General features: G+C 41.9%; 2 protein-coding genes across 7 annotated transcripts in view; both read right to left on the bottom strand.

Moving 5' to 3' along the window:
- Nucleotides 1-19,599: 19,599 nt before the first annotated feature.
- On the bottom strand, nucleotides 19,600-62,815 carry RPF2 (ribosome production factor 2 homolog). Of its 5 annotated transcripts, XM_021091229.2 has the most exons (11): nucleotides 62,710-62,815; nucleotides 60,999-61,175; nucleotides 58,928-59,060; nucleotides 55,009-55,046; nucleotides 50,491-50,530; nucleotides 43,829-43,910; nucleotides 42,654-42,730; nucleotides 39,052-39,151; nucleotides 27,314-27,416; nucleotides 22,802-22,946; nucleotides 19,600-22,057 (listed from the first exon to the last, which is right to left on the bottom strand). In XM_021091229.2, exons 3-11 carry the CDS (start codon nucleotides 58,982-58,984, stop codon nucleotides 21,878-21,880), a joined length of 822 nt encoding a protein of 273 aa, XP_020946888.1. In that variant the 5' UTR covers nucleotides 58,985-59,060; nucleotides 60,999-61,175; nucleotides 62,710-62,815; the 3' UTR covers nucleotides 19,600-21,877. The 5 variants fall into 5 exon arrangements, with proteins under 5 accessions (XP_020946888.1, XP_084819340.1, XP_020946879.2 ...); XM_084963214.1 differs by lacking the exon at nucleotides 55,009-55,046; XM_021091220.2 differs by lacking the exon at nucleotides 60,999-61,175.
- A 7,423-nt stretch (nucleotides 62,816-70,238) lies between these two features.
- The window catches only part of GTF3C6 (general transcription factor IIIC subunit 6), a 12,970-nt gene continuing 11,119 nt past the window's right edge, over nucleotides 70,239-72,089 (bottom strand). For both annotated transcript variants that reach the window (XM_003121346.5, XM_005652686.4), the window contains exon 6: nucleotides 70,239-71,789. In XM_003121346.5, the coding sequence (XP_003121394.3) occupies nucleotides 71,491-71,789 (299 nt within the window). In that variant the 3' untranslated portion in view covers nucleotides 70,239-71,490. The remainder of the gene's footprint in view (nucleotides 71,790-72,089) is intronic.

Genomic DNA, 72,089 nt, shown 5'->3' with positions numbered 1-72,089 from the left:
GTAAGGTAAGGATTAGGACCTGTACTAAGAACAGAGAGGAGGGAGTTGCAGATACTGCCTTGGGGAAGTTGGGACGGCTTCAGGGAGAAGGTGATAATTCAAGTAATCCTGCAGGACTAGGAGTAGAAAACTGCCAAGTATTAGAAATAGCATGCACTAAAGTACAGAGCCGTAAAGAACATATTCTGTTCAAAGGACGTTAAGAAGCTGAAGTCTGGAGTTCCCGTCACGGCTCAGTGGTTAATGAATCTGAGTAGGAACGATGAAGTTGCTGGTTTGAATCCTGGCCCCGCACAGTAGATGAAGGATCCAGCATTGCCATGAGCTGTGGTGTAGGTTACAGACGCGGCTCAGATCCTGTGTTGCTGTGGCTGTGGCGTAGGCCAGCAGCTACAGCTCCAATTAGACCCCTAGCCTGGGAACCTCCATATGCAGAGGGTGCAGCCCTAGAAATGGCAAAAAGACAAAAAAAAAAAAAAAAGAAGAAGAAGAAGAAGAAGCTGAAGTCTGGGAGTTCTTGTTGTGGCTCAGCGGGTTAAGAATCCAGCTAGCATCCATGAGGATGTAGGTTTAATCCCTGGTCTCCTTGATGGGTTAAGGATCCAGTGTTGCTGCAAACTGCATCATAGGTAGCAGTTGTGGCTTGGATCTGGTGTTGCCTGTGGCTGTGGTGTTGTAGGCCAGCAGCTGCAGCTCTGATTTGATCCTTAGCCTGGGAACTTCCATATACCACAGGTGTGGCCCTAAAAATAAAAGAAGAAGCTAAAGTCCGGTGTAATTTAGGGAGTGGCAGGGGATATAGTCAGAAAGGCAGGCTGGCAATACACTATGAAGAACCTTTCCAACCACACAAGAAATGTGGAGAAAATGGAATGGAACTCTGCTGGGAGTTTCAAGTAGGAGAGCTGTTGGGTGCTAAAGGGTGGGAGACTAAGGATGGAGGGTGGTAGGTGAGGGTCTGGAGAGAAGGGGAGAACTGGCAGAAGAGAGGGAAGAAGTCAGGGTGAGCTGCCAAGATCCCTGGCTGGGCAACTGGGTGGGTGGTAATGCTATTAACAGAGATGAGAAGTACAAGGTAGCCAGCTGGTTTGGCAGGGGAACCTCCCATCCACTCCAAACCTGTTTAATGCACCTTGGAGCACTCCGCAAGAACCCCAGAGGCAGCTGAGAACACAAGCCTGTGGAACAGGAGGCAGGGGCTCTGGAACGAGCAGGGACAGGCCACTGGAGGAGATGCACCTACAGTGGGGCATCAAAATGGACACCAGTGGACAGTCTAGGAGTGAAGTGTGATATTAGGAGCCACCAACCAGAAAGAATCTAGAAGAGTCAGTGATGCAAGAGGTTGGAACATAGGAGACGGAGAGAGAGCATCGAGGAACAGGTATATCCAGCCAGGGACACCCTAACTCTCCCACCCTCACACACATCTGTGATGAAAGAGAAGAAAATCTGTTAGGAGGAAGGCAGCTGAAATCCTTCCTTTCCTTTCTTTTTTTTTTTTTTTTTTGGTCTTTTTGGGGCTGTACCTGTGGCATATGGGAGCTCCCAGGCTAGGGGTTGAATCAGAGCTGTAGCCACTGGCCTACCCCACAGCCACAGCAATGTCAAATCTGAGCTGTGTCTGTGGCCTACACCACAGCTCAAAGCAATGCCAGATCCTTAATCCACTGAGCGAGGCCAGGGATCAAACCCACATCCTCATGGATACTAGTCAGATTCTCCAACCACTGAGCCACAACAGGAACTCCTCCCTTTCCTTTCTTTCTTGGACTATGCCCACTGCTTCTTGGCCTCGTCTCTAGTCCAAAGCTACCCTTACAGCCAGAAGGGAAGTCAAGATCCCAAGTCAAGGGGAATAGACAGGTTAGTCTTTTCCTGGGAAGGAAAAGCAATGTATCCTCTTTGCTATAAGGTTTATTTTTTTCACCACTCTGAAATAAAAGATCCAATAAAAAAAAATTTGGAGGAGTTCCCATTGTGGCTCAGCGGAAACGAATCTGACTGAGCACCAGGGTTGGATCCCTGGCCTTGCTCATTGGGTTAAGGATCCGGTGTTGCAGTGAACTGTGGTGTGGGTTGCAGATGTGGCTTGGATCCCACGTTGCTGTGGTATAGGCCGGCAGCTGTAGCTCTGGTTCAGTCCCTAGCCTGGGAACCTCCATATGCCGTGGATGCAGACCTGAAATATAAATAAATAAATAAAAATAAAATAAAATGAAATTGTGGAGTTCCCGTCACGGCAAATGCAGAAACAAATCTGACTAGGAACCATGAGTTTGCAGGTTCGATCCCTGACCTCGCTCAGTAGGTTAAGGATCTGACATTGCCTTGAGCTTCAGTGTGGGTCATAGACACGGCTCGGATCTGGTGTTGCTGTGGCTGTGGTGTAGGCCAGCAACTGTAGCTCCATAGACCCCTAGCCTGGGAACCTCCATATGCCATGGGTGTGGCCCTAAAAAGAAAAGAAAAAGAAAAAAAAAAGACATTATAAGCTATGTTATTATGTATGTTTCATAAATATCACTTTTGGTGGCTGCATAAATTACTTTGGAAATAATAATTTATTTGAATCAGTTATAACATGTACATGGTAGGTGGCTCAGTGGGTTAGGGATCCAGCATTGTCACTGCTGTGGCACAGGTTTGATCCATGGCCTGGGAACTTTTGCATGCTACAGGTGTGGCAAAAAAAAAAAAAAAAAAAAAAACATGTACATGGTAAAAAATTCAAAATGTGGAGTTCCTGAGTGGCTCAGTGGAAATGAATCTGAGTAGCATCCATGAGGACGCGGATTCCATCCCTGGCCTTGCTCAATGGGTTAAGGATCTGGCATTGCTGTGAGCTATGGTGTAGGTCACAGACTCAGCTCAAAGGCCACATTGCTGTGTCTGTAGCGCAGGCCAACTGCTACAGCTCCCATTTAACCTCTAGCCTGGGTACCTCCATATGCCATGGGTATAGCCCTAAAAAAAGACAAACAAACAAAAATTCAAAATGCAAGAAGGATATACATGAAACACAAGTCTCTCCTATCCCTATCTCCCAACTACCCAGTTCTCCTTAAACATAATGCTGGTTCCAGGCTGTTATGTATTCTTCCAGAGATAGTCTATGTATATGCCAATATGCATATAAATTACAATAATACATTATAATACATCTATATATTTGCATATAAATGCAAATAAATATTCTTCCTTCTTCTCCCTGCAAAGGTAGCATATTATACACACTGCCTGCACTTTGTTGTTTCACCTCTCAGTGTATCTTGGAGCCTGTTCCAGATTGCCAAATGAAAGCTGACCGGTTATTTTGATTGGAAAAGCAATTTCTTAGCAGGCAACAAATGGCGGCTCTCCCAGGAGCAGCAGGACCCTCCCTTGAGCCAAGGGGACAGGCAGAAAGTGGCCTGCCAGCCAGACCTACCCTGTGAGCCAAGAATGTCAAGTCTGATATCTCCATTTCCCGCCCACAGAGTGGGGACACTCAGAAGCCCAGGAAGCAGGAGAGTTTCTGGTAAATAAATGGAGGCAGGAAGCACATAGCAAACCATACTGGAAGACTGAAGCTGGCTCTAGAACTAAGGTTGTCTTTTGTCTCCCATTCCCAGGCTTTTGCAGGTCCACATATTCTAGGAGACTCCCCCAGACCTCTCGAGCCTTCAGTCTCTCCAGTGCCTCAGAGGCAGATGGGCTGCTCCATGGATGGTGAGACAACCTTGCCCACAAACATCCCTCTGTCTCCTGCAATGGCACTTTTCTCTTAGTTTTCTTGAAATTTCCCAGTTTGAGGAGGAGCCTTCTGCCCCTAGCTCTAGCCTGCTAGAGGTTTAGGGAGACTAGCCTTACTAAACCAACTGGTCCATGCACTGACTATTCAGAAAGGCACCAAAAATCAGAGGTTTAATATGATAATAATAAAAGTCCTAAAAAAGAGGGAGATCTTGACGAGAAATGTGGACAGGGGCCTGAAGTATTGGTTAGAAACAAGATTTTCCTGGAGTTCCCGTCATGGCGCAGCGGAAACGAATCCTAATAGGAACCATGAAGTTGCAGGATCGATCCCTGGCCTTGCTCAGTGGGTTAAGGATCTGGCGTTGCTGTGAGCTGTGATGTAGGTTGCAGATGCAGCTTGGATCCTGTGTTTCTGTGGCTGTGGTGTAAGCTGGTGGCTACAGCTCTGATTAGACCCCTCAACTGGGAACCTCCATATGCCACGAGTGTGCCCTAAAAGGACAAAAGACAAAAAAACAAAAAAAAAAAGATTTTCCTGTTTCCTGAGCTTTTTTTCTCTTTTTTCTTTTCTTTTTCTTTTCAAACTATGGTCCTTGACTCATCAGTGAATCATGAAAGCAAATTTAGTGACTGGTGGATGTGATCAGGAGCTTTTTTAAAACAGTGGAATAGAATGGAAAATACTGAAGTTTGTGCACATATTTCAAGGACTGCTTTGTGAAATTCCTTTTTCTGTTATATCTCAAGTGGCATGAGTTTCGGTGATGATATAAAATATATTTATTACTGTGGCTTAAGACACAAAGTTGGAAACAAATGACTTCACAGGAAGGAGTGATGAATGTACTCTTGAGGAGCCAGGGGGAAATACCTCAAAAGTACAAACCTAGCCTGAGCAGTTTCTCTGAAAATGTTTACTGAGGCTGTGCATGCTCCAGGAGTTTAAGGGAAGGCCAAATAAAGTAAACCAGGCTCAATGGCCCTAATAAGTGAGGGGAAATTCTTAGGATCAAGTGTGAGGGCTGCTCAGAAAATGTATGTTGTATCTGGTATCCATTCACTTTGCTCCAAGGCCTTTGCTGATGTTCTAAAGCAGGTCCTCATCATTTCTGGTCTGGACTCTGATAAAAGCCTCTAAGCTGGTATTCCTTCCTCTGCGCTAGCCCTCTGTACCAGACAATAGTGTATTCAGCTGTAACAGAAAATTCTACCTCAGTGGTTTAAATAAGTAGTGATTTATTATTTTTATTTACTTATGTATGTATTTATTTATTTATTTCTTGGGCCGCTCCTGCGGCACATGGGAGGCTCCCAGGCTAGGGGTCCAACCTGAGCCACAGCCTCCAGCCCACACCAGAGCCACAGCAACGCGGGATCCGAGCTGTGTCCACGACCCACACCACAGCTCATGGCAACGCCAGATCATCAACCCACTGAGCAAGGCCAGGGATCAAACCTACAACCTCATGGTTCCCAGTCGGATTCGTTAACCACTGTGCCACAACGGGAACTCCCTAAGTAGTGATTTATTATCCACATGTAACAAAAGGCCTGGACACAGATGGACCAGAGCTTATATAGCAGCTCAAGGGTATGATCTGAAAACCAACTCCTATCTACCTGCTCTGCATCCTTAGCATGAAAATGTCATCCTCATGGTTGCAAGATGGCTGCTGCAATTCCAGACATTGTATCCTTTTCCCAGATAAGAAAAAACGTAAAGGCTATAGGACGGAGGAACTTACCTTTTTATCAGTAAAACAATAACCTTCCTTATGATTACTGAAGTCTGTCCAGGCAGTAGATATCCAAATCTTATTAGACACTTATACTGTCACATGGCCTCCCAAAGGGTTCCCTGTGCCAAAGGAACCAGTCGATTTGCCTTTGTGACTGAACTCATCTATGTCTGGAACAAAAAACAGGGTTTTGTTAGTAAAAATTTGATGTCTAGAAGCATTGACTACATCTCCTTTAACACAGTCCTTGCTTCAGATCTTTCAATGGTTTTCTATTGCTCTCAAGAGTAAATCTGAAATCTGAAAATTTGTTGCTATGGACTGAATTGGGTCCCATGCCAAATGCATATATTCTCATGCCTAAGATATAAACTAAGGCATATAAAAAACTTTAAGGATTTCAGAGTTCCCACGGTGGCACAGTGGGTTAAGAACCTGGCTGCAGCAACTTGGATCACTGGGCAGATCAGGTTTGATCCCTGGCCTGGTGCAGTGGATTAAAGGATCCGGTGTTGCCATAGCTCTGTCATAGGTTGCAGCTCAGCTAGGATTTAATCTCTGGCCCAGGTACTTTCATATACCACTGGTGTGGCCCTAAAAAATGTTTCTTTTCTTTTCTCTCTTTATTTTCTTTGCTTTTTAGGGCCTCACCTGTGGCATATGGAGGTTCCCAGGCTAGGGGTCGAATCAGAGCTGTAACTTCTGGCCTACACCTCAGCCACAGCAACTCAGGATCCGGGCTGCATCTGTGACTGTGAGCTGCATTGCAACTCATGGCAATGCTGGATTCTTAACCCACTGAGCAAGGCCAGGGATCAAACCTGAGTCTTCATGGATGCTAGACAGATTCATTTCCGCTGCGCCATGATAGAAACTCCAAAAGTTTCTTTTAAATAAAAACTTTAACAATTTCCGTGGTGGCATAGCAGGTCAAGGATCAGGTGTTGTCGCTGCTGTGGCACACATTCAATCCCTGGCCTGTGAACTTCCACATGCCCTGGTCTCAGCCAAAAAATAAAAAAATAAAAATAAATAAAAACTTTTAAGTTTCTTTAAGCACAAATCAATTAGAACTATGCAACTGCCAATCTAGCAGATGGAAAGGGACTCTGGGAGCTATGCAAAATGAAAGAGTTTTATAGCCAGAGGGGAACAAGAACAAGGAAGTTACACTGGCAAAAAGCAGGCTTGTTGTGGCAAGGTCACTTTCCCTTAGGGGACGGCTGGGGTGTCTCAGGCAGAAGACACCACTAGTGGTGATCAGGTGATTCCTGATGGACTGGTTTAAGATTCTATTTCTGGAAGGGGCTGAAACTGTAATTAAGTCTCCATTTGGTGACACGGGGCTTAGTATAAACAAAGTATAAGCAACTCCATGCAGGGCCTGTTGTCTTGTGTTTGGTTGGTTGGTTGGTTTTTATTTTATTTTTTTGCTTTTTAGGGCTGAACCTGGGGCATATGGAGGTTCCCGGGCTAGGGGTCGAATCGGAGCTGTTGCTGCTGGCCTACACCACAGCCACAGTAATGCCAGATCCGAGCTGCATCTGTGAACTACACCACAGCTCACCGCAACGCCAGATCCCTAACCCACTGAGTGAGGTGAGGGATCGAACCCGCAACCTCATGTTTCCTGGTTGGATTCATTTCCGCTGTGCCACAACAGGAACTCCCTTTTTTTTTTTTTTAAATACCCCAATACTTCAGAACTGGGCCTTCAAAAAGGTAATTAAGTTAAACTGCCTTTAGGGTGGGCCCAAATCACACCTGACTAATGTCCTTATAAAAGGACATTAATCTTATAAGAGATTAGGACATAGGGACTCCAGGGATGCTGGACACAGAGGAAAGCCCACATGAAGACATAGTGAGAAGGCAGCCCCCTGCCAACAAAGGAGAGAGCCCTCAGGAGAAACCAAACTGCCAGCATCTTGATCTTGGTCTTCCAGCCTCCATTTCTCCACTGTAGGAAGTTACTTTCTCTTATTTAAGCCACTTACTCTATGCCATTTTTTCTTGGTAACTTGAGATATTGTGATTTATAATAAGAAATATATATTTGTTTTTCTTCCCCTTCCAGGCACAGGGCTCCTAAAACCTTTGGAATTTTCAAAGTGAGGAGAGCAATAAAGGTGGCTTTTGTTACGTTAATGAGGTGAATTTTGGAGAGCTCCTAGGTAACCTAAGGATCCAGGCTGGTTGCCAGGGGAACCAGCCACAGGGATTAGAAGATTGGAAATTTCAGTTCTCCAAAGAAGGGAGAGGGGCTGGAGATGAGTTCAGTCATCAGTGGCCAACGAGTTAATTAGTTTTGCCTATGGAATGAAGCCTCCACAAAAACCCAAAAGGACCAATTCAGTGAGCTTCTGGGTTGGTGAACACATGGAGATGCAGGGAGAGTGCTGCTCCCAGAGAGGATGGAAGCTCCTCGCCCCTCCCACACGCCTTGCCCTGAGCCGCTCTTCCATCTGGCTATTCTTGAGTTATAAACTTTTCTAATAAAGCAGTGATCTAGTAAATAAACGCTTTTTTTTTTTTTTTTTTTTTTTTTTTGTCTTTTCTATGGCTGCACCCATGGCATAGGAGGTTCCCAGGCTAGGGGTCTAATTGGAGCTGTAGCTGCCAGCCTACACCACAGCCACAGCAACATGGGATCCAAGCCATGTCTGTGACATAGACCACAACTCATAGCAATGCCGGATCCTTAACCCACTGAGCGAGGCCAGGGATTGAACCTACAACCTCATGATTCCTAGTCGGATTTGTTAACCACTGCACCACGACGGGAACTCCAGTAAAATCTTTCTCAGTGTTCTGTGAGTTGTCCTAGCAAATTAAGTGAACCCAGGGGGATGAGGGAAGCATCTTGTGGGACTGAGCCCTTAACCTCTGGGATCTGACCCTCTCTCCAGGTAGACTGTGTCAGAATTGAGTTGAGTGTTTCATGGGAGAGAAAACAAATATATAGAAACAAACCCCAAATAACCTAGGCTCTAGCAAATTCACACAGTTGCTTAAAAGAACTGAGCAGGATCTGGATCCCCACTAGCCCTGGGCACCCTCTGATGCCATGTCCCCTTGCCCACCGCCTTCCAGGCAGGCCCCCTTCTTTAGTTACTAGAACAGGTGAGCCCTGTTCCAGGCTCAGGACCTTCGCATGCAAAAATATTCTAATTCTTCCATCTTTGTAAAAGCAGATTTTAGAAGCTCATATTTGTTTATCTTATACAGTACAAAAAGGATTACACCATGAAGAAACAGGATTGATCCCAGGAATGCAAGATTGGTTTAACATTCCAAGTCAATGTAATACACCACAGTAATAGAATAAAGACCAAACACCATAGGACAATCACAATAGATGCAAAAAAAGCATTTAACAAGATTCAAGACACATTTATGATAAAAAGAAACACTCAACAAAATAGGAATAGAAGGAAATTTCTTCAACCTGATATAAAACATCTACCAAAAACATACAGCTAACATCGTACTTAATGGTAAAGATTGGCAACTTTTCCAAGATGAGAAGCAAGACCAGGATGTCTGCTCTCCCCATTTCCATTCAGTATTGTTCAGGACATTCTAGCCAGGGCAATTAGGTAACAATAAGAAACAGAAGGTGGGAGTTCCCATCGTGGCTCTGCAGTAACGAACCTGACTAGGATCCATGAGGATGCAGGTTCGATCCCTGGCCTCGCTAAATGGGTTAAGAATCTGGCATCACCGTGAGGTGTGGTATAAGTTGCAGATGCAGCTTGGACCTTGCGTTGCTGTGGCTGTGGCTTAGGCCAGCAGCTGTAGCTGATGTGACCCCTAGCCTGGGAAATTTCATGTACTGCGAGTATGGTCCTAAAAAGACAAAAAAAAAAAAAAATCACAGCTGACTTCTTTGCAGAAACTGGCAAGCTGATGATTTTAAAAGTCATGTAAAAATTTGAATATACATATACACACATATCTATGTATATATATGAATGACTGGGTCACTTTGCTGTACTGTAGAAAATTAACAGAACACGATAACCCAACATAATGGAAAAAATAAAATCATTAATAAAAATTCAAGAGATCCAGAATAGCCAGACCAATCTTGAAAGAGAACAAAGTTTTAGGACTCACATTTCTCCATTTCAAAATTCACTACAAAGCTACAATAATCAAGGCAGTATAGTACTGGCATAAGGGCAGGCATATAGGTCAATGGAAGAGAATTAAGAGTTCAGAATTAAACCCTTATATTTACTGTAAATTGATTTTGACTAGGGTGCAAAACTTTTCCATTGGGAAAGAATGGTCTTTTCAATAAATTGTGCATGGGCACTGGATATCCACATACAAAAGAAGGAATTTGGGCCTCCCTCCCTCACATTATACAAAAAATAACTCAAAATCAAAAACCAAAAATTAAGAGCTAAAACTATAAAACTCTTCGAAGAAAACATAGGAGTAAGTCTTGGTGACATTGGAAGAGACAATGGTTTCTCAGGATGACACCAAAACACAATCAACAAAAGAAAAAATTGATAAATTGGACTACATCAAAATTTAAAATTTTCATGCTTCGAAGGACATCACCAAAAAAGTGAAAAGACAATTCCCAGGACAGGAGAAAATATTTATAGGTCATAGATCTCATAGGAGACTTGTATCTAGGATATATAAAGAACCCATAAAACTCAGTAATAAAAGACAAATTATTCAATTGTAAAATAAAGAAAGGATCTGAATAGACATTTCTCCAAGGAAGAATTACAAATAGCCGATAAGCACATGAAAAGATGTTTAACATCACTGGTCATCAGGAAAATGCAAATCAAACCACAATGAGAAGCAAATCTGCCCGGAAACAGTTTATGACAACATGTTATTTGCTGGAAAAGAAGTATTTCCTTTTGCTGACAGGCAAAATAAATTCAATAGCATGCAAAAAAACAAAAACACACAATGAGATACCATTTAACAGACATTAGGAAAGTGGAAAACAACAAGTGTTGGTGAGAATGCAGAGAAATTAGAACATAGAACTACCACATGATTCATTTATTCCACTCCTAATTATGTACCCAAAGAATTAAAAACAGGTATTCCTACAATCTGGGATGTAAACAGGAATGCAAAAACGAATACGTGTACATGAATATTCCTAGGGTCATTGTTCACAATAGCCAAATCATGAAAATCATCCTAATGTCCATCAACAGAAGAATGGGTAAATTGGAGTTCCCTTGTGACACAGCATTGTCATTGCACTTGGGTCACCACTGTGACATGGGTTCAATGCCTGGCCCAGGAAGTTCCACATGCTGCAGACACTGCCCAAAAAAAAAAAAAAAAAAAAAAAAAAAAAGCAAATGAGTGAGAAAGAGAGAGAGAGAAGAATGGATAAATAAAATATGGAATTTCCATACAGTAGAATATTATTTGCCAATTTATTTATTATCTTTTTTTCTTTTTTTTTTTTTTTTTTTGGCTTTTTGCCATTTCTTGGGCTGCTCTCATGGCATATGGAGGTTCCCAGTTTAGGGGTGGAACCGGAGCTGTAGCCACCGGCCTACGCCAGAGCCACAGCAATGACAGATGCGAGTCCGTTCTGCAACCTACACCACAGCTCATGGCAACGCCGGATCCTTAACCCACTGAGCAAGGCCAGGGATTGAACCTGCAACCTCATGGTTTCTAGTCAGATTTGTTAACTACTGAGCCATGATGGGAACTCCCAATTTAAAAATTATTGAATTACTGATACATTGAACAAAATGCATGAATCTTGAAAACATCCTGCAAAGTGAAAAATGCTAGTCACAAAAGATTCCATATTGTATTGTTTCATTGTATGAATGTCCAATTTGGCAAATCCATGAGCATATAGATTAGTTGTCTTGGTCTGGGGAAGGAGAGTGGAATTGGAGGAAGATGGCTAAGGGGAGGAATGTTTCCTTTGAGATAATGAAAATGTTATACAATTGGGGAGTTCCCATCATGACTCAGTGGAAACGAATCTGACTAGCATCCATGAGGACGCAGGTTCGATACCAGGGCCTCACTCAGTAGGTTAAGGATCTGGCGTTGCTGTGAGCTGTGGTGTAGGTTGCAGATGTGGCTCAGATCCTGGGTTGCTGGGGCTGTGGTGTAGGTTGGTGGCTACAGCTCCAACTCCACCCCTAGCCTCCATGTGCTACAAGTGTGGCCCTACAATGACAACAAAAAATTTTTTTAATTTATATATATATATATATATAAAATTTTATATATATATATAAAATTGTAGTCATAGTTGCATAAGCCATTGAATCATACATTTGAAATGAATGAATTATATAGTTATATGAGTTATATCTCAACAAAGCCATTTAAAAAATTAACAGTGAGTATTTTTTAAAAAAGCAAACTACTTTCTTGGAAGAAACTACTATTTCTGGTATTGAGACTAAAGAGACTGAGACAGGTGTTCAGAGGATCATCCTATAAGATGTGGTAAATGGAAGTCCCAGTGATATCCTTCAAAAAATGCAACAACCGGACTTCCCGTGTGGCTCACAACAAAAAATGCGACAACCTAAGGATGTTCTTAGAATACCCTTTAACACAAATTAGTGCACTAAAGAAAATGTAATTCCCTGCCATCTGGCTTAATCCAAGAAATTGCTCTGGAGAAAAGGACAGACTGCACATCTTTCAGGAGAATTGCCATAATCATTTCTTTAAGCCTGCTTTTTTCTTTTTTCTTTCCTTCCCTTCTTATAAATACAATGCATGGTTGTTGAGGAAACTAGACACAAATGAAAAGAGAAAATCAAAATTTCCCATAATTTTATCATCTAGAAATGATTGCTGTTAGCTTTTGAAGTTGGAGATAAACAGTATTGGAAAAAATTATTTAAAAGAAATCCACAGAGTTCCCATCGTGGCTCGGCAATTAACAAACCCAACTAGGGTAAAACAAGTGAGTCATACCACATTCCCTAGAGGGGACAGGACCACATTCCCTAGAGGGGACAGGACCACAGCTTATAGAGCCCCACTTAGGGAGTGTTATCTTACTCCTGGCCTTTAGGCAAAGAACTGCCAAGAAATCTCCCTCCTGATGACTCTAAAATACACTGCTCATTCATATAAGAAATTGATGATTAACGATCTGATTTATTGGATTTATATGCCACAAAGTCATATAGTACTAAAAATATGCCTGCACTCTCACCTGACAATTACAGAGGCTGGACATGGAAGGACGATGGTGGTTTCTCACAGCAGTGGGATGATTTTCTTCTCTGTCCTCCTCTTCCTTTCCCTCCTTCTTCTGTTCCTTTATTGTTCTTAAGTTTGCAAAATAATTATGATAAGTAATTATGTAATTTTGTCTTCTAATACATTTGCCAGTTATCTGAGTTAATACTTTGGCAGATAATTAATTTCAAATCACTATTATTGTGTTTTAATTTTATTTATTTAAAAAAAATTTGGAGTTTCTGTTATGGCACAGTGGTTGACGAATCCGACTAGGAGCCATGAGGCTGCGGGTTTGATCCCTGGCCTCGCTCAGTGGGTTAAGTTTCCAGTGTTGCCACGAGCTGTGGTGTAGGTCGCAGAACATGGCTCAGATCTTTCATTGCTGTGGCTCTGGTGTAGACTGGTGTCTACAGCTCTGATGGGACCCCTAGCCTGGGAACCTCCATATGCCACAGGAAGTGGCCCTAAAAAAGACAAAAAGACAAAATAAATAAATAAATAAATAAATTTACGGCTGCACCCATGGCATATGGAAGTTCCTGGGCCAGGGATTGAATCTGAGCTACAGTTGGCATGGCATAGCTGCAGTAAGGCGAGATCATTTAACCCACTGTATCCGGTCACGTATGGACCCAAGATGCTGTAGCAGGGTTTTTAACTCACTGCTCCATAGTGGGAACTCCCACTACTATTATTTTTAAATGCACAGATGTAGTAGGTAAATGCTAAGGATGATCCCTATTGTTAATAACATGTTCTCACATCTCCTTGTACACTAACCAGAGATGTTGCTACTTAACTGAAAGGAGATAAAGCATCCCTCCTTTCCTGGCCTCTCCAGGAATACTTGAACCCCAGAATTAGTGCCTATTGTTAAGCCTGGAATTAGTAGAAAAACAAATCTTTTTAATCAATTGCTTTACAAATTAGTGTAAATTACTGCATTTGGTTTTTGAGCTGGATTTATATCTGCTCAATAATTCACTCTGAGAGAGCAAAATCCAGGTCCATCTAGTTGTAGCTACAATTCAAATTATAAGGAGGAGTTCCCGTCGTGGTGCAGTGGTTAACGAATCCGACTGGGAAACATGAGGTTGCGGGTTTGATCCTCTGGCCTTGCTAATTGGGTTAAGGATCTGGCATTGCAATGAGCTGTGGTGTAGGTTGCAGACTCGGTTCAGATCCAGCGTTGCTGTGGCTCTGATGCAGGCCGGTGACTACAGTTCTGATTTGACCCCTAGCCTGGGAGCCTCCATATGCTGGGGGAAGTGGCCCTAGAAAAGGCAAAAAGACAAACAAACAAACAAAAAACAAATTAGTAAGGAAAGGTCTTAACAGCAACGAAAAGAAATAAAGGCGTTCCCATTGTGGCTCAGTGCTTAACTAATCCGACCAGGAACCATGAGGGTGCAGGTTCAATCCCTGGCTTCACTGAGTGGGTTAAGGATCTGGTGTTGCCGTGAGCTGTGGTGTAGGTCACAGATGTGGCTTGGATCTGACGTTGCTGTGCCATAGGCTGACAGCTACACCTCCATACGCCAAGGGTTCGGCCCTAGAAAAGACCAAAAAAAAAAAAAAAAAAAAAAAAAGAAATGAAAAAGAAAACCAAACCCTAACCCTAACCCCTAACCCTAAACCCCTAACCCTAAACCCCAACCTCAACAAAAACAAAGAACTTAAAACTTGGCTCTTTTCTTACCCTCAATTGTCCCACTATGAAAAGTTTCGACTTAACCCAAATTGTTCTCCATCTAATGTCCTCTCATTCACTGGTAATAGCTATCTATGCCTATAAAATGTCACAGGGGAGCTCCCTGGTGGTCTGGAGGTTCAGATTCAGGACTTTCATTGCTGTGGTCCAGGTTCAATCCCTGGTCTGGGAACTGAAATCTCACACCCAGCTGTTGCATTCCAAAGCTAAAAAAATAAGTAAAATGAAACAAAAGAATTCCATAGATTAAATGCAATCCCTTTTCCTCCTGATTGTTTTTTGAACATCTGGAGACAACTATTACGTCTCTCTTTTTTTTTTTTCTTTTTATGGCCATATCAAAGTTCCCAGGCTAGGGGTCAAATCAGAGCTGCAGCTGCTGGCCTACACCACAGCCACAGCCACAGCCACACCAGATCTGAGCTACATCTGTGACCTACACTGCAGCTTGCAGCAACACCAGATCCTTAACCCACTGAGCAAACCTGCATCCTCTTGAACACTATTTTGGGTTCTTAACCTGCTGAGCCACAATAAGAACTCCTATTATGTCCTTATTAGGTCAAACTCCTTTCTTTCTCAAGGACTTCACTCTTAAAAGTTCCCAGTTCCTGGAATATACTCCCTCAAATCTTCATACGCTGCCTCCTCCCAACATTCGGGACTTAGCTCAACTCCTATGTCACCTTACAGAGAGGTTTCCTTAGCATTCTAGTTAAGATAGACCCTTCTTAGTCATTCTCCATCAACTCTGATCATCCTTTTATCATTTATCACTTCCTAAACTCATCCATTCATTTACATGCTATCACAGTCTCTTTCCTTCCTAGAACGTGAGTCTGGGAACCTGTCTCTCTCGTTCATACAGATCCTAGCAGAAATGAGTATTGAATAGGACCCAGCCATTCCATTCCTAGGTATTGACCCAAAAGAAATGAAAGCATTTGTCCACACAAAAAAAATTTGTAATATGAATGTACAACCTAGCAGCATTTTCCCTAATAGCCCCAAACTGGAAATAACCCAAATATCCATAGTCAGATGAAGAGATATACAAAATGTGGTATATCCATTCAATAACAAACTAAAGAGATGAAGCAAGATGTGCAAACCTCAGAAACTTCAGGCTGAATCCAAGAGGCCAGTCACAAGAGTTCTGCTCTTCTATTCCCTTTATATAAAACTCAAGAAAATATTAATCTATAGTGACAAAGCAGATGAGTGGTTGCCTAGGGCTTGGGGTGGAGGGAGAATGGACTACAAAAAGGCATGAGGAATCTTTTCGGAGTAATCAAAATGTCCCCATCTCTATTGTGCCAGTGCTTTCATGAGTTTATTATAAATGTCAACTCACCAAATCATATACTTTATTTTTTGGCCAATCTTGCACCATGCTGAAGTTCCTGGGCCAGGGATCAAACCTAAGGCACAGCAGTGACAACACTGGATCCTTAACAGTAGGCCATTGGGGAACTCCCCCTTTTTTCCATATAATTTAAATGTATGTACTTTATTGTACATAAACTGTATTCCATTTAAGCTGGAAAAAACATTTTGTTCAGTGAATGCCTTTTTCCCTTGGTAAATCATCTCCACCTGGTCTGGCAAGGTTTGGAGATGTTTCAGCACCCTCATCACCATCTTTTGAATGCAGTCCAGATAGTTCAAGTTCCTCCAAGGGTGTGCCCAGACCTGGAAGCAATATTGCAGATGTGGTTTGAGCAGATTAGAGCACAATGGTTCTCTTTTACTCCACTTTTTATTGCTGTGTATTTATACCAGGCTTTGCTGTTTTCAGACTTTGTCTACCTCATGTCTTCCGTTTCAGTCAGCCTGAATGTTCTGTCTGTGCAGCTTAAATTCCTGTGGACCTTTCTGGAGGTCTGCTCACAAGGATAATTGACATTGGGTTGGTATCCTGGGTCATTTCCCAGCTGTAGAACTACATATCCATTATCCTAAGTGTTCATATTTTCCCCTCCCGGTATTCATTTAAGTTTTTCCTTTTGGCTTCAGTCCACCTTCCAAGTCTGCCAAAGTATTTTACATCTATGTTTTCTAATATTATCACTGCTTTGTGTCATCTACAAATTTAACAAAGTGTCCTGTCTTCATTCTAGTGGAAGGTAAAATAGTTTAAGGAACAAAGCAGCACCCTGAGGCTTGCCAATAGATTCCCATTGTCAAACACTATGGATTTATTCATCACTCATCAACACTCTTGGGGTACACTGGTTCTTCAAATTGCTTTGAATTGGCCTAGCTGCTTTTTTAGTTACATCACATTTCTCCATTTGATTCACAAGACTATCGAGAGACTCAGAAAGTCTTGTTGGGAATTCCTTAGAGTAGGAATTACAAGATAGGGGTTCTAGGTCCAACTTTACTTCTTTCAGCTGCGTATGATCAGACTGTTTTTCTTTTTTTAAAAATGGCTGCAACCATGGCATATGAAAGATCCTTGGCCAGGGACTGAGTCCAAGCAACAGCTGCAACTTCCACTGCACCTGTGGCAACACTGGATCTTTTAACCCACTGCACCATGGCAGGAACCCCAGTATTTCTTTCTTGATCTTGGTGATTATAACAGCACATACACTTTGTAAAAATTCACTGCATTTAATCATTTGAACACTACCCTATTTGTGAGTATTAGTTTAAATTGTTTTATTTTAAAAAGTTTACTTTCCTTCAATCAGGACATCAAATAATATAAAAAGATCATATTCTTGTTTTAAGAACCTGTATGTTTTAAAGTGTCAAGAAATACAGCAGAACCATGAGGTTGTAGGTTCGATCCCTGGCCTTGCTCAGTGAATTAAGGATCTGGCCTTGCCGTGAGCTGTGGTGTAGGTTACAGACACGGCTTGGATCCCGCGTTGCTGTGGCTCTGGTGTAGGCCGGTGGCTACAGTTCCAATTAGACCCCTAGCCTGGGAACCTCCATCTGCCACGGGAAGCGGCCCTAGAAAAGGCAAAAAGACAAAAAAAAAAAAAAAAAAAGAAATACAGCAAAAACGTTAAGAGTGGTATTCTGGATGGTGAGATTACACATACTTATTTCCTTCTCTGCAACTTCTTCAATAATCAAAAAAATGACTTTGTTTTCTATAATTGGGAAAATATCAAAATTGTATTTTAAAGAAAATGCTTTCTAAACTGTAAACATATACAATGAAAGGTATTGTTCCAGTGCAATGGCTGAAACATAAGAATTCTTGATAAATGTGGAGTGAATGACTATTCCCATGTCGACCAGGCAAGTACTTTCAAAAAAGCAATGGGATCAGACACTCTTGGCTCCCAGGGAACTCACGCTGGCTCCTAGCAATGACTACCTTCATTTCTAAAAGGTCACAAACCACCTACACAATGCTTCTTCCCAAAATATTGCCAGGACAATATCTAGAAGATAACAATCTCTGCCTCACTCTGCTTCCTCACATCTCCTTCAAGATTAGCTGATGGAGTTCCCTGGCAGCCTAGAATGTTAAGGATCCAGTGCTGTCACTGCTGTGGCACAGTTTGATTCCTGGCCTGGGAATGTCTGCATGCCCAGATGTGGCCATTTAAAAAAAAAAAAGATTAGCTGATTATCCTTTTCTGGGATTGGGACTCCTAGTCACTTCAATCAACCTAGTACTTTCCATACCACATCTCACCCACCTTGAGGGTAGGGTAGGACTACTCTGGAGCCCTTCCTGGTCAACTTCTTCCATTTAATTTTTTTGGCTGCACCTTCGGCATGTGAAAATTTCTTGCTCCAAGTCCATTTGCAGCTCCCTACCACCCACAGGCCAAGGACTGAACCTGCACCACAGCAGTAACCAGAGCCACGGCAGTGACAATGCCAGATTCTTAACCCACTAGGCCACAAGGGAACTCAACTTCTTCCATTTTTAAAACTATTTCTAGTCACTTGTGATGGAGCATGATGGAGGATAATGGGAGAAAAGGAATGTATATATGTATGTGTAACTGGGTCACTTTGCTGTACAGCAGAAAATTGACACAACACTGTAAACCAGCTATAATGGAAAAAATAAAAATCATTTAAAGAAAGAAAGTTTCTGTGAATCCATTCATGGCCTCACCTGAGAGTGGTAGGGAGAAATGGCTAAAATTATATATGTTCCCTGGTGGCCTAGCAGGTAAGGATTCAGCATTGTCACTTCTGTGGATCTGGGTTTCATCCTTGGCCCTGGAACTTCCGGGCATTGTGAAAAAACAAGCAAACAAACAAAACCTATGATGAAAGGAAGGAGAGATCAGAAGCTAGATGATCAGATGATTGCAAAGGGACTTGGAGCAAGTCTCCCCCCTCCTATTTATTTATTTATTTATCTTTTTAGGGCCACACCCGTGGCATATGGAAGTTCCCAGGCTAGGGGTCAAATCAGAGCTGCAAACGGAATTGCAAGTCTCCCCCCTCCTATTTGTCTTTTTTGGGCCATACCCGAGGCATATGGAAGTTCCCAGGGTAGGGGTCAAATTGGAGCTGCAGCCGCTGGCCTACACCACAGCCACAGCAATGCAGGATCCGAGCCACAGCTTAAGGCAATGCTGGATCCTTAACCCACTAAGCGAGGTCAGGGACTGAACCTGCGTCCTCATGGATACTAGTCAGATTCATTCTCACTGAGCCATGATGGCAACTTCAGGACACAGTGCTTTTACTGCTGTGGCCCAGCTTCACCCCTGGTCTGGGAACTGAGATCCCAAGTCAAGGACTGTGCATCCACCACTTCGGATGCTCCTTTCTTGATGCCCCTTCTCCCCAGCCACTGTCCATCTATTTGCAGAAGAAAAAAGCTCAAGGACAAATGGAAATTAAAATGCACTTCTCACAAAAAGTTAATATAAATGGTGAATCACAAATTTGGGATTATTCAACAACTACCACAAAAAGCGTTTTGAGGAGTTCCCATTGTGGCACAGTGGTTGACAAAGCTGACTAGGAACCATGAGGTTGCAGGTTCGATCCCTGCCCTTGCTCAGTGGGTTAAGGATCCGGCGTTGCCGTGAGCTGTGGTGTAGGTTGCAGATTCGGCTCGGATCCCACATTGCTGTGGCTCTGGCGCAGGCAGGCAGCTACAGCTCCGATTAGACTCCTAAGCCTGGGAACCTCCACATGCTGTGGCAGTGGCCCTAGAAAAGGCAAAAAGACCAAAAAAAAAAAAAGGTGTTTTGAGTTAAATTTCTGTAATACTATATAATACTTCTCTTATTTGATGCAAATACTTTAGACACTATTATCAGAGATAAAAATTACATAGGAAACAGAAGGCTGTATTACCAAATCTCAAACAAGAGGGTTACGGATTAAAACAAACCAAAAAACACCTCTAAGAAACTGTCTCTTCTGCAGGGAATGTGGCTATCTTTAAGACTGGTTGAATTGCTGGAGTAGGTCTTCTTGGTGGAGAGGGGTCAAGGTATATGTTGATGGACAAAGGGAACGAAAAACGACCATCAAACCGACAGACAGTATCTTGAGACCAAAAAATGAGGCAGGCCACCCCCCATAATCAATGAATCAGCTCATTGCATGGCAGTTTACTCACAGGGTGGGACAGGGTGGGTGGGTGACATCCAGAAGCATTCACTGCCACCATTGGGACAATTTTATAGTTACCCTAGAGTGTGGGGGTACGTGCTTGGAACTGGGAAGTGCATTCCTAAATCAAGATTTATGAATGGGTAACTAACCTCATGGGCGCCAGAAATACGTCAGTGAAGGTCTTCATTATTGTTTGGAGACTAATAGGGCACAAAGGCCACCTGGCCTAACAATCATTAAACAACATCTATTAACTACAAAGCCCTTGACACCAGAGGAGATTTACTACCCTAGGATGGGTCAGCTGAAGGACAGGAGGAACCGAATGGGCCCAAGATGGCATGGGGTTATGATGCTAACTGCCCAGTGTGGCAGGGTCCTTCCCGTACGTAGCTGGTGAAGACCCACTGCTTTGCCTCCTTCCTAAATCACTACCTCCATTAGCATTACCTGGACCAGGCAGAGGTCAGGCCCTGGGGAAGGACTGTGCACCCACCACTTCGGATGCTCCTTTCTTGACGCCCCTTCTCCCCAACCATTGTCCATCTATATGCAGAAGGCAGGATATGAATCATTTTAACTTAGCCCTTTATCCCATTTAGCCATAAAATACAAATACCTGCTTCAGATCTAAAACTGCAGTCTTTGTTTTAAGTGAACAATCAGGCAACAGTGTGAGTGACAACAGCTCCCTCATTTTTATAGGGACGAGGAGAATATTAGGCATTTGGAAAGGCTTAGGGAGAGGGAGGGCCAAAGAATGGGTTTACAAGAGAAGAGAAAGGATGCAGGAAGCAAAATTGAGGTTCCAGCTTTTGTTTCATGTCAACAAACTCACATAAACACACGTACACATAGGCATGGAGGGGCTCCTTGACAAAGAACTGAAAACAAAGGCATTTGTTTTTCTGTGTATAAGGGAGCTTCTCTGCCAGGGAGTTAGTTAATCAAGGAAACTAAATTCTAAACTTATGGCAAATAAGTTGGTATTTCTAGGAGGAAGAAATAGAAGGTGTTTTCCCATTTTCCTAGGCACAAGGTCAGGCTTCAAGAAAATGTCAAAATGGTTGGAACCATGAGGTTGCGGGTTAGGTCCCTGCCCTTGCTCAGTGGGTTAACGATCCGGCGTTGCCGTGAGCTGTGGTGTAGGTTGCAGATTCGGCTCGGATCCCGCGTTGCTGTGGCTCTGGCGTAGGCCGGTGGCTACAGCTCCGATTCAACCCCTAGCCTGGGATCCTCTATATGCCGCGGGAGCGGCCCAAGAAATAGTAACAACAACAACAACAACAACAAAAAACGACAAAAAGACAAAAAAAAAAAAAAAAAGAAAGAAATATGATCAGGTAGTAGACACCCCTCTTAGAGACCTATGTTTTAAGACAGAGCTTAAAATCTCAAAATGAGATTAGAGAACAGGTAGAATTACAGGCAAAATAACAGGAAAGTCAAAAATAAAATTCAGGCTATAGGTGTCTGTTTGGAGCTGGGGTCAACTTTCCAGGCAGCTCATACTAAGCATGTAGTTACCTTGGACCATTTCTACTCTCCAGGACTCTCCTCCCTTTATCTAAAACTTAGTCCAAAATTCTCTAAAATACCACTGGTTATTCTGGAGATCACTCCTCACTCACCTACCAAATGAGACAGAGGACCCTGTTGGGGGGTGGGGAGAGGGAAATATCACATCACAGGAAGAAAACAGCGTATCAGAATGTAGTATCTCAAGTAGGAGGCTAACTTCCAACCTAATACTAGAATGTTACTGTTCATAATATATATAATATATAGTTGAGATGAAATCATCAAGTTATAAAAATATATAAAATCTTGTAAGAAATCACCACTTGATAATTCTCATTAGGTAAAGGCTAAAAATAAAAATGCAGTTATTGGTGAAGTTCCATCAATTCTTTTTAATTCTCTTTGCTTTTTTCTCCTGGTCCTCTGTTATCCTTTCTGCAGGTCGCTTCTTCAGCCCCTTCATTTTCCTGGTTTGTAGTTTGCTTAGGTCTTGCTTCTGCATATGAATCCTTCCATAAGTTGTACCAAAAGTATCATGAGAGATATTTTTCTTTTTCTTTGGCTATGAAACAAGAATATATATATTATTTAATGGTGTCCACCATTATGATCTAGTAAAAATCTAGCGTTCAACTCTCATATTAACAATTTCCATCAGTACACATCCCTTCAACGATGTGGGGTCTAGAGCCCTACATCCCTTTCTTCTCAAACTTAAGTACATACAAAGCACTTGGGGATCTTGTTAAAATGTAAATTCTAATTCAGTAAGATTAAGGTGGGACCTGAGATCCAGCATGTCTAACAATGCCCAGGAAAACTGAGAAGCAACGCTACAGAGTACATTAACCATTGTCATGCACCAAGAGAACTTCCTGTGTTCGGCTTAAGGAATTGTGACTATCATTTCAATCTTTACTGGCATTCCAGAGATGCTATTTCGAGTTACTTTAAAAAACCATTCAAAAGTCAAAACACATTTTACGCAAGTACAGGTTATATATATATCTTATGCTTGAAATCCCATCTTCACGATGCCCAAAATGATTCCCATTTTTGCTGAAAATGGGCAGTCTTGGCTACCAGAAAGCTCTCAGCAACACTTGATGTTTGGTTTCTATGATTTTACTATCCTTTATGGTTGGTTTATTTGCTTCTTTCTCCTCTCCTTGTCTCTGAGAGTCTAATTTTATCTATTTTATTGATCACTTTATGTATATTCTTTAATGTAATATGCCACAAATCCTTTCTGTAAAGAAGAGTGAAATATACAAATAAACATGGGACCAATCTCCAAGTCATGTACCTTGAGGGCTTTAGGCATTTTCATAGATAACTTATACAGATCATCTGACGCAAGGTGTGTCCTCCTCAGAACCAGATCCAATGAGGGTCCCATCTCTTCCAATTCAATCCGTGGTGTTCTGCAGCCAGATTTCTTCAGCAGTAACCTTTATGAAATAGCAAAAAAGAAATGTTGCTTTGGGAGTTCCCGTTGTGGCACAGTGGTTAACGAATCGGACTAGGAACCATGAGGTTGCAGGTTCAATCTCTGGCCTTGCTCAGTGGGTTAAGGATCCGGCGTTGCCATGAGCTGTGGTACAGGGTGCGGACACAGCTTGGACTCTGGTGTGGCTGTGGCTGTGGTGTAGGCCGGTGGCTACAGCTCCGATTAGACCCCTAGCCTGGGATCCTCCATATGCCGAGGGTGCAGCCCTAGAAAAGACAAAAAGACAAAAAAAAAAAAAAGAAATGTTGCTTTGACTTTGATAAAAGTTCCATTCCCTACCCCCTCCCAAATTTGTGTTCTAGAGGATTACAGTTCCATAAAATAAAAAAATGTTTAGAAAGGCTAAGATTATTACAATTTTTATATATTTAGGCCAAGTATATTCTTTGCTTCACTCATTTTTAAAAACCAAAGTATACAATATTGTTGAGAAACAGCAAGTGAGACAGATCTTGTATGAAATAGGATCCTTCCCTGGCCTCGCTCAGTGGGTGGGTTAAGGATCCCAAGCTGCTGAGGCTGTGGTATAGGCCAGCAGCTACAGCTCCAATTGGACCCTTAGCCTGGGAACTTCTATCACTTAAAATGCTAATTTTCAGCTAAAAGAAAACTTGTCAATCCAGAACATTTAGTTCATGGCATGCCTGAAAGAGTCAGATAACGCAAGTACCTTTTCATTTATGGAAGTGTCCTCCTAACAAAGTAATCTTTTGAGAGATGTGTAAAATTAAGATTATTTCCAAGTAACTACATATAACTACATATGTTGCTATTTATTGAAGCATTAAATTACAGTGAAAAATGTCTGTGTGGATGATCTGATCTTAATCACATCACTGAGGATGTTTACTATTCTAGTTCTACTTGTCAGAAATAAAAGGAAACTTTCTCCAATTTTCAGTTCTCTGCATATGATTTCTGGTGATAGGGCTGTCATCTTTTCTCTTTATTAATAGCTTTAAACAGTGAATTTTGACTCTAAAATCATCAATTGTTAATCCTTTAAAAGACATGTTACATGTATAACTGAATTCACTTTGTTGTACAGCAGAAATTATCACAAAATTGTAAATCAACTAATTAAATAAAACTTATAAAAAAATCTGTTTACTCTAAGGAGAAATGTCTTAATAGGGAATTTATAAAGGATTTTTGGGGTCATGCCAAGGAAAATGAAGAGACTATTAGACATCAACTCTAAAAAAAAAAAAACAAAAATTAAAACCAATTCCTTTACCCTCATCCCATCATACACACTACATTTTTCTTTTTTGGCTGCACCCGAGGCATAAGGAAGCTTCTAGGCCAGGGATCAAATCCAACATGCATCTGTGATCTGTACCATAGCTGTGGCAACACCAGATTCTTAACCCACTGCACCACAAGAACTCCTCCCTTTTTTTTTTGGTTTTTTAAAAATTTTTTACAGCCACACCTGCAGCAGCATATGGAAGTTCCTGGGCCAGGGTTTGAATCCAAGCCACAGCTGCAACAACACTGGATCCTTTAACCCACTGTGCTGGGCGAGGATCAAACCAGCACCTCTCTATCCACCCCACCTGCTGCAGTTGAATTCTTAACCCACTGTACCACGGTGGGAACTCCATACACTGCACTTAAAATAAAAAACAAACAAACAGACATTTCTTGGCATTCCCGTTGTGGCTCAGCAGAAATGAATCTGACTAGAATCCATGAGGACACAGGTTTAATCCCTGGTCTTGCTCAATGGGTTAAGGATCCAGTGTTGCCATGAGCTGTGGTATAGGTCACAGATGCGACTCGGATCCTGAATTGCTGTGGCTGTGGTACAGGCCGGCAGCTGTAGCTCCGATTCAACCCCTAGCTTGGGAACCTCCATATGCTGTGAGTGCAGTTCTAAAAAGCAAAAAAAAAAAAAAAAGACAGACATTTCAATTGCAAGCCTTAGTAATGCCAGTCAAGTATCTACTGCCTAGAACCTTTACAACCCATGCTTCATCTCCACCTCAGATCCTAACCTCAAGCTTTGTTTCCCTATAAGCTCTAAATCAAAGGTGACATTCAGTTCTGCAAGACTGCATGGAATAAGATGCAGGGACACAGAAAATTCTGTTCCTTCCCTCTCATTTAGATATGTTAATTGGTTACTTGTATATATGTATATTTAAATATGATTTCCCTATTTCCTTCTTTCTTTTTGCAGGTAAGGGGGTGCCATGCCCAAGGCATGTGAAGTTCCTGCGCCAGGAATCAAACCCAAGCCACAGCAGCGACAACACTGAGTCCTTAACTGCTAGGCCACCGGAAACTTCTGGTTTGCCTATTTCTTGAGAAAGATTGGCATTACCACTCTTGTTTAAATTGTAATTTCCTTATTTTTCTTCCTTCGATGTCCCTCTCTTTTCTTGGCATTGTTTTCATTACTTAAACTCCTTGCATAGAATGCTGTGTTTGCTTTTCAAGATATGCTAATACTTCTTGTTCTGCATATTTCACCCCATAAAACCTAACCAATGCCATAGCAGAGGCATAGGTGATAGTTACTAAAGATTTTGTTTTATGTTAATAGCTGTGGTATCTACAGTGAACAAAACTCTCCAAGGAGTTAATTACTATAGAATATACAGAAGATGTCAGTAATGCTTTTATTTCCCCAACAAGTCAGGTCAAGGTTATAGTAATGTAATTCCATGTTCAGAGGTCCTTTTAAGTTCAAAACCATTTAATAAGCCTTACTGATCTTTACAAATTAATAAGTGTCAGTATTAATGATTACTTTTTATCAACTCCCTAAGGGCTGGCTCGAAGAGGGCAGGCATTCTCTCAGGCTGTGAGAATGCCTGAGGTCAGGCTCTCTTCTCTGGCATAGTCCCACCTCTGCCTGCACGCCTCTCCCTCTCAGGAGAGAGCACTGTCTATCACAGGGGGACCTCGCAATTACCTCGATGGTATCACCACACTTTGCAAAGGAAAAACAGAGGCCCTGACTTGCCTGCGTCACGTGGTGAAGCCTGGCATAGAGCGCTAGACTCAGAGGTGACACTCATTCCTGGGACCACCTCTTCCTTCCCCTCCCCAGCACAGCACAGGCCCCTGGAGGCTAAGCTAATTCACAGGCATGGCATGTCATTAGGCTTTGTTTGTGTTTTAATTTTATTAGAATATAGTTGACTTACAAAGTTGTGTTAGTTTCAGGTGTAGAGCAAAGTAAATCAGTTATACATAAACACATATCCATTTCTTTCTAAGATTCTTTTTCCATACAGGTTAGTACACAATACTCAGTAGATTACCCTGTGCTGTACACACAGCACCTATTTTACATACAGTAATGTATATATTGTTACCTACTTTACATATAGTAGTGTATATATATTAATCCCAACCCACTATTTTGTCCCTCCCTACCCTCCATGTTTTCGCCTTTGGTAAACCTAAGTTTGGTTTTGATATTTTTTTTTTTTTTGCTTTTTAGGGCTGTACCTGTGGCATACAGGCATATGGAAGTTCCCAGGCTAAGGGCTGAATCAGAGCTGCAGCTGCTGGCCTACACCACAGTCAGAGCAACACTGGATCCTTAACCCAATGAACAAGGCCAGGGACTGAATCCACATACGCAGGGATACCAGTCAGGTTCATAACCTGCTGAGCCACAACAGGAACAGGGGTTTTGAGATTTTTGAGGCTGTTTCTGTTTTTTAAGTTCTATTGTACCATTTCTATTAGATTCCGCATATTAGCGATCTCATATGATATTTGTCTTTCACTGTCTGACTTGCTTCACTTAGTATTGTAATTTCTAGGTCCATCCATGTTGCTCCATTATTAAGGTTTTTAATTAAGACAAAATAAGCTTGTTAGGATTTGTATTTATACTGTGATGAAGGTAGGGATAGAAGGCCTGGGCTGGAAAAAGAAGGTAAATGAATCTAACCACTGAATTCTCTTATTCCTTTCAGATTTAGACTCCAGGTGTTGAGATTTGCTTTAGCTGGCCTAAGAGTTGTGGCTGGCACTCTAAATCCAGTCAAGAAAAACAAGGAGGTATTGCATAAAGGTAGGGCGGGTCAAGACTAAGTGTTTTAAGCTCAGAAGGAGTGCAGCATTTGAAGCTCCAGGGCTCTGGAAAAGCAGAGTTTCAAAGGCAGAAGTTAGCAGAGGAGTGACAGACTTGAAGATCAGCTTAGAGCTAGTTTGTCACTGCTTTTTTGCAAACTTTGCAAACAAACTTTTGTCCAGACACCAATTCTAAGCTTTAGCTCTCTAAAAGTCACACTTAAGTGCTAAGCCTGAGGATTATAAAAACATGCTAAGAAAGGTACTTACTTATAGCTTCGAAAGTAAATCTTCCCATTCAGTGCAGTGAAGTGCAGAACATAGTCTAAACCAGCCAGGCGGATATTTGGTACTGTGGGGCCTCTGAAGAAATCTAAAAGCACATATTAGCTTATTAAAAACAACAACAACAACAACACACCTTTAAAATTCAATTACAAATTAGCTGCATTCTAAATGCAACTCTTTGGATATTATCTAAAAATTGTAAGCAGCAGAGTTTCCTGGCAGCTAGGCGGATTAAGGATTTAAGGATCGATCCACTTGGCACAGGTCACAACTGCAGCTTGGATTCAATCTCTGGTCCAGGAACTTTCGTATGCTGCGGGTGTGGCTAAATAAATGAATAAAAGCATGTTAAAAAAAAAAAAAAAGGTAAGTAGCACAAAACTGATCCCTGAAAAATCTCCAGCAGTCACTCTCCTCTATCATTTAATCTTATGATAGTATTTCTTACTGAGCCATACAACTTTTTTTTTTTTTTTTTTTTTTTTGCCTTTTCTAGGGCCGTCCCCACGGCACATGGAGGGTCCCAGGCAAGGGGTCCAATCGGAGCCATAGCCACCGGCCTATGCCAGAGCCACAGCAAGGCCAGATCGGAGCTGCGTCTGCCACCCACACCACAGGTCACGGCAATGCCGGATCCTCAACCCACTGAGCAAGGCCAGGGATTGAACCCGCGCCCTCATGGTTCCCAGTCGGATCCGTTAACCACTGCGCCATGACAGGAACTCCACAATTTTTTAGTTTTGAAGCTCTTCCTCTAAGCTAATGCTCAGAAGAGTACATCATGTTTACTGTGGATATTAACTTTTTAGAAAATGTAAAACAAGGCATAAATTTTTAATCTATTAAGATAGGTAGGTTAAAATGGCAAATTTCTAGAAAAATGGTGTTCAAACTTTTGACTACTGAATCAAACTAGCTTTTGTTATACAGTGGAGGCCAATTAGGAAAATTCTAACAAGAAATCGCAATTATGTGAGCAAAGAAAAGCAGTCTAAAGTGTCAAAGCCAGAAAAGAAACATCAAGATCAATGAGTAGATGGTTTTCCCAAAAAGAGTAATCATACTTGGGTGGCACAGGAGATAACTGTAAATTACATACAGGCAGATAAAATCTACAATGCATTATTTATGTCATCGTTATACCACTTTCTATTCAGAGTAGGGACAAAGTTTCTTTTAAAAGAGAGGAGTTGATTTTTTTCTTAAAATAATTTTATGATTTTTTCCATTTTAATTGATTTACAGTGTTCTGTCAATTTCTACTGTACAGCAAAGTGACCCAGTCATACATATATACATATTTTTTTTCCCTCACATTATCCTCCATCGTGTTTCATCACAAGTGACTGGATATAGTTTCCTATGCTTTACAGCAGGATCTCACTGCTTATCCACTCCAAATGCAATAGTTTGCATCTACTAACCCCAAACTCCCAGTCCATCCCATTCCTGCCCCCTCTCCCTTGGCAACCACAAGTCTGTTCTCCAAGTGAGTTTCTTTTCCATGGAAAGGTTCATCTGTGCTGTATATTAGATTCCAGATATAAGTGATATCATATGGTATTTGTCTTTCTCTTTCTGACTTACTTTACTTTGTATGAGAGTCTCTAGTTCCATCCATGTTGCTGCAGAGAGGAGTCAATTTAAAGAAAAATCTCCAATTGACAATTCTCTGGATGCTACACGAACATGGCTCAAGTTATGAGGGGGGCACATGAATGAAAGACATTTGAAAAACAATCAAGTTTGGTCACCTCATTTATAAGATAAGAAGACTGAACCTAGAGGAGGCTAAATGGAAACACACAAATAAACTTAGCTAAGAAAATGGGATGTATAAAAGGATATCCAACTTAACAACTTAGGAAGAGCTGCCTTAAGACAGGTGATGTCACAAAGAGGAAATATCTTCATTCTGTCCCAATTTGTAACTAACATTTTTCTTCCTTTTCTTCCTTCCCATCAGCTCATAATGGGACTTTTTTCCATGTGTATGGACATAAACATCTTTTTTCATTTGCTTTTTCTTTTCTGTGGACAACTAAAAGAAAATCACGAGTTCCCTTGTGGTTCAGTGGGTCAAGGATCTAGTGTCACCACAGGGGCTTGGGTCACATGCTGTGTCGGGGGTTTGATACCTGGCTTGGGAACTTCCACATGCTGTGAGTGTGGAAAAAAAAAAATCACTGCACTAATGTACACTAAACAGACACAAGTGTGCATGCACATGTAGGCAACACCCTTCTCTATTATTTCAAACAAATATCCCTCAGGATATTTTTATAAACCAATTGTACACTTCTCAAAGCTATTTATTTATTTACTTACTTATTTAGTTGTCTTTTTAGGGCTGCACCTACGGCATATGGAAGTTCCCAGGCTAAGGGTCAAATTGGAGTTAACAGCTGCCAGCCTATACCACAGCTCAAGGCAATGCTGGATCCTCAACCCACTGATCGAGGCTAGGGATCAAACCTAAGTCCCCATGGATGCCAGTTAGATTCATTTCTGCTGAGCCATGGCGGGAACTCCCCTTCAAGATATGTGAATCTAAACTCTGGTCGTAATTAATGAAGAACTTTCCCACAATTTTACCAAAATCTGACTCTCCTTCAGTCCCCAAGTTAGTAAAACCCCACTCACTGTTGTGGCAGCATTACTGAAGTCAGAATTCTGGAGAACAAGATATGTACACTCTGGTTACCCCTGAAATTGGGCTTTTGTAATGCAAACCTTAAAGGCATGTGCCTTTTACCTACTTTTTTTTTTTTTTTTTTTTTGCTTTTTAAGGCCGTACTTGAAGCATATGGAGGTTCCCAGGCTAAGGGTCTAATCAGAGTTGCAGCCACCGGCCTACACCACAGTCACAGCAATGCAAGATCCGATCCATGTCTGTGAACTCTACTACAGCTCATGGCAACACGAGATCCTTAACCCACTGAGCAAGGCCAGGGATCAAACCCACATCCTCATAGATACTTGTCTGACTCATTATCGACTGAGCCATGATGGGAACTCCCATACACTTTTAAGAAAGAAAAAACAAAACGAACAAAAAGAATGAAATGAGGTAGAAAGTTTTAAGAACACTGATCCTTACCTGACACTATACACAAAAATTAACTCGAAATGGATCATAAAATCTAAACCTAAGATCAAAAATTACAAGATTTCAGAAATATGTTTTATATATATATGATATATATATCATATATATATATATATATATGATATATATATATGAGAAAAATCTTTGTAATCTCAGGATAAGCAAGGGTTTCTTAAACAAAACACTGTAAAAAAAAAATACCATTAAAGAAAAAAAAATGGATAAAGTAGACAGGAAAATTTAAAACTTTTGCTCTTTAGGAGTTCCCGTCGTGGCTCAGTGGAAACAAATCTGACTAGGATCCATGAGGACGCTGGTTCGATCCCTGGCCTTGTTCAGGGGGTTAAGGATCTGGCATTGCTGTGGCTGTGGCATAGGCTGGCACGTGTAGCTCCAATTTGACCCCTAGCCTGGGAATCTCCATAGGCTGCAGGTACAGCCCTAAAAAGCAAAAAATAAACAAAAAAAAGTTCTGCTCTTTAAAAGACTAAACTGTTTGCAGGTGACATGATAAAATCCTAAAGATGCCACCAAAAAACTACTAGAGTTTATCAATGAATTCAGTAAAGTTGTAGGATGCATTGTTACATTTCTACATACTAATATCACATTATTAGTAAAGAGAAATTAAGCAAACAGTCCCATTTAAAACTGCATCAAAAAGAATAAAATACCTAGGAATACACTGACCTAGGGAAGTTAAAGACCTATACATCTGAAACTTACATAATATTGTAATTCAACTACAATACCTCAATGAAAAAAAAAAAATTTTGAAAAGACATCATTAAGAGTTCCCATTGTGGTTCACAGGGTTAAGAACCTGACATAGCATCTGTGAAGACACAGGTTTGATCCCTGGTCTCACCCAGTGGGTTAACGATCCAGTGTTGCCACAAGCTGCAGCACAGGTCACAGATGCAACCAGGATCCAGTGTTGCCATGGCTGTGATGCAGGCCACAGATGAAGCTCCTATTTGACCCCTAGCCAGGGAATTTCCATACACCGTAGGTGTGGCTATAAAAAAGAAAAACCAAAAACGAAAACCAAAAACAACATAAAAGCAAGCCATGGACTGGGAAGAAGTATTCAAAGACTATACAGCAGACAGACCAAAGACTGACTGACCGATTTACACACACACACACACACACACACACACACACTCTACCTTAGTATTCAACAAGACGACAAATAACTCAATTAAAAAATCAGACTAAGATTCAAAAAGAGAATTTACCAAAGATATATAAATGGCTGGAGTTCCTGTCGTGGCGCAGTGGTTAGCAAATCTGACTGGGAACCATGAGGTTGCGGGTTCGGTCCCTGCCCTTGCTCAGTGGGTTGACGATCTGGCGTTGCGGTGAGCTGTGGTGTGGGTCGCAGACGCGGTTCGGATCCCGCATTGCTGTGGCTCTGGCGTAGGCCGGCAGCTACAGCTCCGATTTGACCCCTAGCCTGGGAATCTCCATATGCCACGGGAGCGGCCCAAGAAATGGCAAAAAGACAAAATAAATAAATAAAAAGACAAAAAAAAAAAAAAAAAAAAAGATATATAAATGGCTAATGAGCACATGGAAATATGTTCAATATCAACAGTCACCAGAATATGTCAATTAAAATTGCAATGCCACCACTCCTCTATTTTGTAGATTTGACTTTGGAAGCACATTACTATCACTATACAACACCCATTAAAGAAAATAAAGTTAAAAAGAATGGCCTACCAAGTATTGGTAAGGAGGTGGAGCACCTGGGACTTCCCTGGTCAGTGTATTTCCTAGGGTGGGAAGGCAAAATGGTACAACCATGTTGGAGAACATTTGGTAGTTCCTTCCTTTTTTTTTTCAGCCACCCTAAGGCACATGGAGTTCCGAGGCCAGAAATCAGATCTACACCGCAGCTGGCAACCTAAGTCACAGCTGAGGCAATGCTGGATCCTTAACCCATGTGCCAAGCCAGGGATGGAACCTGCATCCCAGCGCTCCCAAGACACCACTGATCCCATTGTGCCACAGCAGGAATTCTGGCAGTTTCTTGAAAAGCTAAACATACACTATAAAATGACTCAGTCATTCTTATTCCAAGGTATTTACCCCAAAGAAATGAAAACAAAGGTCCCCACAAAAATTTGTATATAAATGTTCATAGCACCTCTATTGCTAATAGTCAAAAGCTGGAACCAGTCTAAATGTCCATGACAGATGAAGGTGTAAACAAACTGTAGAATGGCTATAAATGGAATACTGCTCAGCAATAAAAAGAAATAAAGGCTTGATACATACAACAATGCGGATGAATCTCAAACTGAGTGAAAGAAGGCCAAGAAATGTACATACTCTATGGGAGTTCCCGTCATGGTGCAGTGGTTAACGAATCTGACTAGGAACCATGAGGTTGCGGGTTCGGTCCCTGCCCTTGCTCAGTGGGTTAAGGATCTGGCGTTGCCGTGAGCTGTGGTGTAGGTTGCAGACGCGGCTCGGATCCCGTGTTGCTGTGGCTCTGGCGTAGGCCGGTGGCTACAGCTCCGATTCAACCCCTAGCTTGGGAATCTCCATATGCCCCGGGAGCGGCCCAAGAAATAGCAACAACAACGACAAAAGACAAAAGACACAAAAAAAAAAAAAAAAAGAAAGAAAAGTACATACTCTATGATTCCATTTATCTAAAATTCTAGAAAATGCAGGAGTTCCCATCGTGGCACAGTGGTTAACGAATCCAACTAGGAATCATGAGGTTGCGGGTTCGATCCCTGGCCTTGTTCAGTGGGTTAAGGATCCAGCGTTGCCGTAAGCTGTGGTGTGGGTCACAGACGCGGCTTGGATCCTGCATTGCTGTGGCTCTGGCGTAGGCCAGTGGCTACAGCTCCGATTTGATCCCTAGCCTGGGAACCTCCATATGCTGCAGGTGTGGCCCTAAAAAGCAAAAAAAAAAAAAAAAAGTTTTTGCACAGCAAAAGAAACCCTAAACAAAAGGAAAACACAACTCACAGAATGGGAGAAAATCTTTGCAAATGAAATGACTGACAACGGCTTAATCTCCAAAATATATAAACACCTCCTACAGCTCAATACCAAAAATACAAACAACCCCATCAAAAAATGGGCAGAAAATATCTAAACAGATAATTTCCCGAAGACATATGGATGGCCAAAAAACACACGAAAAGATGTTCAACATCACTAAATATGAGAGAAATGCAAATCAAAACCACTATGAGGTACCACCTTACACCAGCCAGAATGGCCGTCATCAAAAAGTCTTCAAACAATAGATTCTGGAGAGGCCGTGGAGAAAAGGGAACCCTCTTACACTGTTGGTGGGAATGTAAATTGGTGCAACTGCTATGGAAAGCAGTACAGAGATTCCTCAGAAAACTACAAATAGAATTACCATTTGATCCAGCAATCCCACTCCTGGGCATCTATCTAGAGAAAACCATGACTCGAAAAGATACATGTACTGCTTGTTCACTGCAGCAATATATACAATAGCTAAGACATGCAAGCAACCTAAATGTCCACTGACGGAGGAGTGGATAAAGAAAATGTGGTACATGAACACAATGGAATGTTACTGAGCCATATAAAGGAATGAAATAACAGCATTTGCAGCAACATGGATGGACCTAGAAATTATCACGCTAAGTGAAGTTAGACAGTGAGACATCAACCTCATATGCCATAACGTACATATGGAATCTAAAGGATACAATGAACTTCTTTGCAGAACAGATACTTACTCACAGACTTTGAGATACTTATCGTTACCAAAGGAGACAGTTTGGGGATGGGGATGTGCTGGATGTTTGGGATGGAAATGCTGTAAAATTGGGTTGTGATGATCATTGTACAACTATAAATATGTTAAAATTCATTAGGTTAAAAAAAAAAAGAAAATACTGGAGTTCCTGTTGTGGCTCAGTGGTTAATGAATCTGACTACGAATCATGAGGTTGCTGTTTTGATCCTTGACCTCATTCAGTGGGTTAAGGATCCGGCGTTGCCATGAGCTGCGATGCAGGTCGCAGATGTGGCTCAGATCCCGAGTTGCTGTGGCTCTGGCGTAGGCCAGTGCCCACAGCTCCGATTCGACCCCTAGCCTGGGTGCATATGCCAAGGGTACACCCTGGGTCCATATGCCAAGGATGCAGCCCTAGAAAAGACAAAAGGAGCAAAAAAATAAAGAGAAGAAAATATCCTTGGAGTTCCCATCGTGATGCAGTGGAAACGAATCCGACTAGAAACCATGAGGTTGCAGGTTCGATCCCTGGCCTTGCTTAGTGGGTTAACGATCCTGCATTGCGGTGATCTGTGGTGTAGGTCTTAAGACGTGGCTCGGATCCCACGTTGCTCTGGCTCTGGCATAGGCTGGCAGTTACAGCTCCGATTAAACCCCTAGCCTGGGAACCTCCATATGCCATGGGTGAGGCCCTAGAAAAGCCAAAATAAAATATTGTTCTAAATTTGAGTTAGGAATTTCGGTATGAACTCAGGATATATTTTATCTTAACAAACTTCATAGTTCTGTCCACTAAAAAAGCTCAAAAACAACGGCCAACCCAGAAATAATCCATAGTATACAGAGTATGATTTCAAAAATAATTTCTCACTTAACAAGATGCAAGGTTCCTTATAGAAATAGCTGACTCCAGGACTGGGGCAATTAAAGTATAAGAGGAGTCTAAAACAACAAGGGGGTGATGGCTTAAAATATACTGAAACTCAGCATTGTCACAAAGACTGATCCTAAACTGGGCAGAAATGATGGCTGAGGTAAAAAGGGAGATATTTTGAGAATAGGGATAAGGACCAAAACCTGGTTAAAGAGAAATAAGGAGGTGAAAGAGGTGGAAGATAAACTGGTTATAGTTAGAAGGAAAAAGCCCCCGTTTGGACATTTTTTTCAATGCATCAATTCTAAGCAAAAATAACACCTCAAGTATGACTGTGTCCATGAAAATAGATTGGGAAAGGGCACAGAAGGTTAACCAGGGTGTTGATGAGAAAGACTAGGGGATTTGGTGTCAGAGAACAGATCAGATCCTGATTTTGCACTTACTACCTCTTCACTGTGGACAATTAAGTTACCTGGTCTCAATTTCTTCATCTACAACATAGCAATAATATTACCATAAGAATGTAAAGTTTGTTTAACCTCTAGTGTGGCTATCCTTGGAAATGAGGACTCCAAGGAAGTCATTAAGGTTAAATGAGGTATGTGATAAGGATAGGGCCTGATCCCAAAGGACTAGTGTTCTTTTTTTTTTTTTTTTTTGTCTTTTTTGTTGTTGTTGCTATTTCTTGGGCCGCTCCCGCGGCATTATTGTTGTTGTTGCTATTTCTTGGGCCGCTCCCGTGGCATATGGAGGTACCGAGGCTAGGGGTTGAATCGGAGCTGTAGCCACTGGCCTACGTCAGAGCCACAGCAACGCGGGATCTGAGCCGCGTCTGCAACCTACACCACAGCTCACGGCAACGCCGGATCGTTAACCCACTAAGCAAGGGCAGGGATCGAACCCGCAACCTCATGGTTCCTAGTCGGATTCGTTAACCACTGCGCCACGACGGGAACTCCAGGACTAGTTTTCTTACAAGAAGAGACACCAGAAAACTTAAACCCCTCTTTCCTCTTTCTCTCTCTCTTCCTCCCTATCTCATCTATAAGGAAAAGCTTTGTGAGCACATAGCAAGAAGCCAGAGTCCTCACCAGAAACTTGGACTTCCAGAACTGTGAGAAAAAAAATTTCTGTAGCTTATAAGCCACCCAGTCTATGGTATATTGTTATAGGCAGCCTAAGCAGACTAATATACCTGCAGAGCTGTACAAAGGATTAAATGTAATAAATTACCTGACCTAATCTATAGAGGTTATTTTCATTATTATATATATTCAATTGGAATAACAAATTTGGGGAGCTCCCTTTGGGGCACAGCAGAAATGAATCTGACTAGTATCCATGAGGACGTGGGTTCAATCCCTGGCCTCGTGTTCAGTGGGTTAAAGATCCGGCATTGCTGTGGTGTGGGTCGAAGACATGGCTCGGCTCAGATCCTGCATTGTTGTGGCTGTGTAGGCTGGCAGTCGTAGCTCCAATTTGACCACTGGCCTGGGAACTTCCATATGCCATGGGTGAGGCCCTAAAAAGCAAAAAAAAAAAAAAGAATTAGGAAACGAGAAAGGTTAAGAAAATTAAATTAATAAACATGAATGTAAATATGACCACTGATAAGAGACAAAAGGCAGTGAATTAAAAAAAAAAAAAAAAAAAAAAATCACCCAGTTAGGTAAACTTAAGGTAGGCCTTAAAGGCACACTTAATAAAAGTAACCTATTACTTGATTCACTATCTTTTCTTCTTCCCACCCCCCGCCCTCATGGCAAGGCCAGAGATTGAATCCTCGTCCTCATGGATGCTAGTCGGGTTGGTTAATCACTGAGCCATGAAGGGATCACACTATCATCTTTCCATGCAAGAAATAGTATACTTTTTATGGTTAAAAAGTAACCATAAAAATTAGGAGGAACTGAATCAAAACATACTGACTGGTTTTCAATAAAGAAAGGTAGAGCTTGCTAAGATTAACTACAAATCTATATATTTAAGAGAGCCAAAGAGAAGCAAAATTGAGACTGAACAAAATAGATACCTGGCATGAAAATACTTTTCTTTCTGGCCAATTGCAAAAAGGAAAACAAATTTTCCTAACAGGAAAAAAAGCCCTTGATAAAATTCTCTTTACTTACTGTTCTACTTTATTTGAACACACAACACAAACCAAGATGTCTGCAACTTTCTTACTTCCTGTATATATTAAAAACTCAACTCTGCTTAGTGTGAGAATCTCATTCCATCCCTCTGCCTTTTGTTCTTTCCCTATTCCTTTTTGTTTTTCATTCCCTCCCATTCATCACTACATTATGTAGTTATTCCTGCCATCTAGTGGATGCAGAAGATACTAAGAAAAATACATTTAAACAAAAGCCAACGAAGCTCTATTTCAACAAATTATAAGTACTGCCCTCAACAATAATAATTACACGGAAGAACAAAGGGGAAAAGGAAGCAAAGTTTCTGCATGGCACAGTAGGGTAAAGATGTGGCATTGCCAAAGCTGTGGTGCAGGTGGAAACTGTAGCAAGGGTTTGAAGTTTCATACACCCTGGCCATGACAAAACAACGACAACAACAACAAAAAAAACCCTGGTAAATTCACTATCAATCTCAAAGACAATAATTATACCTTGTATACTGGATTTTTAAGGTAACTTGTGAACACACAGAAAGGAATGTAGTCATTACATAAAACATTACAAATGAGTGTAGTTCACTAAGAATCAGTCACCTGTAAAACAACCTTACAAAGTTAGCACGAGAATGAAGCAATATACAGAAAGTACCTAGTATGCTTGGCATTGAGGCTGATGATGATAATGAAATGAAAGGAGCTGAGGAAGTCATTGAGGGCTTTCTAGGAGAGAAACTTAGGCTGATATTTGCAACAATGGAAGAAATCAGAAACAAGAATGATTTAGTAAAGACAATAGGAATGTGCTTAACATTTTCAATAAATCACTTTTTTAATGGAAAAGAGAAGAAAGAAACTGGAGATCAAGAAAGTAATTTACATGGAGTTATAGTGTACAATGCCTTGTACAACAAACTAAGAACTAAGGGGTTTTTGGAGTTGGAAGTGGATAATGTATAATAATTTTAAAAATTTAACTTTTCAATTTTCTAAATTTAATTTAATAATGCTCATGATCAGGAGATGGCTACCAGCATTTAATAAAGTGTAAAATGTACACAAACAGGAGTTCCCGTCGTGGCGCAGTGATTAGCGAATCCGACTAGGAACCATGAGGTTGCGGGTTCGGTCCCTGCCCTTGCTCAGTGGGTTAAGGATCCGGCGTTGCCTTGAGCTGTGGTGTAGGTTGCAGACGCGGCTCGGATCCTGCGTTGCTGTGGCTCTGGCTTAGGCTGGGGGCTACAGCTCCGATTCGACCCCTAGCCTGGGAACCTCCATGTGCCTCGGGAGCGGCCCAAAGAAATAGCAAAAAAAGACAAAAAAAAAAAAAAAAATGTACACAAACAGGCTGGTACCAAGTTAGCATACCATCAAAAAGTTAATTATACCATATATAGGGTATAACATCCCTTTAACCCTCCTCTGCTGCTAGTGGGGAATAAAGAAAATAAAGGAAAAAAGCGATCAAAAAGAAAATCTGTATATCTAGAGTGAAATGGCAAACTATTACCACCATTAACAACTCTTAGAAGGCCTACTTGAGCTTTCCTGTGGATAAGTATTAAAATACTTACTGGGGGAGGGAGTGGGATGGACTGGGAATCTGGGATTAATAGATACAAACTATTGCCTTTGGAGTGGATAAGCAATGAGATCCTGTTGGGTAGCACTGGGAACTTTATCTAGTCACTTACGATGGAGCATGATAATGCGAGAAAAAAGAATGTATACATGTATGTGTGACTAGGTCGCTTTGCTGTACCGTAGAAGACGGACAGAACACTGTAAACCAGCTACAATGGAAAAAAATAAAAATCATAAAAATAAAAAAAAAATTTTAATTAAAAAAAAAACCACTTACCAATAAGAAGACTTTTCAGCCTTCTGTAGTCTTCTGTTACATCAAAATCATCACCTGCGAATATTAACATGGGCTTTGTTCCCTCGGGACATTTACTATTCTGGGAAATTAAAAAAAAGTAATTATATAATTATCAAGTCTAAACTATTTATATGTTGATTTTAAAGTAGTCAACACTTAAGTTTTCCTGCAGTGCAGCAGGATAAGGATCCAGCATTGTCAATGCCTGGGTCACAGCTTTGGTGAGGGTTTGCTCCCTGGCCCAGAAACTTCCACATGCCCTGGGCATGGTCCCCCCCCAAAAAAAAAGAAAGAAAAAAAAAGTGGTCAATACTTATACTTAGTGATTCATTTTCATATTTTCTTACCTGTCCTAAAACTATGTCTACAAATACTGATTCTAGACTTAAAACCAGGGTGAGGATTTTTTTCATTTACAGTTTTTTTTTTTTTTTCTTTTTATGGCCATACCCATTGCATATGGAAATTTGTGGGTTAAGGGTCAAATCAGAGTTGCAGCTGCAAGCCTACACCATAGCCCTGGCAAAACTGGATCCAAGCCACATTTGCAACAATCCTTAACCCACCGAGCAAGACCAAGAATTGAACCTGCATCCTCACAGAGACAACATCAGGTTGAGTCAAAACACAACTCCTAATTTACAGATTTTTACATTAAAAAATAATTTTTTGTTTCACTCCCTCAAAGTGCCAATAAGTGATCAAAGAATGATGTAAGGTACTTTTAAAAATCATTTTCTATGCAAATAAAATAAAAGCTAATTAAGTTTGCTGCAAAACAGGAGTTCCTATCATGGTGCAGGGGAAACAAATCTGACTAGGAACCATGAGGTTGCGGGTTCAATCCCTGGCCTTGCTCAGTGGGTTAAGGATCTGGCGTTGCCAGGGGCTGTGGTGTAGGTCACAGACGCAGCTTGGATCTGGTGTTGCTGTGGCTGTGGTGTAGACCGGTGGCAACAGCTCCGATTAGATCCCTAGCCTGGAAACCTCCATATGCCGCAGGTGCAGCCCTAAGAAGACAAAAAGACAAAAAAATAAAAGTTTGCCGCAAAATAAACATAGCCACTTAATAGCCAACACCCCAGAGTCAAAGTGAATTTAATTTGTAACAATGTGCCCTTCCTACTGTGTCACATAAATAGTATTTTTACTTTTATTTTTTAAATTTTTTTTTCTTTTTTTTTTTAGGGCCACACTGCATCATAGGCAAGTTCCCAGGCCAGGCATAGAATCAGAGCTGCAGCTGCTGGCCTACACCACAGACCCAGCAGCACCAGATCCGAGCTGCATCTGTGACCTACAACGCGGCTCACAGCAACCCCAGATCCTTAATCCACTGATCGAGGCCAGGTGTCAAACCCACATCCTCATGGACAGTTGGGTTCGTTATCCCTGAGCCACAACGGCAACTCCATAAATAGTATTTTTAAATGAAAGCTAAACTAGGGTTCTCCTGTGGCAAAGCGGGTTAAAAATCTGGTGTTGTCATTGAAGCAGCTTGGGGTAGCTGCTGTGGCACAGATTCAACCCCTGTCCCAGGAACTTCCAGATTCTGTGGGTGCAGCCAAGAAATAACAAACAAATAAATAAAAGCTAAACTAAATTACCAACTAAGCATTCATATGGGAAGCAATATAATGTTATACAACCTATAGCAAGTATGGACAACCCTTACCCAGCAGGACTGAAGCTCTTACTATAAAAAGTATTGTGTCTAGTTCTGGATTTTCAACACCAAGAAGAATGAGAAAGTTTGTTTTACCAAAGTGAAAGAAGAAAAAATCAAACAGAAAAAATCCTTTAAGTGAAGGATTAATTTATGGAGGAAGAAGAATGACTATTGGTTTGAGCTTCCCACTGATTCTAATACCTCTGCTCTGACAAGCAATCAAGTAGTATCCAAATCTGGGGCAGAGAGTGGGGTAGAAAGGACAATACACACCTTCTGCCCTTGGACCAGAGGTCATCTGCTGCTTCCCTGTTCACCAAGACCACTGGGTGTCACTCTCTATTTCCATACATGAAAGCTAAACTGCCTATGCTTAGGAGATGGGCCCAAGATCTGTCTCTCTGTCTAAGGACCTGAATAGACCTTCTAGATGCAATGACCTCTGTGTTCCATCTGTGCCCACCTGACCCTCCTACTGGTCCAGGAGGGCTAGTCAGGTATACAGTAAGTAAGAAAAAGTGAGGCCACATCAACTGTAACCTTGGCTTTCCAACCATCCTAACCACAAAGCATAGTAATAAAAAATAGTTCAAGGAGTTCTCACTATGGTGCAGTGAGTTAGGATCTGTTGCCACGCCTGCGGCCTAGATCGCCTTCCAGCTCAGATTCAATCCCTTCAATCCCTGGCCTGGGAACTTCCATATGCCATAGGTGCAAACTAAAAAAAAAGTTTAAGACCGAATATAAACATCATAAAAATATAACAAATACATAACTAAACAAGTTATTATAAGAGATAGTACCTACCACAGAGATCTCTAATATTTTTTCACCATGTGAAAACCCTGAACCACAAGAAACTACAGTGGATGAGCTTCATTCTAATAGTCTGAAAAGCACTACAAATTCAAAATACTATATACTGTGATAAGAGTACACTAAAAATACTATAATTGTGTGAATTAACTTTTTTTTTAAGTATGTACTTTTTATTTTTTTTTATTTCTTTTTGTCTTTTTGCCATTTCTTGGGCCGCTCCCATGGCATATGGAGGTTCCCAGGCTAGGGGTCAAAGCAGAGCTGTAGCCGCTGGCCTACACCACAGCCACAGCAATGCGGGATCCGAGCCGCGTCTGCAACCTACATCACAGCTCACAGCAACGCCAGATCCTTAACCTACTTAGCAAGGCAGGGATCAAACCTGTAACCCTATGGTTCCTAGTCAGATTCGTTAACCACTGAGCCACGACGGGAACTCCTGAATTAACCTTTTGAATTAAGTTTTTTTAAACAAAGAAAAGAGGAGGTAACTCAATGTATTCCATCTTTCCTAAAATAAAATCAACTAACCTTAAATATTAAATAGATATAACAACATCAAGTGAGATATTGTATGAGAAAATGCTTATCAGTGGAGATAATACATTGAAAGATGTTTTGGAAAGAGTATCAACTGTGATGCTTTATTATGGATGCCACCATTTTATTACAGTCTCTCTTTGGGACTGTGTACAAATCCCAAGAGATGAGCAGTACCACTGCTGCTAGCCTGGCGACCAGTGGGTGTGAGCACTCGCTGGTGCCTGCATGCCAACCCTCTGCTCTTTCTACTTCCCTTCCAACAAGATGAAATACTCCATCCCTGTGTAGCTTCTAAACTAGACCACACGGGATTCCCGTTATGGCACAGTGGAAAGGAATCTGACTAGTATCCATGAGGATGCGGGTTCCATGCTTGGCCTCGCCAGGAGGCTGGAGATCCAGTGTTGCTATGAGCTGCAGTGTGGGTTGTAGACGAGGCTCAGATCTGGCATGGCTGTGGCTTTGGTGTAGGTTGGTAGCTGTAGCTGAGTTATCACAGCACCTATTTTATGGAACCTCAGAGTGCTCATTTTTATGATCAGTATCTTACCTTAATATCTTTTAGAGAGACAAACTTCTCAACACCTAATTCAATCATATCCAGCACATGGTAGTCATACATACGACCTAGAAGAAAATAACATTTTCTTTTAACCATTTATTTGTTTTCCCAAATAGCCACTTTATATTCATTCACTTATCTGCATGTTCACAATGGCCCAATATCTGCCTTTTTTCTTTCTCCTTATTCCTCCCAAACACATCCCTTCTTTCCTAAATTTTCAATTCTACCTAAATTGTTGCAACCTTAGCTCTGGAAAGGATCTCAGAGATCATTTAGTCAAACTCCCTTATTTTATTTATTTATTTGTTTTTGGTTGTGCCCTCTGAACAGGAGAATTCCTAAGCCAGGGATCAAACCTGTGCCACAGCAGTAACCAGAGCCACAGCAGTGACAATCCCAGATCCTTAACCCTCTGAGCCACCAGGGAACTCCCAAACTGCCTTATTTTGTAGAGGAGTAAATAAAGGCCCACAGAGGGTAGAGGGCTTGCCTAAACCAGTGAGGGTGCCAGCCCAAGTCTCATACACAATACAGGGCAAGAGTCCATTCCAAATGTACTCATTACACAGGTATTTAATAGAAGTGGGTTAATTTATGTGGGTCAGTACGCTACCTTTCTTCCTAATATGATATAGGATATGTATGTTTTATATTCAAACAATTTCTACAACTTAAGGCAGGGTGATATTTACATGCCCATTTTTACCTGCAGAATGGTAGATTAAAAAATTTTTATTCAGGGAGTTCCCGTCGTGGCGCAGTGGTTAATGAATCTGACTAGGAACCATGAGGTTGCGGGTTCGGTCCCTGCCCTTGCTCAGTGGGTTAACGATCCGGCGTTGCCGTGAGCTGTGGTGTAGGTTGCAGACGCGGCTCGGATCCCACGTTGCTGTGGCTCTGGCGTAGGCCAGTGGCTACAGCTCCGATTCGACCCCTAGCCTGGGAACCTCCATATGCCGCGGGAGCGGCCCAAGAAATAGCAACAACAACAACAACAACAAAAAGACAAAAAAAAAAAAAAAAAAAAATTTTATTCAAACTCAGAAGGAAAATAAAAAACTAGTGCTTACTAGTTACTCCAGAATCCTCCATATTATCAATTAATCTGGCTACAGAACTCACTCTATAAATAAAGGTATTAAAAAGTTAATGATATTTACCTATTACTAGGTTATTTGGCCGCTTCTTATTATGGGATCCAAACATGAATAAAGAACAATCTGACTTCTTTGAAAAAAATTCCTGTAAAAGAAATCCCATCAATCAATGCATAAATAATTAGCCTAAAGACTCCACACAAAAAGCAAGGTAGCAGGATATAAGAGTAACATATAGAAGTCAGTTGTATTTCTTTATGGTAATAATGAGATATCAGAAAAAGAGAGTTAAAATTTTCCCCTTAAAATCACATTAAAAAAAAAAAATACTGGAGTTCCCGTCAAGGTGCAGTGGTTAATGAATCTGACTAGGAACAATGAGGTTGTGGGTTCGATTCCTGCCCTTGCTCAATGTGTTAACGATCCGGTGTTGCTGTGAGCTGTGGTGTAGGTTGCAGACACGGCTTGGATCCTGCGTTGCTGTGGCTCTGGCGTAGGCCGGCAGCTACAGCTCCGATTCAACCCCTAGCCTGGGAACCTCCATATGCCACGGGAGCGGCCCAAGAAATGGCAAAAAGACAAAAAAAAAAAAATACTTAGGGGAAGCTCCCGTCGTGGCTCAGTGGTTAACGAATCTTGACTAGGAACCATGAGGTTGCGGGTTCGATCCCTGGCCTTGCTCAGGGGGTTGGGGATCCGGAGTTGCCATGAGCTGTGGTGTAGGCCACAGACTCGGCTCAAATCCTGAGTTGCTGAGGCTTTGGCATAGGCCAGTGGCTACAGCTCCAATTAGACCCGTAGCCTGGGAACCTCCATATGCCACAGGTGTGGCCCTAGAAGAGACCAAAAAAAAAAAAAAAAAAAAAAAAATACTTAGGAATAAACCTGACCAACAAGGTGAAAGACTTATATGCTGAGAACTCTAAAACGTTGATAAAGAAAAGAGATGACAGAGTTCCCATTGTGGCTCAGTGGTTAATGAATCCGACTAGGAACCATGAGGTTATGGGTTCGATCCTTGGCCTTGCTCAGTGGGTTAAGGATCTGGCGTTGCCATTAGCTGTGAAACGCAAAAAGACAAAAAAGAGAAACAAAAACAAAACAAAAAACCAAGTGGTGATTGAGAGAAATGAAAAGATATCCCATGCTCTTGGATTGGAAAAATTAATACTGTTAAAAATGGCCACACTTTCCAAAGCATTCTACAGATTTAATGTAATCCCTATCAAATTACTCATAACATTTTTCACAGAACTAAAACAAATAATCCTAAAATTTATGAAACCATAAAAGACCCAGAATTGCCAAAGCGACCCTGAGGAAAAAGAACAAAGCTGGAGGCAAAACCTTCACAGACTTCAGACAATACTACAAAGTTACAATAACCAAAACAGCCTGGGGGAGTTCACATTGCTGGTCAGTGGTAATAAATCTGACTAGTATCCATGAGGACGTGGGTTCAATTCCTGGACTGGCTCAGAGGGTTAAGGATTCGGCATTGCCATGAGTTGTGGTGTAGGTCGCAGGTGCAGCTCAGATCCTGTTTGCTATGGCTGTGGTGTAAGCTGGCAGCTACAGCTACAATTTGACCTCAGCCTAGGAACTTCCACATGCTGTGGGTGCAGCCCTAAAAAGACCAAAAAAAAAAAAAAAAAAAAAACCCAACAAAACAAAACAAAAACCCAGCATGTTACTAGCACAAAAACAGACACATAGATCAACAAAACACAATAGAGGAGTTCCCGTCGTGGCGCAGTGGTTAACGAATCCGACTAGGAATCATGAGGTTGCGGGTTCGATCCCTGCCCTTCCTCAGTGGGTTAACGATCTGGCGTTGCTGTGAGCTGTGGTGTAGATTGCAGACTCGACTCGGATCCCGTGTTGCTGTGGCTCTGGCGTAGGCCAGTGGCTACAGCTCCGATTGGACCCCTAGCCTGGGAACCTCCATACGCCACGGGAGAGGCCCAAGAAATAGCAAAAAGACAAAAAAAAAAAAAAAAAACCACAATAGAAAACTCAGAAATAAACCCAAACACCTATGGTCAATTAATCTTTGACAAAGAAGGCAAGAATATACAATGAAGAAAATACAGTCTCTGCACTCCTTTTCATTACAAACTTCATCAACTCCATCTCAGCTGTGACTGGTTCCATACTGCATGCTAAGCCCGCACTGACTGACAGACTTACAATGTTCCTACGAGGAAGAGCTACCTCCTCCACTTGACTCTCAAAAGTGGTGACTTCCATTATAGATTCGGGAGGAGTGGAAATAGTTATGGGGTTCCAATCCCAGACAGCTCCTTTTATACTGATGCCTACACTTTACAGCCCACATACTTGGATTCACTTAATTGAGATTCTCAATCAAAGCACAAAAAGTAGATTGAATCCATTCTAGGAAAAGCTTCCTAAGGTTAATGACAATAATTTAAGGAACACTTGAAGCAACCATAATCCTCAATTTTTCTTGACTGCAAGACCTCCTGAGGTGTGGGCCCCTAGTTTGGTTATCATTTATTCCAGGGTTTAAGCAGAAGAAAACAGGGGAAAACAACTACCTACTTGCTTCTCCACTGCCTGCGTAGAGGTTACTAAGCCAAAAAGTCCAAGAATTCTGGTTCTGCCATTTACTATGGAATCTGCTCCACCTTTTCGAGAATTAGTTTTATCATGCATAAGTCAAAAGACAATTAACATCTCCTTCAAAAATCTGCAACGGCCTTGTGAGACATCATTTGTGAAAATAACTTATACTGTGTCTGGCACAAAGTAGGTGTTCAAAAAAAAAAAAATGTCTTTTCTGGAGTTCCTGTCGTGGTGCAGTGGTTAACGAATCCGACTAGGAACCATGAGGGTTCGGGTTCGATCCCTGCCCTTGCTCAGTGGGTTAACGATCTGGCGTTGCCATGAACTGTGGTGTAGGTGGCAGACGTGGCTCGGATCCCTCGTTGCTGTGGCTCTGGCGTGGGCTGGTGGCTACAGCTCCAATTAGATCCCTAGCCTGGGAACCTCCATTTGCCGTGGGAGCGGCCTAAGAAATGGCAAAAAGACCAAAAAAAAAAAAAAAAAGTCTTTTCTATGTCCAAATTGATAAAAATCCTTCCTTTAAAGACATTTTTTTACAGTCACATGTTAGCACCCCAAAGCTTTCCATGAACTACTTTTCACATGTATTTAGTACTCATTTCTGTCATCCTTTTCTGTCAAGTCCACTTTTGTTAAAATTCTAGAGCAAGGGTAGTCAAATTAACTGCAAACAGGCAGATAATATTTTTGGCTTTTTATATGCTTAAAAAAACAAAACAAAACAAAAACCCTGAAACATGTAAAAACCATTCTTAGCTCAGGTGCATCACAAAAACAGGGATTTAACCCATCGGAGATAATATCTGCTTATGCTTGTTCTAAAGCACAGTTATAAGATGGTAGTAAAAGCAATGTGCTTTTGGCAGATGGATAGTCAGGAGGAGGAATTCAACCTAATTTCCAACATCGCCCCTGTTTCCACAGCCATTTTAAGCTCTAGTGGTCTGAGATTTACAACAGCCAACGAAATACCTCCCCTCCCTGGAACTGGGAAATCAGAGAGGAAATACCATATCGACACTAGACGGGAAAAAAAAAAAAGTACCAAATGTTGCTACAGATTCTACAATATAACACTGCCACAAAGTGGTCACTCAACTAAATGCATCATAGTACCACAAAACAAAACCAGGCCCTGATCAAGTCTTGTATGGGAGAGACAGAATTCTTTGTTAGCGCCTATTATTTTCACTTTCATGACCAATTTAACAAATGACTGAAAACCCAAGAACGCACTAAAAGTAATTTTATTAAAAAACTGAATGTTTATCTTGACAATACTTTTTTTAAAATCTTTTCTTTTAAATTCACTAACTAGGAGTTCCTGTTGTAGCACAGCAGAAACGAATCCAGCTTGTATCCCTGAGGATACAGGTTTGATCCCTGGCCTCACTCAGTGGGTTAAGGATCCAGTGTGACCTGCAGTGAGGTCTCAGACACGGCTCTGATCGGGCATGGCTGTGGCATAGGCTGGCAGCTACAGTTCCAATTTGATTCCTAGCCTGGGAATCTCCATATGCCCTGAGTGTGGCCCTAAAAAGAAGAAGAAAAAAAAAAAAAGCAATAGAGTTCCTGTCAGGAGAACATAATTACATTCGGATTTTTAATTTTATTTTATTTTTGGTCTTTTTCTCGGTCTTTTTGCCTTTTTCTAGGGCCACTCCCACGGCATATGGAGGTTCCCAGGCTAGGGGTCGAATCAGAGCTGTAGCCGCCAGCCTACGCCAGAGCCACAGCAACGCAGGATCCGAGCCACATCTGCGTCTGCAACCTACGCCACAGCTCACGGCAACGCCAGATCCTTAACCCACTCAGCAAGGCCAGGGACTGAACCCGAAACCTCATGTTCCTAGTTGGATTCATTAACCACTGCGCCACAATGGGAACTCCGTTCTTTGGTCTTTTTAGGGACGTACCCACGGCATATGGAGGTTCCCAGGCCAGGGGTCCAATCAGAGGTGTAGCTGTCGGCCTACACCACAGCAACACCAGATCCAAGCCGCGTCTGCAACCTACACCACAGCTGACGGCAGTGGGTCCTTAACCCACTGAGCGAGGCCAGGGGGATCAAACCCGCAACCTCATGGTTCCTAGTCAGATTCGTTTCCGCTGCGCCACCACGAGAACTCCATACTCTGATTTTTTAAAAGTTAATTTAGGAGTTCCCATTATGGCTCAGCAGTAATGAATCCGACAAGTAACCATGAGGATTCGGGATTGATCCCTGGTCTCACTCAGTGGGTTAAGGATCCAGCATTGTGGCTCTGGCGTAGGCCGGTGGCTACAGCTGCGATTCAACCCCTAGCCTGGGGACCTCCATATGCCGCGGGAGCGGCCCAAGAAATAGCAACAACAACAACAACAAGAAGACAAAAGACAAAAAAAAAAAAAAAAGGATCCAGCATTGCCACAAGCTGCAGCATGGGTCGCAAATGCAGCTCAGATACCAAGCTGCTATGGCTGTGACACAGCAGCTCTGACTTGACCCCTAGTCTGGGAGACTTCATAGGCCTCAGGGGCAGTCCTAATAAATAAATGAAAGTCAATTGAATAGTTTAACCCACATACTCCCTTAAGATTTTCTTCAGTAAGAAACCAGTGACACATTAATTTAAAAAAAAAAAAACAACTAATAACATCACATACTCTAAGTCCATAAGTCCATTCATCATTCACCATTTACTATATACTACCTTTTATCCTCTGATTTCATTCCCTAGCCTTTTTCATTTAGTTTTGATTACCAATACAGGAATTTGATTCACTCTAGTAAAGCAACTGACAATTGTTAGTAATAATGCAGGTAATGTTCCTTGTTCTAAAAATACTTGAAAAAAATAAAAGTGAAAAATTTTTTTTCTTTTTACAGCTGCACCTGGAGCATATGGACATTCCTAGGATAGGGGTCCAATGAGAGCTACAGCTGCAGGTCTATACCATCTGCCAGAGAACCATCAGATCTGAGCCGAATCCGCAACCTACACCACAGGTTGCTGGCAACACTGGATCCTTAACTCACTGAGCAAGGCCAGGGATTGAACCCAGACATTATGTTGGGTTCTTAACCCGTTAAGCCACAACAGGAACTCCAAAAGTCAAATTTTTTAAAAAATCAAACTTGCTTTATAAAAATAGATCCATAACAAGATTTCTTTTGACAATCCATTACTTATACACATAAAATGTAATTTAATTTTTTTTTCTTTTTTTGGTTGCACCCTCAGCATGAAGACGTTCCCAGGCCAGAGATCAAACCCAAGCTACAGCAGCAACCAGAGCCACTGCAATGACAATGCCAGATCCTTAACCCGATGAGCCAGAGAACTGCATAATGTAAGTTTTAAAAATTCTATCAATATACTTGCAAGCAATGAATAAACACTATTCATAGTGAAATGTAAGATCTATAGTCATTTTTTTTTTTTTGTCCTTTTGCCATTTCTTGGGCCACTCCTGCGGCACATGGAGGCTCCCAGACCAGGGGTCCAGTCGGAGCTGCAGCCACCAGCCCATGCCAGAGCCACAGCAACGCGGGATCCGAGCCGCATCTGCAACCCACACCACAGCTCACGGCAACGCCAGATCCTTTAACCCACTGAGCAAGGCCAGGGACCAAACCCGCAACCTCATGGTTCCTAGTCGGATTCACTAACCACTGCGCCACAATGGGAACTCCTATAGTCATTTTTTTGAAAGCATGGAAGTTTTATTTCCTCTGAATTTTATTATATTGAAATCCCCTCACACAGGCTAATCTGTAATTCAAAAATCATAAATTAGGAGTACTATTAAATTAATTAGTTTGAATAATCACTTATATGCCCTCTTCAATCAGAAAGATTCTTGAGTTCCCACTGTGGCTCAGTGGTTAAGAAATCCGACTAGAAACCATGAGGTTGTAGGTTTGATCCCTGGCCTCACTCAGTGGGTTAAGGATCTGGTGTTGCCGTGACCTATGGTGTAGCTTGCAGACGTGGCTCGGATCTGGCGTTGCTATGGCTCTGGTGTAGGCTGGAGGCAACAGCCCCAATTTGACCCCTAGCCTGGGAACCTCCATATGCCTTGAGAGCGGCCCAAGAAATGGCAAAAAGACAAAAAAAAAAAAAAAAAAAAAAAAAAAAGATTCTTGTACTTACCAATGATGTCTGGTCCTCAAACGGTCTTGTAATATTTTTCCTAATATTAAAAGAGACATTAATTTTAATAAATAATATGCCAATTACCATAAAGTAACATGTTAAAGCTAATTTTACATTCAGATAATCAAAAAAAAGCTGGAAGAATATCTATGTATTTATTCAAATATTTAGTGCTTAGTGTATGCATGACACTGTTCAAGGGGCTAGGACACTACAATAATATGTGAAACAAGACCTTTGCTTTCAAGGAGCTTACATTCTAGCAGGAAAACAAACAATTTCAAAATTTAAGAACTGCTGTGACAAAAATAAAATAGGGTATTGTGTTAGAGTAAGGAGTGGAAAATCATTATTTGATCTTAGACTTGATAAATGAAGAGTTAGCCAGGGGAAAGTTTTGAGGTTAAGAGTATTCTAAGAAGAGGGAACAGAATAAGCCAAGATTCTGAGACGGAAACAAGCTTAGACTATTCAAGAAACAGAAAGATGACAAATGTCAATGGAGCTTAGGAAGCAAAGGGTTAATATGGTGGGGTATGAGGTCAAAGATGTAGACCTGGGAGTTCTCTTGTGACGCAGTGGACTGAGGATCTGGCACTGTCACTACAGCAGCTCAGGTCACTGCTGTGGTGTGGGTTCGATCCCTGGCCCAGGAACTTCCACATGCTGTGAGCATGACCAAAAAAAACCCAAAAAGATGTAGACAAGGCCCAGATTACATAGGGCTTCAAGGTAAGGAATGTAGTTATTAAAACAGTAACGGAAGCACTGGGGGCTTTTAGACAAGGGTGACATGACTGGATTCAGATGTTCTTTTTACAGGACTTCTCTGTCTGTTATGTGAAAATGGAATGTAGCACACCAAGAGTAAAGGGGTTAGGTTAGTGAGGAGCTATCACAGTAACCCAGGAAAGAAAGAAAAAAAGGTGGGTTGGACCAGGAATGGCAATGGTCAAGTTGGAGAAACAGTGGGTAGAGAAATGCAGAATACTATCTTACAAACAAAAGGGAGAGAAACAGGATCTTAAATATTTTTTGGCCACATCTATGGCATTCATACGTTCCCAGGCCAGGGACTGAACCCCCGCCAAAGCAGCCACATGAGCCACATTAGTGACAACTGCTGGATTCTTAATCGTTGTGCCACCAGGCATAAGACAATTCTGGTAAGAAAAATAAAAAACTGGAGTTCCCGTCGTGGCGCAGTGGTTAACGAATCTGACTAGGAACCATGAGGTTGCGGGTTCGGTCTCTGGCCCTGTTCAGTGGGTTAACGATCCGGCGTGGCCGTGAGCTGTGGTGTAGGTTGCAGACGCGGCTCAGAACCCGTGTTGCGTGGCTCTGGCGTAGGCCAGTGGCTACAGATCCAATTCGACCCCTAGCCTGGGAACCTCCATATGCCGCGGGAGCGGCCCAAAGAAATAGCAAAAAAAAAAAAAAGACAAAATAAATAAATAAATAAGTAAAAATAAAAAACTAATGATGGTGTTCTGGTGAGAGAATTTATATTTTCACTATTTTTGGATTTTTTTTGTCATATATATAAAATATCTATAAATTCATAAAAATCATGAATTGTTTTAAAGAGAAATCAGGGAATTCCCTAGTGGCTCAACAGCTGAAGGATCTGGCATTGTCACAGCTGCAGTAAGGGTTCAATCCCTGGCCCGTGAACTTCCACACGCTGCAGGTGAGGCCAAAGAGAATATATAAATAAATAAATTCCTATTTAAGGAACAGTTAATTTTAATATAACCATTTAATAGGCATTATACTGGTACTAAAAACAATATTTAAAAGACCACCTTTCAATAGGAAAATGCCTCTAGTACAATGAAAAAAGCACAAAAGAATTGTCAGGATAATGGAACTGTTTCTGTACCATGACTTCAGTGGCAGACACAACTCAATGCATTTGTCAAAACCCATAAAAGTGCACAACACAAACAGTAAATTTTCCTTATGTAAGCAACAACCAGAATGTGGTATAAAACACAAAACAAAATACAAACTGTAATAAATGACTTTAACTATAATATAAATGAATTTACACAATCACTTGAAGGGGCAAAAAACCCTAATCTGGAAGTTCCCTTACGGCACAGCAGTTTAAGGATCTGGCATTGCTGCAGCTGTGGCACAGGCTGCAACTGCAGCATGGGTTCAGTCCCTGGCCTAGGAACTTCCACATGCTGTAAGAGTGGCAAAAACAAAAGAATACCTAATCTGATTTACAATGGAAAACAGTACTTTTACCAGATGTTGCGAGGTTAAAGATAAAAAAAAATGTATACAAATTCCAAGCTCTAGGTATAACTGCTTCTTGTAGGGTTAGAAATTCTCAAACTATACTAGAATTATAGTAAATATAACGAAAGCCAGGTTTCTTACTGTCAGCGGAAAGAAGTTCCAAAGAAGAAAAGAAGAAAGGCTGGAATGAAGTCTGTAGTACTGAATTGGATTCAGAAGCATTAGTATGAATGTGTAATTTTTTAGGAAGTATCATTATCAACTCAGTTTTTGGGTTTTTTTTTTACTCATGTTTTATTTAGTATCCATGTTACTACATATCTATACCAAATAATTATATAAAAGCATTACAAAAACAGCAAAGAGTCATTTCCAAATGAATTAAAGATCAATATAAATCTTCAGTAACTTTCAAAATTGAACAGAGAAACAGAACTCAAACCTAATTCCATTTTTCTGGCTGCCTATTTTAAGATCACTGCAATATCTCTGGCAGACAGGTAAATATTCAGCCACAGCCTTCTCATAAAGCAATACCATCTACCCTTTATCAGTTTTTTTAAATACAGAGATAAACATGAATACATATGTGCATGCATTGGTTAATATACATAATATGTATTTTCTTTTTCTTTGCTTTTTAGGACCCCAGGTGTACCATATAGAAGTTCCAAGGCTAGGGGTCTAATCGGAGCTGTAGCTGCCAACCTACGTCACAGCTATAACAATGCAGGGTCCTTAACCCACTGAGAGAGGCCAGGGATTGAACCTGCGTCCTCATGGATACTAGTCAGGTTCATGACCACTGGGCCATGATGGGAACTCTCATAATATGTATTTTTAACTTGTGTCTGCTGAGGAGAAATTTTCTTTTTTTTGCTACTCCAGTAGCAATGGAGCATACTCAGTTCTGGTTCTTAAGTATCAGTCTCCCAGAGCTGCAGCAATGAACAAGAGATGAGCCTGGAGCATCTTGTGGTGCCAGAAAAGAGGTGGCTCAAACAAAGGAGGCATGTCGAAAAGGCGGCACATAAGCCAGCCTAAAAGAGATCCCAATGGCCAAACACAGAACAATTTATGCAACAAAATAAATAATGACAGCACTGGATTATAACCCAAAAGAACATAGTTAATATCTGTAAGTCCACACTGACATAAATAATTAAACAAAAAGAAGGAACAAATTTTCCTTATAGAATTTCAATTAATATAGAGGTGGGGGGGAGTTCTCTTGTGGCACGATGGGAACAAATCCTGGGGAATCTGACCAGGAACCATGAGGTTGCGGGTTCGATCCCTGGCCTCGCTCAGTGGGTTAAGGATTCGATGACACCGTGAGTTGTGGTGTAGGTTGCAGATGTGGCTCGGATCCCCTGCTGCTGTGGCTGTGGCGTAGGCAAGCAGCTACAGTTCCGATTAGACCCCTAGCCTGGGAACTTCCATAGGGATATTTTACAAAATTACTGACGAGTACTCAAGGTCATCAAAAAGCAAGGAAAGACTGAGGAATTTTCGCAAATTGGAGGAGACTAAGGAGACTTGACAACTAAATGTAATGTGGGATCCTGGAAGAAAAGAGGGTATTAATGGAAAAACTAGCACAAACCAAATCAAGACTATAATTTAATTAACATTATTATACCAATGTTCATTTCTTACTTTGGATAATAGTACTATGGTTATGAAGTTATAACATTAAAGAAATGCTGGGAGAAGGGTATATGGAAACACTACTATTTTTGCAACTTTTCTGTAAGTCTATAAATATTTCAAAATAATACATACATGCTATGATTATGACTATGTAAAGATATTCAATACAAAATGATAATAGAAATGGGAAAGTTATTTTAAAATACTGACAGTTATGTATGCAAGGAAATGTATTTTTTTTAAAAACAAAATATTTTTCTAAATCTCCCACAAAGTGGTTTTTGGTTACTTTTATAATGACTTTTTTTTTTTTTTTTTGGTATTTCTAGGGCCAAACCTGTGGCATATGGAGGTTCCCAGGCTAGGGGTCTAAATGGAGCTACAGCTGCCAGCCTACACCACAGCCACAGCAATATGAGCCGAATCTGCGACCTACACCACTGCTCATGGCGACACTGGATCCTTAACCCACTGAGCAAGGCCAGGGATTGAACCCGCAACCTCATGGTTCCTAGTCAGATTCCTTTCCACTCTGCCATGACAGGAATTCTGGTTAATTTTATAATGGAGCAATATAATTTAGTAAGCAAAGTAAAAGAAATCATCACTTACTTTTTATAGAGGACGCCGTATGGTTTCTTCAGTGCATACTGTAAAACATAATTTATAGCTTTCAAAACAAAACTTATTCAGAAAAGCTGAGGTAAAAAAAAGCCCTCTAATGATCATTACACAAGATTACCCTGGTCCCCAAACCCTATAAGATGTCCTCTGCATGGCTTTTTCGGTTTTTTTTTCCGCTCTTTAGAACCACACCTGCACATATGGAGGTTCCCTGGCTAGGGGTCCAATCAGAGCTACAACTGCCAGCCGAAGCCACAGCCACAGCCACGCGAGATCTGAGCCGCATCTGTGACCTACACCGCAGCTCACGGCAACACCAATCCTTAATCCACTGAGGCTAGGGATCAAACCTGAGACCTCATGGTTCCTAGTCAGATTTGTTTCAGCTGCACCACCACGAGAACTCCTGCATGGCTTTCTTTTGATCACTTGTAACACCTTGCAACATAAGCTTAATATCCTAACTTAGACTGGACTTTCCTAATTAACAGTTTCTATGCCCTTTCAATATTCTAATTTAAATGAGCCCCTTCATTTCCTTAAATTCTACCTATTCCATTCTTTCCAGGCAAACTATTTGAGAGTAGAAAGAGCAGAAGAAAACAGAAAAAACAAATCCTATCAGGAAAGGCTGACAGGACTGAAATAATGTTGTGTGGAGGAGGAGAAGAGAACTGAGAAACAATCATGATGATGGCAATCAGAATTCAAGCCAGGAGTTACCGTCGTGGCGCAGTGGTTAATGAAACCGACTAGGAACCATGAGGTTGCGGGTTCGATCCCTGCCCTTGCTCAGTGGGTTAAGGATCCGGCGTTGCCGCGTTGCCGTGAGCTGTGGTGTAGGTTGCAGACATGACTCGGATCCCACGTTGCTGTGGCTCTGGCATAGGCTGGCAGCTACAGCTCCGACTGGACCCCTGGCCTGGGAATCTCCATATGCCGCGGGAGCGGCCCAAGAAATGACAAAAAAAAAAAAAAAAAAAAAAAAAAGAATTCAAGCCAGAGTTTAAACTCAGCCCTAAAAAAAATTCCTGTTAGAAGTTCCTTTACGGCGCAGTGGGTTAAGGATCTGGCAGTGCGCAGCTGTGGCGTGGATTCAATCCCTGGACTGGACATTTCCACATGCTGCAGGCGTAGCCGGGGGGAAAAAAAAATTCCTGCTATTCAACCCTCTTTTCATTTTTTTCTAACTTCTTTTCACCCAGCCACTAATCATCACTTATTACTTGATGGTCAGCATTGACCATAGGGCATAGCAAAGATCCAAGGATTAACCTGCATTACAAAAAGAAGTCAAGGAGTAAAACAATGAAAAATAGGTGAAATGATCACTCATCAACTACCAGAGCTGTGAACAAAGGAAATTCACCAGTTAAAACAACCCCCCCCACACTTTCTAGGGCCATACCTGCGGCATATGGAAATTCCCAGGCTAGGGGTCAGTTCCCAGGCTAGGGGTCCAATTGGAGCTACAGCTGCTGGCCTACACCCACAGTCACAGCAACGCAGAATCTGAGTCATGTCTGCAACCACAGCTCACGGGCAAGGCCAGATCCTTAACCCACTGATCGAGGCCAGGTCAGGGATCAAACCCAAGACTTCATGGTTCCTAGTCAGATTTGCTTCCACTGTGCCAAGACAGGAACTCCAAAAATCTTTTTTTCTTTTCAGGTCTGCGCCCACAGCATATGGAAGTTCCCAGGCTAGGGGTCCAATCAGAGCTATAGCTGCTGACCTACATCACAGCCATAGCAACATGGGATCCGAGCCACATTTACAATCTACACCACAGCTCATGGCAACGCCAGATCCCCAACCCACTGAGTGAGGCCAGGGATCGAACCCGCATCCTCATGGTTCCTTGTCATAGCTGTTTCCATGAGCCACAATGGGAAATCCCCAGTAAAATCTTTTCAAGTACTAAAACTTTGAGGATTCTGGACCACTTATTTCCCTGCCTCAGTATAACGAATATTACCCCTTTTCCTGACAACTCCAGAGTCATCAATATGAATGTTAACAATTACATTAATCTGGAATACTGTGCTGCTCTCAGAGGTTACTTAAATATGCAAGGCCAAGGGGGAGAGGGAGGGAGTGGGTGGTTGGGGAGCTCGGCGTTAACAGATACAAACTATAGCCTTTGGAATGGATTAGCAAGGAGATCCTGCTGTGTAGCACTGGGACCTGTCTAGTCACTTATGATGGAGTATGATAATGTGAGAAAATAGAATGTGTACATGTATGTGTAACTGGGTCACCATGCTGTACAGTAGGAAAAAAAAAACCTGTATTGGGGAAATAACTATTAAAAAAATAGTAATAATTACAACAAAAAAATATGCAAGGCCATTGTACTGACAGGAACCTGGAAGGACAGGGTCATTATCCCATTACGTAATGACATTTGGAAAAAACAAAAAGGATGAGCATATATCAAATATCCAGGTATATGAACTGACTAGCATGTTTAACAAGTACAGAACGTTTAATCAAGTTTAAAACTCTATTCAGTTATTTACTTAATTTATCTGCTGTACTCAAGGCCTAAATATGCAACTACCTAACCAGATTTCTCCACATACTACGCCTTTCATTCAGTGATTAAACATTTATTGAGCACCCACTACATGCCAAACACTAGGTAAGATACAAGGCTACAGAAGTAGGAAAAAACCAAAGAGGTAGAAAAAACCAGAGCTTTTATCTTTATCACTAAAATTAAATGTCCTAAAATGAACACACCGCTTTTCCCTCCAAACCGGCTTCTCATGACACATTTTCTAACTGGCATTACTGCTCATCAGACATCCAAGCCAGAAACCTGCTAGGTCATATTTCTCATACACCCTTCATCTCTCATTTTCACTGCCACCAGACCCAGATGCTCTTTACCTGCTGCCAGCAACAGCTGAGTTGCCTACATTTGCTCTCAGTTTTTTCTAGTCCAACCAATTGGAAGGACTGACTCCCTCTCTCACTTCGGACCTTTCAATGGTTCCTTAGAGCTTTCAGATCACAGATGAAGCTCTGGGTTAACATCTGATCCCTGCCCCTTCCAGCTTCTTCTGGCTGACTCTCCTTTAGCCATGCCCAATACTTGTGTTTCCCAAATGCCCCACGCTCCTTCACACTTCCTTCTGCACATGGTTTGTCCTTAACTCGGAAGCCAGTCTTTTTCTCTTCCTCCCTCCTTCCTCTTCCAGCTCCTCCTTCAAAACAAAGTTTAAGTGTCATCTCTAGGAAGGCCATCCAGTATATGGCAACCCCCATGGGATTTCCCAACCTACCCTGTGTGTATCTCCAACACAGCACTTCATTCACAATGCTGGAATCCTTAATTGTCTGTCTGCCTCACTAAGCCCGATGAAGGGAGAGATTTGTGGCATGTGGAAGTTTCCAGGCTAGGGGTCCAATCGGAGCTGTAGCCGCCGGTCTATACCACAGCCATAGCAATGCCAGATCTGAGCTACGTCTGCGACCTACACCACAGCCCATGGCAACGCCAGATCCTTAACCCACTGAGCAAGGCCAGGGGTTGAACCTGCATCCTCATGGATGCTAGTCGGGTTCGTTAAGCGCTGTGCCATGACAGGAATTCCATTTTTTAGATGGTAATATACAATTATCTCATTTTACAAATTAGGTATTTTCCTTAAATGTGAGTAAATCAAATTCTAGTAATTGAAATCAGCTGAAATTTACTAAGGGAACTGGCTGCTGTAAGGAAAACCAGTAGTGAGTGCCTTGGCAAGGCAAATAACCTCCAACTTTAGCTTTTCTCTAGCTAGCAGTTCTTAAGGCAAGCCAAATTTATCTTATGTATTTCTCAGGCAGCCCAACTAGTACGCTAAAAATTTCCTAAAATAATTTCAACACCATTTAAAGAATAAGTATACATACATACCACATCTCTAAGAACTTGTGTCACTGTTGAATTTGCATTTCCTCCTTTTATCAGCATAGCATTTTTAATATTTTCACTGAGTTTTGGTTCTCTCTTCTCCAGGAATCTCTTGGCTCTTTTTGTTTTGGGCTTTCTGTAAAGAAAATCACAATTCATGACAACTTAAAACACTTCCCTCATATTACAAAATGTTGACTTATGTGCAAATCCTAAAAAAAAAAAAAAAAAAATCAGCAAAGAACGTGAGTTCCTGTTGTGGCTCAAAGGTAACAAACCCAACTACTATCCATGAGGATTTGGGTTTGATCCCTGCCCTCACTCAGTGGGTTAGGGACCCCATGTTGCTGTGGCTGTGGTATAGGCCAGCAGCAACAGCTCCAACTGAACCCCTAGCCTGGGAACCTCCATATGCTGCTTGTGGGGCCCTAAAACACACACACACACAAATCAACAAAGATATTACATAACATGTATCAGTTAGGATTCCACCACTCAACAAAATCTCACTTTTTAAGGAGACATTAGTGAAAGATACTCAGATATTAACTGTTATATAGGTGTCAATTTTATTATCTTTTGGTCTTTTAAAAAAGAACAACAACAACAAAAAAAAGACTTCCTTTTTTTTTTTTTTTTTGTCTTCTTGCTATTTCTTGGGCCGCTCCCGCGGCATATGGAGGTTCCCAGGCTAGGGGTTGAATCGGAGCTGTAGCCACCGGCCTACGCCAGAGCAACAGCAACGCAGGATCCGAGCCGATCCGAGCCGCGTCTGCAACCTACACCACAGCTCACGGCAACGCGGCAACGCCGGATCCTTAACCCACTGAGCAAGGGCAGGGACCGAACCCGCAACCTCATGGTTCCTAGTCGGATTCATTAACCACTGCGCCACGACAGGAACTCCCTCTAAACCTTTTAAAAAAAATTTTTTTTTAAAAGGGGAGTCCACATGGTGGCACAGAGGTAACAAATCCAACTAGTACCCATAAGGACATGGGTTCGATCCCTGCCCTCACTCAGTGGGTTAAGGATCTGGCTGTGAGCCATGGATGTGGGTCGAAGACTCACCTCAGACACCACCCCCCTGCCCCCAGTTGCTGTGGCCGAGCTGTAGGCTGACAGCTACAGCTCCAATTCAACCCCTAGCCTGGTAACTTCCATATGCCTCAGGTACAGCCCTAAAAAGCAAAAAAGTAAAAAAAAAAAAAAAAAAAAAGAAAGAAAGAAAGAAAGAGGAGGAGTTCTGCTGGGGCCCAGGTTCAATCCCTGGTCTGGCAGCTGAGATCTCACATCAAGCCATTGCATGCCACAGCCAAAAAAAACTGCAAAGCAGTAATACTCACTTAAATCCTTTTTTTTGGTGGTCAGGGTGGGGTGGGTGGGGGCACAGCAGCAGTTTAATGTGGAATCTCTGTTCCCAGACCAGGGATTGAACCCTGGCCCCAGCAGCGAAAGCACTAAGGCCTAACCACTAGCGAACCCCCACTATTGCTACTTTTACTCCATTATTTTTTCTTTAATCTTAAAGCAGTCAAAACAGTACTCTACAGGAATTCCCTCTGGTGCATAGGGTTAAGGATCCGGCATTGCCACTGCACCAGCTTGGGTTGCTGCTGTGGCTCCAGGTTTGATCCCTGGCACAGGAACTTTCACATGACGCAGGCACAGCAAAACAAAACAAAACAAAAAAAACAACAACAAAAAGTACTCTTCACCCTAATACAAAGAACTGCACACCAACTGCTAATCAACCAGTAAGCAGCTACTAAACATAAGGAGGCAACTTACTGCTTATTGTTCCTCCAGGTTTAAACCACAACACCTGCCACTGTCCCACTCCAACATCACGCCTAAGCAAGTCAAACATTATTGTCCTCAAATGGGAAAAATAATGATTGACACTTTTATAGAGTCAGTCTATTTAGGCTTAATCTTTTACAGGTGAAGCAACTGAGGCTCAAGAGGTAACGTGCCCAGTCACAGAGCTTTGAAAGAAGGCCAATCTACAAAAGGAGCTACATTAAAAAAAACCCATCAAGGAGTTCCCGTTGTGGCTCAGTGGTTAACAAACCTGACTAGTAACCATGAGGTTGCTGGTTCAATCGCTGGCCTTGCTCAGTGGGTTAAGGATCTGGCGTTGCCATGGGCTGTGGTGTAGGTGGCAGACGCAGCTTGGATCCCACCTTGCTATAGCTCTAGCGTAGGCCGACAGCTACAGCTCAGATTGGACCCCTAGCCTGGGACGGCCCTAGAAAAGACAAAAAATAAATAAATAAAAAACCCATTGAGAGCAATCACTATGCAAAACATGAAGGGAACCAGCTTAAAAAAAAAAAAAAAAAAACCATTAAGGGGAAACAACTCCATTTTCTCCAAAAAAAAAATATATACACACACTTACCTTACCATGCAGAGTTTAAAAATTCTCCTCCAGATAAAATGTCAAGGACATACAGTTTCTAATCATTTACTAGTTGATAAAGATACATATTTTTCCGTCAAATCAAGAGAGATTTATGCGTCTACATGGCAATAAAAGTGCTATAAGCTCTGTATTCCATGTGATTTACTTCTCACCAGTAAGTAAGGTAAATAACACTCTGTACATTTTACTACTGTTTGTCCCCCAATGAGACAGTAATCTAGTCTTATTCATCTGTGTAGCCCTCATACCTGGAGGAATATACAGCAGATACACAAAAATCTCTGAATTAATGACCAAAAGAAAAATTTGTCCTTTTGATTACATGTTGGTCTGTTTTCGATTTTTAGGGCCGCACCTGCGGCATATGAAGTTCCCAGGCTAGGGGTCAAACTGGAGCTGCAGGTGCTAGCCCATGCCACAGCCACGCAGGATCCGAGCTGCGTCGGCGACATACCTAAGCCGCAGCTCACCTCAAGGCCGGATCCTTAACCCACTGAGCGAGGCCAGGGATGGAAACCACATTCTTATGGGTAACAGTCTGGTTGGTTACCGCTGAGCCAGGATGGGAACCCCCTGATTACATGTTAACCCAGGTTACACGCAAGAAAAGCATGGCAAGTAACAGCAGAACTATTTGAGAGATGGATTACTATTTCCTGAAGGAATTTAAAATAGACATTCAAGAATAACTAAGAACTGTACAAGTTTGGGAGAAAGAGAAAAAGCTAATGATGGAAGTTCCTTGGTGGCCTAGTGGTTAAAGACTCCGCTGTTGTCACTGCTGTAGCTCGGGTTCGATACAGGGCCCCGATGCGGGGCTAAACGGAAAAAAAAGAAAAAGCTAATGAGAATGTCTACTTGCTGAAGCAAAGGCTTTGTATACATTCTTGCAAATAATCCTCAGTTTCCTGAAGTACGACTATTATGAACACTATTTTATAGAGCAACTGAGACTTAGGGAGATTAAAAGGACCAGACACAAAGCTTTACGGTGGACACGCCTGGACTGTCGCCTAAATCTGTCAGATTCTGCGGCCTGTGTTCGGAACCCCTCCCTCTACCACTTTCCTCACACTTCTGTGGAAGCCAAGACATTTCCAATTGGCTACCACACAAGCGTCCAATGCCCCCGTACCACCTCCACCCAGCGGCTCCCACTCGTGGACTTTCCGGCTCTTCGTCTCCCTGCAGCATCCACAGAGGGAGCGCCAGGCTAATGCATAGATCCGCCCGGACCGGAACGGTTCTAAGGCAAGTGTGCGGCCAGGAAGAGCTGGAGACAGAGGCTCTACCACTCCGTTCTGCTACAGGAACCCCCTGCCCAACGTTACCCAGGGAAGGGGCCTAACGCACTTACACAACTCGATCCAAAGCGTCCATCGCTACCGCAACAAGAAACAGATGAATGCACGTGTACCGCTCACTACAATGCCGGGCTTTGGCAAGGGCGGAACTGGCGGATCCGCGGAACCGGAACTTGTGCGCTACGTCACTTCCTGGGGCCGCCCCGCCACGGAAGCCTAGAGACACTAGCGGCCGTTTTTGATGAAATCGCGCTCTGTTACCTTGGTTACAGGTTCCTGCCTGGGTTTTTTTCTGGAAGTACCTCTAGGAGCTTGATGAACACACCTGTATGTATAGCGGACTCATCTATTCAAGGACCAGGTGTTAGTGATCTGGGAATCCCCTCGGGATGCTAGAAAGGTTGATGTCAATAGATACATTATACTAAAGTTATCAGTGAAATGCGCTTTTTCTTTTTTTTTTTTTTTTTTATTTTGCTTTTTAGGGCCGCACCTGTGGCATATGGAGGTTCCCAGGCTAGGGTTCAAATCGGAGCTGCAGCCGCCAGCCTATACCACAGCCACAGAAACGGAGGATCCAAGCCTCGTCTGCGACCTACACCACAGCTCACTACCACCCCTGCTCCTTAAACTCTGAGCCAAGCCAGGTATCCAACCCGCAACCTCATAGTTACTAGTCTGGTAGGTCAACCACTGAGCCAAGATGGGAATTCCTAAAATGTGCACTACTGACATAAATGCAATACCAGTAAAGCAGAGTTTATAACAGTGCCTGGCACGTAAGAGGTGTCCATAATATAACAGCTCTTAATCGTTATTTTTCCCCAAAATTGCAAATTGCTGTATACTTCACTTACTATAAGTTATCCCTGTAAAGTGTACAATTTAGTGTCTTTAGTGTATTTACAAAGATGTACATCCATCACCACTATCTAATTACAGAACATTTTATATCACCTATCTCCTAACCTAGTAGCACTCAGCCATTTCCACTCTTTTTTTTTTTTTTGCCCCTTCTACAGAATGTAAAAGTTTAGGGACCAGGGAACCCCCCCCCCCCACATCCTGGGGCAAGTGAAGTGACCCAAAAGCATCCACCTGATCCATAGCAGTGACTTAGCCCACTGGGCCACCAGGGAATTCTCCCACTTTCCGCTCTTACCTCCCCTGAGCTATGTCTGGGTAGATGTACCTATTGAGAACACAGCATATAAATGAATTTATACAATATGTGTCCTTTTGTGTCTGGCTTATTTCACTTACTGTGTTCATATATGTTCACATGTTTTCATACAGGGTCATATGTGTTGATGCATGTATCAGTACTTAATTCTCAGTACACTTTTTTTTTTGGCTGCACCTGTGGCATATGGAATTTCTCAGGCCAGGAATCAAATCCAAGCCACAGCTGCAACTTATACTGCAGGTGCAGTTAATTCTTAATCCACTGAACCACAGCAGGAACTCCTCAGTGCATTCTTTATGTAGGACAAAATAATTGTCAATTCTATAGATACGTAATGTTTATCCATTCAAAAATGTTTCCACCTTTTTATTATGGATTATGCTGCTTTCAATATCCATGTACAGGGTTTTTGTTTAGATTTTCTCCAATTCTATAGAAGTAGAACTGCATATGGTAAGCCCCATTATGGGTGACATTTTGAGGAACTGCCAAACTATTTTCTGCCTGCATCATTTTACAGTTCCATTAGCAATGTAACAGGGTTTGGAATTGTTTTTTTTTTTTTTTTGTCTTTTTGCTATTTCTTGGGCCGCTCCTGCGGCATATGGAGGTTCTCAGGCTAGGAGCCAGAGCCACAGCAACGCAGGATCCGAGCCGCATCTGCAACCTACACCACAGCTCACGGCAACGCCAGATCGTTAACCCACTGAACAAGGGCAGGGACCAAACCCGCAACCTCATGGTTCCTAGTCGGATTCATTAACCACTGCGCCACGACGGGAACTCCATGGAATTGGTTTTTCTCTTGCTACTGTAACAAATTATCACAAGTTTACTGGTGTAAGATAACACATGTATTATGTTAGCATTCTAGAAGCCAGAAGCCTGAAATTAGTTTTTCAAATATAAAATTAAGATATCAGTAGAGCTACATTCTCTCCAGAAATTCCAGGGAGAATCTGTTTCTTTACCTTCCAACTTGGAGATGCTGTTTGCATTCCTTGGTATTCCTCCATCTTCAAAAAGCATCATTTGAACTTTTTCTCTGACTCTAAGACCTTTTACTCCATCATATAAAACCCTTGGGATTACATGTGGCTCACCTGGTTAATTCACAATAATACCACCTATCTCAAGATCCTTAATCATTTAACAAATTCCCTCTGGCCAAGGTACTCACAGATCCCTGAGTTTAGAACACAGGCATCTTTTGGGAGGTAGCATTATTCTATCAACCACAGCTTCCAACTTCTCCATTCCTCTCCAAAATTTGCTCTTGTTTTTTCATTAAGCCATTGGAGCAGGTGTGAAGTAGTAACTGGTAGTTTTCATTTGCATTTCCCTGATGACAAAGGATTTTGAGGTTAGGCTCTGGTTAGTTTTTCTTGAGGGCAGACCTTGTTAAAAACAGAGTGCTCTGGGAATTCTTTGGTAGCCTAGCGGTTAAGGATGTGGTTTTTTCACTGCTGTGGCTCAGGTTCAACCCTGGCCTGGGGAAATTCTACATGCCATAATCACCCCCCCCAAAAAAAAACCCAGAATGCTCTGGCATAACTCTAGCATATTTCAAAATGGTTCCTTTCTGGAAACACAAGGAAATTTTTCTGCATCATTCACTGTGAGAACCTAGTTGGAGGTAAAATTCATGAGTGTGAACGAGGATCCCCAATGGCTATGTTCTCCCGGAGTTTTTAACTCTCAGTGTTGTCCCCCTTGAACCTCCAGCAATTCATTGATTACAGTTCAGATTTTCCTAGCCCAGCACTGGTTCTCAGAGAGGTTTGTGCTTATGGGGTTTTTGTAATGCTCTGTATTCACCCGTCTCTCCGATTTTGGAGGCAGAGATTTGCCCTGTGACCTCACTTCTCTGATAGGTCCAAGAAGAGATGTTGATTTTTCAGTTCACCTTTTTGCTTGTTAGGATGGAGCAGCTACTTCTAGCTTCTTAGTGCCAGACCAGAAACCACAAGTCTCTGTGATAACACAGTGGATTCTTGAAAAGAAGGTTAGGGTGACAACCCCTCCAAATCCGCATATAATTTTACAGTTGGCCCTCTGTATCTGTGGTTCTGCATCTGAAGATTCAACCCATCAGAAACAGCATAGTACATATTAACTGAAAAAAGTCCGTACATGTGGACCTGCACAGTTCAAACCCTACAGTTCAAGGATCAGCTGTATTTTACTGCATGCCAGACATTGAATTTTACCCTGTTGGGTGCTAGATATATTAAAAATGTTCTTATGTTGTTCTGGGATACAATTGACTTTAAAAACAGTTAAATCCTTTCAGTTCTTGCTTTTAACCTTGGTTAGGTGGGGGCGAGATCCTCAGTTAAGCTAATTTTGCTCCACTATTGAGGCAAACCCTTCTGAAAACTCTATTCATGCCTCATCAATTATGTGGGTTTCCACTCTGGCTGGGAACTGTAAGCTCCAGGGATTGTTCAGATGGCTTCCCCCCCCACCCCACCCCCAGTGGTTTTCTGACACACATGTGATCAGTATTCTGAAGACTCCAGGAAGACTTTACAGATCACTGAATTTCTCTCTGCACACCCTCCCCCTCCAATATGCTGATCTGCAAACCAGGCTCCTTAGTCTCCCTAGACTCTCAGTTCCATCTCAAATGAGAGAACACTGAACCCCATCTGGACACCTCCTCGAAAACACTCTCTAGGCAGTATGATGGGGAGGGCAATCATAGGGCTCACCTCACTTGTTTCCCAGGACAACTGATGCATCAAAGTGTATAATGACAGTGTGGCAGACAAAATAATGTCCCCCTAAATGTCTATGTCCTAATCTCCAGAACCTGTGAATGTTACCGTATATGTAAAAGGGATTTTGCAGGTTGATTATGTTAAAGGTCTTTAAATAAGATTAACCTGGATTTTCTGGGTGGGCCAAATCTAATTACAAGGGACTTTTTAAGAGGGAAGGATGTGAGTCAGAAGATGCAATGACAGAAGCAGGTTAGAGTGAGGAGAGATTAACTGCTCTGAAGATGCTGTGCTGTTGGCTTTGAATATGGAAGAAGCCTTAAGCCAAGGAATACAGGCAGCCTCTAGAAGCTGGAAGAGACAAGAAAATGGATTCTCCCCTGGAATCTCCAAAGGGACACAACCATACCAACATCCTGATTTTATCCCCATAAAACTTTATCTTGACATTTGACTCCCAGAACTGTATGTATTTATGTTGTTTTAAGCCACTAAGTTTGTACTGTTTTGTCACAGCAGCAATAGGAAACTAATACAATCATGAGTGGGAAACAAGAGTTTTCTAGAGTCGCAGCGTAGGTCCCAACTGTGCCTCGGATCTGATCCCTGGCTCAGAAACTCCAAACGCTACAGGATGGCCAAAAAGGAAAAAAAAATATAAAATAAAAAATTACAAGTTGCTGCTATATTGGGAGTTCCTCTCATGACTCAATGGTAACAAACCAATCAGTATCCATGAGGATGTGGGTTTAAACCCTGGCCTTGTTCAGTGGGTTAAGGATCCGTTGTTGCTGTGAGCTGTGGTGTAGTTTGCAGACGCAGCTCAGATCTGGCGTTACTGTGGCTCTGGCGTAAGTTAGCAGCTATAGCTCTGATTAGACCCCTAGCCTGGGAACCTCCATATGCCACAGGTGCTAAAAAGACAAAAAGACCCCAAAAAAAAAAAAAAAAAAAAAGCTGCTGTTTGAACCGAGTAGCACATACTGTTGTCAATAGTTTCACTATGCCAGCCATATGTCAATGAATTTGTTATGATCAGCAATGTAGTACATAATGAACAAAATGGATTGATTTTCCAACTTTTTTTTTTTTAATCATTTTAGGGCCACACCCTCAGCATATGGAAGTTCCCAGGCTAGGGGTTGAATCTGAGCTGCAGCTGCTGCCTACGCCACAGCCACAACACTGGATCTGAGCCTCATCTGTGACCTACACCACAGCTCAAGGCAATGCCAGATGCTTAACCCACTGAGCAAGGCCAGTGATCAAACCCACGTCCTCATGGATACTTGTTGGACTCCTTACTGCTGAGTCACAGCAGGAACTCCCTCCAACATCTTTTATAATAGCTTTAAGGAATAATTCTCCTTGATGTACTTTAGCAAAATGATCCTTTTAAGTAGAACATCATTATTTGTATGCAAAATTCACTCACTGCATTCACAGTGTCAGAAGTAGCATTTAGTGTGACTATTATACAGAGACTGTGATTCTAGGATTCATTCACTACGTTAATTCTAGTAAGTTAGTAAGGCACATAAATGCTGGAGGAATTAATATATTAAGTTCTAATCTTCTAAAAAAATAAAATTTTGGAGTTCACACTGTGGCACGGCAGGTTAAGTATCTGGTGTTGCAGCAGCTCTGACTTGGTCACAGCTGTGTCTGGGATTCAATCCCTGGCCCAGGATCTTCCATATGCCACAGGTCCAACCAAAAAAAAAAAAAAAAAAAAAAAAGATTTTATTTTAATAATTCCAAATTTATACTTAACTCTAAAAGAAACTAAAACACATCATGTTCTCTTTAGAGATTATACTGACCTCATCAATCTAAGAACAACATCACAGTCTAGATGAGCTTATTTTGCAAGATTACAGATCTCAAGAATCTTGCCTTCTACTTCTTTTTTTTTTTTTTTTTTTTGGTCTTTTTGCTATTTCTTGGGCTGCTCTCACGGCATATGGACGTTCCCAGGCTAGGGGTCGAGTCGGAGCTGTAGCCACCAGCCTACGCCAGAGCCACAGCAACGCGGGATCCGAGCCGCGTCTGCGACCTACACCACAGCTCACGGCAACGCCGGATCGTTAATCCACTGAGCAAGGGCAGGGATCGAACCTGCAACCTCATGGTTCCTAGTCGGATTCGTTAACCACTGCGCCACCACGGGAACTTCCCTTCTACTTCTTTATATTTTTCAAAATGTATATCAACTAGGATTAAGTGTGGCTATTACAGAAGCTGAAACCAGAGAGAAGTTATCCCCCCAATAGAAGCCAGAGGTAGGCAGTTGCCAGGCCCTCTCTGCCTGAACAGCAGCAGTAGTCCCAGGTTTGGAGTAACATTCACAAGATCCAACTGGCCTCACACTATGCTCTATACTCACTTAACTTAATAGGAAACAGCAGCATGAGGCTTGTGTCATAGGAGTAATTATTCTACCTGTCCAAGTGTCAGCTCAGGTGTGAGGAAATAAGACCATTTGGGTGGGCGCAGAAGCCACACTACCTTAGGAGCTTCCTGCCCCCTAAGAACCGATTTCTCTCTCTTTTTATTTATTTACTTTTTTTGCTTTTTTTTAGGGCCTCACCCTCAGCATATGGAAGTTCCCCGGCTAGGGGTCGAACCGGAGCTGCAGCTGCGGGCCTACATCACAGCCACACCAGATCCAAGCAGCGTCTGTGACCTACATCACAGATCACGGCAATGCCAGATCCTTAACACAGAGCAAAGCTAGGGATCAAACCGGTATCCTCTTGGATACTAGTCGGGTTCTTAATCCACTGAGCCACAACGGAACTCCGGGGAGTCATTTCTAATCATGAATACTACCTGGCATCATAGCTGACATTCTATAATTACCTTGTCCAGTAGATTTCTAGAGAAGACAGTGCTGAAAGGAACACCTGAGGCCATTTTACCCCTGAGAAAGTTTTATTAACCCTCTTTATTCACAGCAGTCCAGAGCAGCAATAATAGTACCAGGATTCAATTGTCCACCTTATTTTCAAGCCATTCATTGTTTCTATTTCCAGGGTTACTTCATAATTTAAGAAGCCTGCTAGAGCTCTAGCCACTACATCCTTGTTCCAGCAGGAAGAAAAAGATGAGCTGGTCCATTTCCCTTTATGCCTTAAATGTTAAGGACCAATCACTCAACACTTCTAATTCCATGTCACTGGCCAGAATTTAGTCATACAGCAGCTTTCACATACACAAGGAAAGCTGAGCACATTGCTAACCTGAGTAACTTCTGGTATTCTGTTACAAAGAAGGAAGACCAGATATTGGGTCGGGTAATTAGCAATCTCTCCACATACATATGGTAAAAAACAAAACAAAGCAAAACTTTGGATTAAACAAAAGCTGAATCTAAAATCATATGAAAATTGGAAAGACAGGAGTCCCTGTCATGGCTTCAGCGGTAACGAATCTGTCTAGTAGCCAGAAGGATGCGAGTTCCATCCCTGGCCTTGCTCAGCAGGTTAAGGATCCGGCATTGCCATGAGCTGTGGTGTAGGTCACAGGTGCAGCTTGGATCCCACATTGCTGCGGCTGTGGTGCAGGCCGGCAGCTACAGCTCTGACCTGACCCCTAGCCTGGGAACTTCCATATGCCATAGGTGTGGCCCTAAAAACACACACACACACAGAAATTGGAAAGACATTCATGCTTATGATTTAGAAATAGTTTTAATCAGGGTAAGTTATTTTCCAATGAAATAGGAAAAAGTTACAAAATTTATTGAAGGAAAAAATTCCTCATCTTAGAACATTAATCCTCTGTCACAACAAATTTACATCTGCAACACTTGTGAGACACAATTAATGTGAGGTGTTTTAACTAATTAGAACCAGGTGAAACCATATGCAATTGCTGGGTTTTGTAGTCAGAAACAAATAATGGCAATTTCATACAGTTCAACGTGTATCAAAGTTTGTAATTTACTTAATAATAGAATAACTGTTACTTACAGCTGAATTCCAATAATCTTTCTTCCGTGGGAAAGGAGTGAAATTAGAGCTGGAATATTAGGAATTCCACTTTTATCCTTAAGCATGTCTGAATTTTTTCTGTTCTCAGAAGTAACACTGACTTTGGTAGACTGGAAAATGGGCCCCCAAGATTTTCATGCCATAATTCTCAGTTTTATGCCTGCTTAAATTACATGGCAAAAGGGACTTTACAGATGGAATTAAGGTTATAAACCTTAAAATAAAGAAGTTATCCACATGTGCCCTATGTAATCAAATGGACCTTTACAAGTAGGTAGAAGGGTCCATTCACGAGAGGATGATGGAAGAAGCAGAAGAGATTCAAAGAGTGAGAGGGACTTGACCATTGCTGGTTTTGAAGAGAAGGGGACCACAAGTCAAGGAAGGCAGGCCACCTCTCGAAGTCGAGGAATGGCTCTAGCCAACAGCAAGGATGTGGGACCTTGATTCTTCCACTGCAAAAAACCGAATTCCGACAACTGAATGAGCAAGGAAATGGGAGTCTCCTACTCGACCTCCAGCCTCCAGAAAAGGAAATCCTGCAAATACCTTGACTTTAGCCCATCAAGCTGAGACAGGTGAAACCCATGTTAGACAGCTGACCTGCAAAACTATAAGACAATACACTTACGTAGTTTTAAGCCACTAAGTCTGTGGTAATTTGTGATGGTTTCAACAGAAACTTACACACTCACCTTAGTTAAACCTCCAATTTAAAGGACTCATCACAGAAGGGTCCCTATAATCATTTACACCGTATTTTTTTAAAAATTCATATCTGGTCCCTAAATTCTAATAGATTAAACTATGCTATAATTGGAAATGTGTGTATTGCCAACAGAAATAATAAAATTGTGAACAGCTGAAAGCTACAAAGCCTATTATATAAAACCCCTAAAAAGTTCACGACTAGTTATTATGAGAAACATTTCACCTAGGAGTCATTTCTAAGGCTGTATCTTGAGTTTCCATAAAAACAGAGCCTTCTGTCTCAGAGGGTATATCAGTAAGAGCACCAGAATCCTCTATTTCCAAGTTCGGTGGGTCCCCGTGTTCATAACTCAGGTTTGAATTATCTTTCATTTGAATCTCTTGTTCTTCCAACTCCAAAGGTTTATCTGGGTCTGGAGCTACAACTTCCTCATCTTCATTATCATGCAGAAAATTACAAATCATGTTGGGTCTACACGAGTAAACATTCTCCTTGATTTGTAGCCACTCCACACCACCTGATGGGAAGAAAAGAAACATGAAAAAGGAATGTGAGTTACTTAAATATAGTTTCAATTTAAATGTTCATTCCATATTTATAAAAATAGCAACACAACAATGGGAGGAAACAGTATGTACACATGTATGTGTAACTTGGTCCCCATGCTGTACAGTGGAAAAAAATATATATATTAAATAATATATTTATAAAAATAAAACCTCAGAGTTCCTGTCGTGGCTCAGTAGCTAAAGAATCCGACTAGGAACCATGAGGTTTCGGGTTTGATCCCTGGCCTTGCTCAGTGGGTTAAGGATCT

This window comes from Sus scrofa, chromosome 1, assembly GCF_054392235.1.
Source record: "Sus scrofa isolate SSC_HxYL_T2T_F1_AM1 chromosome 1, Sscrofa_HxYL_maternal_Yorkshire_Landrace_v2.0, whole genome shotgun sequence".
Classification (NCBI taxonomy): Eukaryota; Metazoa; Chordata; class Mammalia; order Artiodactyla; family Suidae; genus Sus; species Sus scrofa.
The sequence above is the reverse complement of the archived record's forward strand: the minus strand, read 5'-3'. Positions and strand labels throughout refer to the sequence as shown.

What these genes read in the sequence shown, in the direction of transcription:
- RPF2 (XM_021091220.2), bottom strand. Translation starts at nt 62,732, where the DNA reads ATGGACGCTTTGGATCGAGTTGT. An exon ending in GCTGAAAAGTCTTCTTATTG is followed by an intron (nt 27,417 to 39,051) that starts GTAAGTGGTTTT and finishes ATGTGCTTTTAG; the next exon opens with ATTTCTTCAGAGGCCCCACA. An exon ending in ATTTACTTTCGAAGCTATAA is followed by an intron (nt 22,947 to 27,313) that starts GTAAGTACCTTT and finishes TATTTCATAAAG; the next exon opens with GTTACTGCTGAAGAAATCTG.